The sequence below is a fragment of the Phaenicophaeus curvirostris genome, chromosome 16 (genome assembly GCF_032191515.1).
Source record: "Phaenicophaeus curvirostris isolate KB17595 chromosome 16, BPBGC_Pcur_1.0, whole genome shotgun sequence".
NCBI lineage: Eukaryota > Metazoa > Chordata > Aves > Cuculiformes > Cuculidae > Phaenicophaeus > Phaenicophaeus curvirostris.
The window spans coordinates 8,230,231-8,301,781 of NC_091407.1; the positions used below are offsets into that span (position 1 = coordinate 8,230,231).

The window sequence follows — 71,551 nt, forward strand, 5'->3', positions numbered from 1 at the left end:
CCCTGTGGGGAGGGGCATTGCAAGGTGCAGGCTGGAGGCACAGGTGGGCTGTAAGTTTGCATAGGCAATTAAACCCCCAGAACTGAGGCAGACTTTATTTGATATCACGACTGAGCTGATCTAATATCTCATTGCCGCCAAGGGAAGCCCTAGCACCTTCCTACTCGACCTGCCCTGGTGTTCCTGAGGCTTTTCACTGAGCTGGTTCAGCTCATCCGACTGGCAGAAAACTTCACTGGCTTTTCCAGCAAAGGGTCTGCTCTCTAGTGGAGGCAGGAGAGCAGCCCTGGGGAGAGAATGGGCACAGAGGGAGCACCAGAATTGCCTCTTTCAATAACACCGAGCTCTCACTCAGCCAAACTGCAGCTACAGTCAGTAACCTGAATGTAATTCAGTGACCTGGAAGCCTTTAAATGGATGTCAGGGACCATGTACAATATCCTTTGCATGCTTGCTGCTAATTCACATTTTGCACTTGGATATGCAGTAGGGCTTTCCCTGTTAAGGTGGGAATTTGCATATGCTGTTGGTCATGTCTTTAAAATATAATGAGGACAATAAAAGCAAAAGCCTTGCCTGGAATTTTAAATTAATAGCTATCTGTCCCTTCTGTAACCTGCACATGCTTTCCTCATTTGGGCAGAATTAAATCTACACCACTTGAGGAATCTCCAGACGTAAATGGATCAGAAAGTAATAGCCATTTATTTCCTCGCAGCTGACAGTTCTTCCTCCCCCATCCCAGTGACAAGCAGTGATTTGTAGCAGGGATTACACTCTGCTCCTTGGAAGTGGTGGCGAACAACAAGATGTTGTGTTATTGCCCTCCTGCAATAACGCAAGGACACGTTTAAATTGATCTCTGTTCACTCCCATTTGGCAAAGTGCTTGAGCCAATCCTGCAGGAGCCAGCGAGGCCGTCTGGCTGTGAGCTGGCTTGTTCCCACTAAAAGAATTTATGCTGTAGACATGAATGCATTTTGCTAATGGAGATCACCCTTGAACAGGAGTAAAACTGAGTGTATCTGAGTGTGGGCCAGCGTGTGCAGTCGCTGACTGAGCTGTCCAGGGGAATTCTCTCATCATACGCCTCTTCAAAGTACTTTACCTGGTTACCTCTGTCAGCAGTAGTGTATTGCTCTTCATTCGCAGAAAGAATTAGATTTATGAGAGAGGTGAGCCAGAGACAAATTGGAGACTGCGCTGTCTGGCCAGGCATCGGCGTCCAGCCATCGTCAGACAGCAAAATCGTTCAGGGTTTCTAATGAATGAAAACAGCCCACCAAACCTTAGCTCCCCAGTTTCACAGGCAGAGGAGGGGATGTCCCCCAGTACCATTCCCTGTCGTGGTGCCTCTTCCTTGCTCCTGCACAGCTCCCTGGGTGCCTGGTGGAGCAGAGAGACGCAGGATGGACCATGCTGACAACGCACTTGTCTGGCAAGCTGGTAAGGTGTGTTCTTGCCTTCCAGTACCTGAAGGGGACCTGCAAGAAAGCTGGGGAGGTACGTTTTACAAAGGCTTGTAGCGATAGGATGAGGGGCAATGGGGATAAACTGGAGAGGGTCAGTTTTGGACTAGACACAAGGAAGAATTTCTTCATGCTGAGGGTGGGGAGACCCTGACATAGGTTGCCCAGGGAAGCTGTGGCTGCCCCATCCCTGGAGGTGTTCAAGGCCAGGTTGGATGGGGCTTTGGGCAGCCTGATGCAGTTTCCCTGCCCATGGCAGGGGCGTTGGAACTGGATGGGCTTTAAGGTCCCTTCCAATCCAAACTGTTCTATGATTCTATGCAAGAGGATTCACAGGGCACTATAGCTGTCATGTGACCCAATGAACTGGCACAACCCTTCTAACAAACCTCAGCTCCACCCCTTTCATACAGCCCAATGCCAGCTTTCCTGGAACCCGAGGAGCTCCGGGCCGCCCTGGTTTTGGAAGTGTGCTCCATAGCTGGCAATGGGCTGCAGCAGCATTGAAATGGGTCTGGAGGAGGAGGAGGTTAGATGCTTTTCTCAGGTGCTCACAAGGAAATGACACAACTGAGTCAGATATAAAGATGGGCAACTGACAGGGAATCCTTCTGTCACGGGATCACGACAATGCATCCTTCATATCACAAGACAAGAGCCTGCTGGAAGGATTGATGGGCAAGGTGTTGGCTGCTTCTCCAGAGGGGGCTGTCTGCTAAAATCCAGCAGAGGAAAGATGGAGAGGACACAAGTTAACAATAGTTAAAACAGGCCAGACCAGGCAGGCTGCCTGCTATGATGGAGCCCTGGCTCTGCAGCCCGTGTGCAGCTGAGCAGGCACAGCTCCAGCTACCAAATAGCCAAACAAAGCAACAGCAAATCATGTACTGTCCAAGAGGCTGCGGTACATCTGTGAGAGCAGAGATGAAACTGGAGCGCAGGAGTGGCAGACAGCTCACCCACGCTGGTGGGGATGGGAAAGGAAAGAGAGGAATGCAGGGCCTCCATCCGTGCCTTGCCTAATGGAGAAAAGTCAAAAGAAGTGATGCATCTTAGCAATGGGCCAGGAGAGCATCATCCCGCAGGCTGGGCACAGCCATGGGTGGAGAGAGGAAGGAGGGTGGAAATCAGTTGCTCCTTGCAGGGGATTTGATGTGACAAGCCTTTCGAGAAGAGCCACTGGAGGGTCAGCATGTGTTTGCCTGGCTGGGCAGCCAGCTGGAGCCGCAGAATTGCTGGAAATGGTTATCTTTGCAGTCAGCTGAGCTTTAGATACATGGTTTGCCCACCTTTTATTATTCAGGATGTGTTACATGAATAGGCACAAGAAGCACCAGAAGAGAGGAGGAAGAGGAGCAGAGGTGATTTAAAGCTACCCTTGCTTACTCTCTTGCACAGTGAGTTCCTGGACCTGCTTGAGACCCTACTTTCTGTAAAGCTGCAGGGCTTTTCTGTGCCCCCAGGTATTGCAGCATGCAGGCTCTGGGCTTAAGATAAATAAAGGAACATGTGTTTCTATCTTAGCAGCTTGCAGTGGGTAACACTGGCAAGATCAGAAATGGAGGAGTGTGTAACAACCTGATGTACTGCCTCTCCTCCAAGCATTACGCCTGGGACCAGTACTACGAGTGTGAACCAGCAGATCAGAGCTAGTTTTCCTCAATATCATGCAATTCCTGTGCCCAGCATGAAACAACACTGTCAGTCCCAGGTGCTGATATCACATCACACAGATAAGATATCATCACATAGATATATCCTATCACAATCCAAGGATATCTTACAGTGGGGCCAAAAGAAAGAAAACAAAAGCTGAACAAGGCTTTATTTCTCTTCCTAAGAAGGGAAAACAAAGCAAAGGAAGCAAACAAACGATTTTTATCTAGCATTAAATTAACAGTTTTTAAAAGAATAGATGGAGAGACTATGTTTAATTATCCATCTTTGAGCAAGAAAACAGCAGAGAGAAGTTGCTAATGCTGTAATCTATACGTTTCAGTCTTCACTGGGTGCTCTGGCGGGTACGGTGAGTATCTCTCTGCTTGTTTTGCATTGAGTCTCTCTTTTTGCATGTCCCATACTGCCAAGATCTCATTCTGCACTTCTCACAGCAGGGGGCTTGCTAATTACTCTACTCTAATTGAGTTTGGGTAATGAAAGTCACTAAAAATCTCTTTCATGTCACACGTTGTCATATATCTCATTAAGCCATTAGATTTGTTCTAGACCCCTTAAAAAGAGACCAAGGGCGGCAGAGGGGGGGAAAGGAACAAAAAAAGAACAGTGTGCTAATATTTTTCAAATGTTTCCAGAGAAACTGCACGGCGTAATTACAGCTGCTTTTGCATTATTTAACCTGCCTACACACCCTTGGGGCTCTGCAGAGAATGGCAGACAAGATCCCAGAGAGCTGCTTTGTCACATGCAGTTGTGTGGGGGATGAGGTTACGGAAGGGACCAGAGATTTGACAAATATTCTCAAATGCACATTTTCCTGGGTCAGTTCAAGGTCACCTGGGTACAAAACAGTGTCAAAGCCAAAATCAGACCATACCCAGACCACTCCAAAGGGATGTAATATCCACCCATCCCCTTGCCATTTCACGGATTTCTGTCACTAGCTCACTTCTTTAAGCACATTTTCCATCTTGCTGTGCTTGCATTTCGCTTATAATAACACTGTTTCATAGAATCATAGAATGGTTTGGATTGGAAGGGACCTCAAAGCCCATCCAGTCCCACCCCTGCCATGGGCAGGGACACCTCCCACTGGATCAGGGGCTCCAAGCCCCATCCAACCTGGCCTTGAACCCCTCCAGGGATGGGGCAGCCACCACTGCTCTGGGCAACCTGGGCCAGGGCCTCCCCACCCTCAGCATGAAGAAATTCTTCCTAATGTCTAATGTAAATCTGACCCTCTCCAGTTTATCCCCATTGCCCCTCATCCTATCGCTACAAGCCTTTGTAAAACGTACCTCCCCAGCTTTCTTGTAGTTCCCTTCAGGTACTGGAAGGTCACTACAAGCTCTCCTTGGAGCCTTCTCTTCTCCAGGCTGAACAACCCCAACTGTCTCAGCCTGTCCTCATACAGGAGGTGTTCCAGAAACAGATACTTTACTACAGAAACTGCTGAAGTTCTTGAAGGAACTCCCACTATTTTTAGGAGAAAAGATACTACGCCTCCCTGTCCCAGCCAGCCCATAAGCAATTCACTGACCCTCAGCCCCTCATTCTGACTTGGCTGGAGAATGGCACCGTGGGTGTCCATGTCTACAAAATGACCTGCTTGGGTTGCAGATAGAGGTGCAGCCTAGAGTGGAGAAGCTTAGTGCTAAAAGTTGCTCTTGTCCCTCTCAGCACATCCAGAACTGCTCTAAAATCATTTGCAGCTGGAATCACAGCAGAGACCTGCATCCTAAATCTCTCCTTAGCCCAGCTTTCCTAGCTGCAAAGGAGGGGCGTAGGGGCTCATCACTTATCAGAAAAGGTTTGGAATACACTCACGGCCAATGCTGGCATTTGGCTTTGAAAGGCTCATGGGCGTGTGGTGCTGATGGGCTGCACCGAACTCCGGAGACACAACAGTGTTAATGCACAGAAACGCTTCTTCTGGCCCACAGGAACCCAGCAGGGAGAAGCGGGAGCATGAATATTTGAAATTTAACTTTCCCTGATATCAACCCATTTACTTTGTCAGACTGTGTTTATCTTCCACTGCTCACATTTAAATGTCAGAGTATCAGCATGTCTAAATTCCTCTTTTCACAGATGGAAACTGTCGATTTTTAAACACAAAAGGCACCCGGGAATATGATATACATATTATCCTGGCACAGAGTTTAACCTTTAAAGCCTGTTCTTTAAGAACCTGCTTTAGGATAAAGCCAATCACTTCAATAAAATGATAATTTACTGTTCTATAGCTCTTGGACCCTGAAGAATCCATAAGCACTTTGCAAAGGATAAAAGCACCATGGATCAGACTCTAAATAATATTAATTAATGTTTCAGTACCTAAAAGGGGCTCTAAGAAAGCTGAGGAGCGGCTTTTGACCAAGGAATGCAGGGATAGGACAAGGGGTAAGGGTTTTAAGCTGAAAGAGGGGAGATTGAGATGAGATCTTAGGAAGAAACGCTTTCCTGTGAGAGCAGTGAGGCACTGACCCTGGTTGCCCAGAGCAGTGGTGGCTGCCCCATCCCTGGAGGGGTTCAAGGCCAGGTTGGATGGGGCTTGGAGCCCCTGATCCAGTGGGAGGGGTGGAACTGGATGAGCTTTAAGGACCCTTCCAACCCCAACCACTCTATGATTCTATGGTTCTAAGCTCGTTATATTATACTGGGCAAATTGCTTCAGTCTCCCTCAGCACCGTAGCTCTGATCACTCTTCTGCACCCCTCCACCCCATCCAGCCCAGGGAAAGAGCGTTGCATCCCTCTATGATGTTTTTGTAGTGGTCTCTAAGGTTTTCTATAGACTGGAGAGAGCCTGAGTCTAGCAAGGCTCAGGCTAACATGCAGGCATTAAGGGTAGGGCTGGCACACTTCATCCCTTACGGGTTCATATGTTAATCCACTACACTGCGTTTTCCACTGATCCCTGAAAAGCATTCCTGTAACCATTCCCTGATGCCTGTGTGGCACAAAAGGATCTGCTCAATTAAATCACAATGAAATGGTTGTTTGATACCCTTCATTAGAACAAAGGGATTTGGCAGGAAAAGGTGAAGAATGTGTAAAACAGCCTACTAATTGCATTACATTTCATCCTCCAGCGCTGTAACCTCCCCCTTATAATTACAATAACTCTGAGCTAGAGGTTCGTGGGATGAATGGGACGAATAGTAGAGACTATAATGCTGCTGAGGAAGCGGTAACTTTGTTAGGGTGGTAAGAGGAGAAGGGCTGGGTAGGACGTATGCCCAGGGTGGCACGGTGTCACTGAAATGCAGTTGTCAGCATAAGCACAGAGCTTTGCCTGCACGCAGCTGCAGCGCTCAGATGCTATGTAAGCTGATTTATTGTGTAATTTTATGGCTCGTCTTTAGAATGTGGCTGTTGGGAAGCGATAAGCCAACAACTTTATCTGAAAAGAGAGTTGTTATTTATCTAGATTGATTGGATTATAAAGTCAGGACCTTTAATGAAAGAGTATCCTAATCCAAAATCAAAATAATACAATTGATGGCCAGCACACAGAGTGGGGCTTTCTTAAAGCAGCTGGTTTTAAAACTCTGTCTGCTGCTGAAAGCCCTTTTATGCTCTTAGCAGCTTCTGTCCAACTCCATAGACCAACTGGATTTTTAATAAAATCTATGAGATTGAATTCACCGGCTCACATTTCTGCATGCTCAGCACATGGCTTTATGAAGAGGTGACAGCAACTATTCCACAATTTCCAAGCATCCCGTTGGAAGTGACCCCAAAAGGGTGGTTTCACCCTCACAACTACTTTCACGTACAGTGTTTATGCCTGTCCCAGCAAGGTCTTGTCTGAAGGGTGCAACTTAAAAGAGCAAAACCTACTGCTGCCCATCGGGAGTGCTCCAGCCCAGGACAGAGTCGTCTGCCAGCAGCTCATATTCTGTCCTAGCACTGGCAAATTTCACAGGGGGAGAACAGCAAATCCTTGACCCCCTCTAAGCCTCACATTGGGATTTGAAAACTGGACTGCTGATGTTCACAAACCATTACCTTGCTTTTAAAATGAGGAATAGAATGTATTTTTTTTACATCTCTTTTCTTTTTTTCTTGAGCAGCTGGAATATTTTAGACAGCTTCTTTCCTCCTTTTTTTTTAATTTAAATATTACAGAGGAAATTTCAAGCTGATTAGTTTGAGTCTGGTAAAGTAATAATGTGACTGAGACTAGTTTATGAAAGCAAAGTTCCCAAATCAGTGGCAGTTGTGTGGCTGCTGAAGCACTCTGAGGTCCCAGGACGGGTGGGAGCTTCACAGTGCCCTTGGCTGGGCTGGCAGGGAAAGGTCAGGGACTTCGCTGCAGAGGCGAGAAGCAATTCAGGCTGAGGTCACTGCGAGAAGCAATTCAGGCTGAGGTCACTGCAAGAAGCTTTCATTTTCCCTGAACACTGAGCAATGCAAAAAACCAGCAGTGAGCACTCACAAAGCCCAGCTGATCCTGGTGAAACAAATAAAGCTTCAAATCTCTTTTGCAAGATGTAGCCAGGGACTGCAAATGAGCCCGTGCCACTTTCTTTGTTGGGTTGCAATCCTTCCCCCTCCTCCCTTATTTCACTTCTCCCCTCTCCAGCCCTAAGATTTGATTACTTTTTCTTCTCTTCACTTTTCTTAGTAGGTCCAGGCTCGGGCAGGAGTATACTGCCTTTCAGATGCTCAAACGGATTACTAGATTAACTCCTCCACTGGTTCTTCGGCCTCGCGGAGGCTGGAGGTCAGGAAAGTTATTAATTCTGAGCGTTCTCTATTTGCTCATTGCAAAGGGGATGGAGCTATCGACTTTGCAGATTCAGTGGGATCTTGCAGCCCTATTACAGCGTGCATTTCTACAGGCAATAAATCAATATCCATCTTACAGATGTCTCTTGTTATCAAATGAAAAAGAAACATGCCGTAGTATAGGTATGTACATTTGCCAAGGGAAAATGCAGCATGACGGAGATGTTCCAGCCTTTCCAGCGGCAGGATGCCAGCTTTGAGACTCATGCCTGCAGACCAGGTGACCACAGTGTTGCCAGTGACAGAGATTGGCTGTGTGTGACACCTTGCATGGCAGTGCTCCCACCCAGGGGCCCGTGGGCAGTCGGGTGGCAGTTCCAATGCCTGCCTGGGTGCTGGCACTGGAGGCGGTGACCATGTGCTGACTGCACACCCGGTCCTGCTGCCTCCTCTCATGACAAGCCAAAAGAGAAGTGCAGAGCCTGTGACCACGATGAACACGATCACAGCACACTGCGAAGGCGGTAAGCCAGCTGGCTTGGCACAGGGGGCAAAGCATTAGGGGTTTGAAGTAGCAGTGATGGTGCTAAGGCAACCCAAGCGGCAGGACAAATCTGGCTGTGCTGACTTGGAAAAAATTAGGTTTCCTAAGCTCCTGCAACCTGTGGCACAGCCATGCGGCACAGCCATGCAGCACAGCAACCACCTTCAGCCCTCCCGTGGTCCCCAGGACTCTGAAATGGCCCATGAGCACGCATGTGTCTGAAGCCATGTCTGAGCCCCCTGACCAGGCTCTGCAAGGAGATATGACAGTGCAGCAAAGACTGTTACTCACAGCAGCATGAAGGACCAGCATGTCCCTGCAAAGATCATACTCCCCAGAAATCATGTAGAGAGGAAGCCTGTTCTGGTACATCATCTCAACAAAGGGAACATGAACATGGTGATGTTCTCTTCCGCATCTAGATGAACCACTACCTGGTCATTACCAGCCCTTGCTGGGCATCACGAAGCTTTTGACCTGCCCCAGCACAATGAGCTGCTTTGCGGCTGACCCATAAGAGGAGGCACACAGAGGGGGCACAGAAACCTCCTCCCTCTGCAGGTGGAACCCTGACATGGTAGAGCAGTGTAAGGAGTAAACCATTCCCGGGGGAACTTCACATAACAAGAAACCCTTTGAATCACACAGATGATGATAGTTTGATTACAACTGGCAAAGTAAGAAAGCTATGCAGTTCTAAACTGCAATTCCTCCTGTTGAGGAGAGGCATGATGTACTCTCTGAAATGTGTCTTTGTGGAATCAAATTCTTTAACATTTCTAACATGCCATTTCTGGGAAACACTAACAAATAACAATTTTCTCAACGCTGCAAATAGGCATATTCTTGTGGAAGGCAGATGAAAGATTTTCAGGTATAGCCTGTTGGCTTTCACGTTTCTGGGAGGAACAGTAACTCCTGGAGATAATAGAAGAAGCTTCTGTGCATCTGGAATTTGGCTTTAACCTTGAACTTTATTCTTCAAGGAAAACAGATTTTACTGCCATACAATCCGGAGGATAACAGGACCATGAATATTAATAAAGAAGCCCCACTTATGACAACTTCTGGCCTCTTGAAGGCAAAGCACTCAGCAGATAAAGGTCCAGATACCTTTGGATTAAATCAGTGGCTGTGAAGAATACTGATTTGATGGGAAATTGGTGCCTTGGAGATATGAGGGTCCAAAGAGGCAAAGGCGGCAGAAGGGTTGGCTCAGCTCAGAGAGGCAGTCGCAGAGCCCAAGCGCCCAGTAGCACAGGCAGCCAAGCCTTCGAAGTAGAGCCAGGCCTCTTGCAGGAGCAGGGTATAACTGCAAACCTTTCTGTTTCTATTGAACTACAAATTGTACATGAACTTACTGGCTGAGAAGTGTTTTGGTTTCAGTAAATTAACATCTATATTGGCTGCTCATCTACTCTTGAAATGCAAATTCCTATTAGTAAAACATACCAGCATATGCTTAGTTAACAATAAAAACAGGGATTTTTTATTCATTCTCCATCCTTGGTCTAGACAGATTGTTAAATATCATTTCTTATTTTTATACATTTCTAGTATTACTTCTGTGGCAACATGAATCAACTGGCTATAAATAAAGTAAGATGGAAATCAGAAGTGTAATTCCAACCATCAGAAGCATGAGGTTCAGAAACAACCTTTTAATGTGATTAATGAAGCAAAAATCTAACTAGTTTGAAGACGGAAGTTGATAAATGTAAAAGAGTTATGTGACATGCTTGCATATAGAGTATCTTGGGAGAGTCCTTTTGAGCTGGTGCTGCTTTGTAATCAATAAAAACATAATTTGTGCAATATGTTCAGAAGTCACCTGTTACGGCTTTTTTAAAGGGAATTCTGCATAAGAAACCTCCCATGGAGGGGAGCAATGCTCTGTCTAACCTAGGGCTCTGGCAAAGCAAATGGGTTTGGGGCACCAACAAACAGGCTCGGACAACTGGTGATATCCTGGGAGAAAGAGTTACTGTATTTACAGAATCATAGAATCATTTGGTTGGAAAAGACCTTTGAGATCATCAAGTCCCACCGTACGTGTCAACTGCTAAATCATATCCCTGAGCACCTCTTCCACTCATCTTTTAAATGCTTCCAAGGATGGAAACCTGACAGACAGGTGGGCAGTATTTCACATGGGCATTTCTCCTGCTGTGTTTTTATCTGAGCCACCCTGCATGAAGGCATCTTATGAGAGTTAGTGCTTTAAGGTTTGGCTGAGATGGACGAAGTCTGGATAATATGAGCTGACTTGGGCACCCTTTGAAAATCTATTTGTCTCTTAGTAATCCTCAGGGAACAGGCTTTGGCCAGAGAGATAAACCCTAATATGGATTTAAGGTTGCAAACTGAGTTGGTACATCCCTACGCCAATGTTCCTCTCTCGGTGTTATTTGTCAGCACAGGGTTTTTCCTAGAGAGATACTGACCCGTAGCAGGTTGTAATAACATTTTGGATTTGCAATCAAATTGTTGAAAGCTTTACTTTGCCCATGAACATTCATAGGTTATGGACTGATTATAGGCAGGAGCACAAGATGTGAAAGTGTGTGTCTCTTGAACACCTCCAGGCCTCTCCACCAATCGTGGAGGGTGTTGCAAGAAAAACTGCCTCTCCTGCTGGAGCTGTTGGTAGTAACAGTGCCAGGAGAAGGAAATAACAGCTTCGTTTCAATCAAGTGGAATTGAGAGAGACCATTTAACCCTTTCTGTGCATCAAGACAGAGACACAAGAAGATGAAACAGGAAGCTTCAGGCCCCCTGAGCAGATGATGGCAGAGGATGGGTGGTAGAGGGAATGAAAGCTGCAGCAGATAGGATTTGATTCACAGTCTAAAGACCTTGTGTTAAGCATCCAGAAAAGAGAGTCTTAAGAGTTAATAAAAATCTCTTTCTCACATGTACCTGATAAATAAAATAAAATTTCCTACTCAGAGATGATCCAAGACCATTTTCCGATAGGAAATAAACCCAAGGCTTAGAAAATGAACGCACACAAAGCAGATGAAACATTAAAGCATTTCCCCAGCACAGTAGTTTTTAAAAAAAAGGTGACCTTTAGAGAAAGGCAGAGAGAGTTCATTGCAGTAAAAAATAAGTAAATAAATTCAGCTGGGTTAATCCAAAAAGCTCTACCTCCCTGACAATCTTCTGCCATACCTATTTCCTCCCTTGCTGTACATATATTTATGTCCCATATTTATGTATATTGTGCACATAAACTTCATCTGGATATGCACATCCAACACCTCCCATGAATTACTTGCTGCTGTCCCTGTAGGTAAAGCCTGACAAAGAGTAAATCTAGAATAACCATGGTGTGGTCTAAGGAATTATGGCAGGGAAAACCCAGCAGGAGATGAGGAAGGTGCCATCCACAGAGTGGCTGGGTGCATGGCCCCTGCTCCCATATGCACGCTTGCAGTCCCAGAGCTGGTGCACCTATACAGAGTGAGCACATGCTCCCTCTGAGAGCCAAATGGCACAGCAGCCAGCAGGGGCTTTAAATATGATCATCCTTGATGACTGTTACAAGTTTTATTAAATTTAAAAGCTTCCTCATCTCTTCCAGTTGCGCTTTAATTACTATTCTTCATCTCCAGCCCATAGAAAGATCAAAACCAGTTTAGAGGAAGAGGCTTTTTATTCCTTACCAACCCTGCCCCCTGTCTTCACCGGGGATTATATTTCTTCACTTTGCACATCCATGAGATCATTAAGCAGAAAGCAGCAGTCAGCTTAGCAACATCTACAGAGCCGTATTCCCATCGCCTGTGGCAGGGTGCCAAACACAGTAAATATGACTTTAAGGTTGTGCAGTTGGTCTTTTGAGCTTTTACAGTTTCTGACTGGAGGGAGGAAAAGGAAAAAAGACACCAGCTGGTGCAGTTACTCTTGTTTTCAATCACCAGTTATGCAACAGGCAGGTACCTGAATATGCTTCCCAACTGGTGTGCAGGCCACTGCTGTCTTCATCTTAAACCAGCAAGAAGGGGCCAAAAGATGTCACAGGTTGGAGAATTCATTGATCGCATCATTTGAAAAGCAGAATTGCTTTTAAAGGGTCAGTTTTCTTCCATCAGTGCCCAGCTGCTCTGACATTTGGTTTTCTCTCCATATCTTCTTACAACCACCCGTACTTTTGTCGGCTCTGCAGGAGTTGACTGCAGTGTGTTGGAGCTCACTGAGAGCCACAGGTGAGAACTTGCCCATGCACACAATGAATGTCACTCCCATGTGTGCCAGAGCTGGGCTTTCTGACCTGACCTGCTAAGCTGATCTTCAGCTCTGGTTATGGTGTTTAAAGGCTGAGGACTAAAAAAATCAATCAAACATCTTCCCCAGTTCCTAAACAAGCCACCTGCTGTTCAAGAGATGAGACAACTGAGAGGCTGCTGTCCTTCTGCAGAACCAGTTCTGAACACACTGGCCCACTAGGTCTGCCAGTACTCAGCAATGCCATGGCCACCACACCAAAGGGCAGCAGTTCCTATCACCTGCATACGTGAAACTCAGGAATACAATTTTTAAATGCAGCAGGCCGAATTTTTCACTGTGATAACAGTTAAACATTGGAATAATCTCCCCAGAGAAGTAGTAGATTCTTCTGTACTGGACACTTCTAAGGCTCAGCTTGCCAGGGTTCTGAGCCATCTCAGTTAAGAGACGTATTAGCTATCAATCTGGACCAGATGATCCCTGAAGTCCCTTCCAACCTGGCATTCTGTGAATTTACAGCGATCTCCATGTGAGTGAGGCACTTGGCTACTTTTAAGTCTGACCCATGCTGCCCTTCCTGGGAATTAAATAATTCCTATAATAGGGTACAATTGAGGATGTTGGGGACTCTCAGGTTATGCTCTGAACACGAGGGGTCCTTGCTGGAGGACCAAGGGATGCCCATCACCCCATCATCTCCCCTACTAAGTCTGGAAGTAAAATACGCACAGAAAGACATGGTTATTCTCAAGTGTGATTTCTCCAGTGACTTGTCTGGGCTTCAGAAATCTTTCGCTCTGCTCTCCAGCTGCTGTAAGATCTCTTGACAAGGAGTCACAACTCTTTTCTCTAGGTTTCACCTCAGTCCAACAACAACTGCAGTAAAGAGGAAAACAAACAAGCTGAGAAGTGTGCTGAGCAAATGCAGGGGAAATATGTTTTACAGGAAGTCTAAGCAGTTTTGCAGAGCTCTTTTCAAGTGCATTTACCGAAATTTCCCCAGAGCCTTCCTAATGTAAGTACTGTTGGAAAGATCCTAACTAAGAGAAACAGTTCCTGCTGAGTGATAGTCCATGGCTTTATTAGTGGAGATCAAAGAGAATAAAACAATTACTGTAATTTCCAAGCAACAGTTTTTCCAGCGGCATAGGAGATAAAGGCAATGAAAATGGGTCCATGTGTGCTTAAGTAATGGGTAGGCATTTCTGTCTTTAATTTTTTTGCTGGGAGACGGAGTCACCTCCTATTCTGGGATAGACTAATGCAAATATGAAGTAACTAAGTAACTATTTTTGGCTTCCATAAAGTGCCTGCTTTAAAGCTGTGTGCATGGGATAACTGTGTGATGCTGTGGCTCTTAAGAGGATGCTGGACACAGACTGCTGCCCTGCGGTGGGACTTCAGTACCTTACAGTCCAGTGGGGGACAGGACACCTTCACCCTCAAGTGTTTCTGGATAAGTTCTGATTCAGTCCTGTGCTCATTTTTGGGGTCCCAAGCAACACATCCTGAAGAATCAAATGCTGCCATTGTTGCAGGTGAGCACCCGTAGTGGTGGTGAGAACTCTGGCTGCCACAACTTCTAGAAATCCGACTGTGTTCACCTCCATCATGGCCTCAAGTTGCACCAGAGGAGGTTCAGCATAGACATCAGGAAAAATTTCTACACTGAAAGGGTCCTCAGGTGCTGGAACCACTGCCCAGGGAGGTGGTGGAGTCACCATCCCTGGAGCTGTTTAACAGACCGGTAGACAAGTTGTTCAGGGATATGGTTTAGTAGTGGAAAGGTACAGTTGGACTCAATGATCTCAAAGGTCTTTTACAACCAAGGAATTCTATGATAAATGCACAGAGGACAATCCTCAGACTTGCCCTGTTCTTGTTGCAGAGGCTGAAGTGACCTCACAGCTGGGCTGGGCATGGCAGCTTCTCTCCAGCAAAACAATTGTCCTTTATCCTATTATATTTTGACATGTGATTTAGAGATGATTCATCCCGCTGATTTGAGCCCAGGCTTTGCTATTATCTTGCATTTCAGCCAAATATTATTAGGAATGTTGATGTGTCTACACAGGGACATGTTCTACAGAATTAATCTAAGAACTTTTAAAGTGAATGAGCATACACAAAATATTTCTTTGAAACACAAATGGACTTAATTTAGCTTATCTTAATGCATTTTGGAGACAAATCACAACAAACCAATTAAAGGTCTCTGTAATTCTGTCCACATAGAAGTGAATTAATGAATCCATTTTAAATTCCAGCCTTCAGTTAGTCCAGGTTAATTTTCCAATATAAACAAGCCCTAAACTAAAAAAATAAAACACGAATCATCACAGCAATATTCTCAGCTCTGAATCTGCAGCTCTGGGAGGCTGTGTCCCCTGTTGTCTTTTACTAAATGGGATATGTCTGAGAAGCGATGAGTGTCCTAACCCTAACCCTAACACATGGCACCCTGACCCTAACCTGTGGCACCCTAACCTATGGCACCCTAACCCTAACCTGTGGCACCCTAACCCTAACCCTAGGCCCTAACCCTAACCCAAACCCTAACCCTAATCCTAGGCCCTAACCCTAATGGTCACCCTAACCCTAATCCTAACCCTATGTAGAGTCACGGCCTGGAGCACAGCGTTAAATTTGGCACACGTGCCTTCCTTTGAGAAAATCTTATGATGAAATTCTGGCTAGCAGTCCTGAGTACCACTTAGAGACGTACATCTCTACTAGAAGGTGCCTCAGAGAGCTGCTGCTGGTCAGAACAGTGGGTAAGCAGCCTCTGGGACACAGATCAAGCAGAGGACACTTGTCACCAGCATGTGAGTAAGAGTCACAGAGCCATAGAGTAAGAGAATGTCTTGGGCTGGAGGGGAAACCTTAAAGATAATCCAGTTCCAACGCCCCTGCCATGGGCAGGGACACCTCCCACTGGATCAGGCTGCTCAAAGCCCCATCCAACCTGGTCTTGAACATCCAGGGATGGGGCAGTCACAACTTCTCTGGGTAACCTGGGCCAGGGCCTCACCACCCTCATAGTGAAAAATTTCTTCATAATACCTAATCTAGATCTACCGTCTTTCACTCTAAAGCCATTAACCATTGTCCTACCACTACATGCCCGTGTAAAAGTCCCTCCCCAGCTTTCTTGTAGGCCCCCTTTAGGTACTGGAAGGCTGCTATAAGGTTTCCTTGGAGCCTTCAGTTTCTTCTGCAAATAAGCATAGGATACAAACATAGATAACAACTATGTGCTGTAAGATGCACTGACTCTTTGCTAAGGAGAGACTGATATACTCAAGAGAGAAAACTTCTCTATAGGAATGTTTTTCCATGTAAACCTCTGCCACTGCACAGTTTGGAAGCAAAAATTTGCATGGGAAGTGCTGACCATATGTAATTTTCATAGAAGAAAATAGAGGTAAAAAGCAGAATTGACCTTATGGTTACCTAAAACCACCAGTGCCTGTTATAATTAAGCAAAGATCTCAAAATCACGTACAACAGTTTCTTAAGAATTTAAGTTAGGTTTTTGGTTTTGTTTCAATTAATTTCTATAAAATTTTGACTTCCCTTGTATTACCATTTATCAAGTTGTTCTTGTGCAGTTTTCTGCAGGGACAAGAATCTCTCTCAACCATTTCCAGACAAAATATTCATTATTTAGTTGAATGAACTGAAAAACTAAAATGCCCCACCATGGCCAGGGCCACACAACAATGCAGAATCTCAGCTGGGAGTGGATCCAAGCCACGGCTCTTGGTGTCTGCTCTCATCACTAGAACAGACTCTTCGCTTGAAGGCAAAAGGGGAAATGAAAGTGATTGTAGGACACTCTCCAGGGCACAATCACAAGCTAAATAGGCTTTGTTTATGTAGACTGCTTTCTAAAAGTCAAACCATTGATAATGGGGGATCTTAATATCGGGCTGTTGTCTGGGATAACCACAGTTGACTCACTGGGGACAGCTCTTGGAGGGCGTACAGCACGCTGTATTTACACTGATGCTCCAGCAGTCAAGATCAGAAGCAGTTTTGGACTCAGTCCTAGGAAACAAGCCAGGTATGATAAATAAGATATATTCCGGGGAATATGTTCAGGCAGTGAAGTAGAGAAGCAGGCTTGGTATTGAGGCTGTCTTGCCTCTCACCATTCACACTGGGAACTCAATCCAGTGTCATTCAGATGGCTTTGTAAATCCCTAAGGAGCACGCTGCCTCCCCAGAGCATCCAAGGCTCAAGTCCCTTTTCTCTGCCACCTAGAGCAGCTTTCCAAGCTGCTGAGCCAACTCAAGGCAGAGCTGGCTGTGTGTCGATAGTGGACAGGGAGAGGCAAATAGCATCATTCTGGGTTAGCTCATCTACACATGACTTGTTGTTTGAAAAAGAGACCTTGAGCTTTTCTGAACCCAACATACTCATCTTTAATTTTCACTTTCCCGGCAGAGATACACCCACATTTCTCTGAAGAATTACAGTTAGTTTGGTCCAGGCATTTGTGGAACAAATTCACTTCTCACCCCTGCTTTAGAGTGTCTGAGAGAACAAGCTAAACTGGAACACAACACCTTTTGTTTGTTGTTTCCTAAGGGAACATTATATTGTTAATGTTTTGTCATCAGTATATGGAAGTTATGGAAAACGGTCACTGTTTCCTGCATTCAGGGCTTCTAGAACCAAAGTTTTATCACCCAAAACAAGGTGCCAGAAAGTGAACTGCTGGTGTCACTCAGGAAAGAGGGAGCAGAGAAAGTGTTGGCAATTCAAGGGACCAAGAATAATAACAGAAAGATGTTAAGAACAAATGATTTATGAGAAAAGAAATAAGCTGAAATGCACTGATGTTGCTAAGTAGACATTTACCAACGACTAATAGCTTTGCAGAAGCTCTGTTAATGTCAGATTTGCTAATAAGAAGATGATACATATTATGAAAATTACTCAAACGTACAATTTTGAATAAATTCCTTCCCAAGACAAGGACATTAGTTTTTCTTTATTTTCCTTGCATTTTATGAAGGTAAACTCTTAAGGCTGAAATCAGAAGACTCTTATAAGAGCAACACACTCCAGAAATTTGAAGTTGTTGTCGTTAAACACAAAACATACATCAATTTTGACTGCATATTGAACCCCTTCTCCTCTCCCAGATGGTGGTCTGGCCACCCAGATATAACCAGCCACCCACAAAAGACAGGAAAAAAAAGAAGCTTTTAGTGCTGATCAGTCAAAAACCTGATGTATCATTTGCATTAAAGCTCTTCCACTTAGTGACCATCAAAGGCCTGTTGTATTCCTGTGAATTTTCATACTAAATACCTCCAAGCAAGTGAAACACACCCTGAAGTAATAGATCAGTCATTCTCAGCTTCCTAAAAGGAAACCTGGCTTGTGAATTTTTCTATGTATTTAAGAAAATGACTTTCAGATCTCTCTTCATATTCACACTCAGGCTTTTAATTTCTAATTCCACATCACCCATCTCTCTGCCTAGGCCTGGTTTTCCTGAGAACATTTGAGGGCTTCATCCTCCATTCTTGGAGATTTGATGGAGCTTCAATAGTTTTCAGGAAAGCAGAATAAAAGCAAAGACCTGAAAGGGTTGAACTGTGTAGGGCTGCAGTTTTAGTTGGACAGTCTGAGCCTTGTATTCTGGAAAAAGCTCTCACCATAATGTGAAACTGTGATTATTTGTGCAAATATTTAGTGCTATTTTCCTCACCACATCCTTACCACCATGGCTGGAGCCACACTCTTGTGTGACCCTAAGCACTCGCTTGCTGTTCCCTCTGTCAGCTCCCCTCTGCTCCAAGCTGCCCTTGCACAAAAGCTTTGAGCACTCAACATTTCTGATGGGAAATAATGGCTCGGCAACATGTGGCAGCTCAGCAAAAGCCATTTCCAAGTGACTCACTGCAAGGTGCTGCAGGAGGTGAGAGCTCGCATGCTGCAGATTATAAGCTTTCTCTCCTGCTGACTAATTCCCTGCCATGAAGTGAAATTCTCAGACCTTATTGCACTTTTGATTAGCGCAGCTGGAGATATGGAAAGCAGCAACATGTCCAGGTTCTGGCAGCAGATGGCAAAGACAAAAACCCATAGAAACTACCTGCACAGGAGTGATTGTCCCCAGGACAGGGATAGGTTTGCCCTAGTGGGAGCAGGAACTGTTGTAGGAATGCTTTTCAGGGGAAATAATCGAGATCTGCAAGAGAAAATACTTTCCAAGACTATCATGTACTGAATTTCCCACCTACCCATGTTTTCTGCTCCGTCGGCATTTTGGCTGCAGAAAGGGAACGAAGCTGAAGGGGAGACTTTGTTTTCAACTGAAAATCAGGAGAAAAAACTGAAAACTGGAGAAAACTGGGAAGCTGAAGCTAACTAAAACTGATGGCCTATCGTTCCAAAAGGCAGCAAACCCCTAGGCTCCATACAGAGAAAGCAGCAGCCTTGGGTGATAAATTGATTGTTTTCCTGTTAGCTGTGGAATTTGTTAGTGCTGTAAAACTGCTATCCATGCTGAGGACTCCTCCTGTTATTCTCTTGAACCAAGAGAATAATAAAAGGCTTCTCTGGAAATTCTTTAAACCTCCGTTTTAAACAGCTGGCTGCTGAACTCCATCAGGTCAGCACACACTGCCTGATTACCACCACGTGGCCCCTTCGAGCAGAATAAATTAGAAAAAGAGGAAAAAAACCAATGAAAAAAGGCAGCTCAAGACTTGCTTTCTGCAGAAGAGCTCAGTGCAACTGCACATGGATTTTAATTTTGAAGAATCACAGGACACACTTCTCTGACTGATAGCAATTGATGGAAAGCGAAAATAAATGTGAGTGACTCATTGTTCACGCAGGTCTAGGGGACAGAGCACCATCTCCTTCATGTGGGAAGGCAATTTGGTGAAGGAGACTCAACAAACTCAAAAGGCTTAATCATGATTCAGTGCTGTGCTCCCACATCCACACTCTTACCAACGGGCTCACGTGCCATGTGTTTGATTTGGAAGGAAGACGTACGCCAAAACCAGACACCAAGACGATGTTTGGATGAGCATAAGGGAATCTAATAAGAAAAAAGAATATCAACAGAAAATAGCTAAGTGGTGTTTGAAAGTCAAAAGCTGAGGAGTTTTTAAAGAGAGATTTTCTTGTCTTTCTGTATGCATGAGATCAGATTGTCTGCTGGTGAACATCACTGTAGTTTCATTTACTTACTGGAACCCAACCAGTTTATTCCGGTGTAGGTCAGAACAACCAGACTGCTTTCTCTTTTTAAATAAAGCAAGAGCTATCTCCACCTATGCTCATGCAAGGAGCTACCAGCAGTGGGAAGGGGCCTGGCAGTCTTGGATAAGGATGATATTGGTTTTGTTTTCAGGAGGTTGGTGCCCACATTGTCAAGTCAGACCCGACCAGGCACTCATCAGCTCCCCCTTCAAATCTTTCTGCCCGGCAGTGCATGGCAAGCAGCTCCTTGCCAGAACACATCCTACCACGGGGCAGCATTGGACTGGTGAATTTCATCATTGACCACCCTGGTGTGATGGGAGGGAACAGATCCCAGCTTTGAAAATCACCTAGCTAAATGCCACAGAGGGTATGGCAGCTCTCCTTGGGGAAGGAAGGAGAAGGCAGAGACTTTAGCTAATTATCCTCAGCCTCCAAGTGTCCCTACGATACGCATTGTCAGTTTGACATCCCTGCTGTGGTGTAAGCAGAAACATCTTCACATTTCTCATTGCTACACAGTCCTGGCTCACCACTGCCGGGAAGACAGACACATCAGGGGGTCATGGAGGTGAGACAATCTCTACTTGCCATCCTTCTCCCTTTTGGCCCAGACTCACTGCTCTCTGTTTACCTCTGGTCTCTTTACCCATGCCTGGTTTTAATCAAACCTGTCAGCACAGAGAACCTGACCTTCTGAAAAGCCTCCAGTCCCTGCACTGTAATTAAAATGATTTGTCTAATGCTGCCCCATCAAGATGGATTTCAGGAAGGAGAAAGTGCAAACTCCCGGAGCTGGTGGGAAAGGCAAATAAACACAGTGTTGATCTGGCATAGATACCTGTCACTCAAACTGATCTCATCCCTGGAAGAATCTAATCAAACACAGCCTCCCTCCAAGATACAAGGCTGAGAAATGAAGCATTAAATGGTGTTTTCATCCATGCTGGAATGGCTCGCTTTTAAAAGAAATGCTAATACTGCTACAAATAATTAATGTTATCTGAATCGATCAAATTCTAGGAGGGATGATTAGATTTAAAGAAGTGGAGACATTTCTAATCTCAATGATATGAGACAACAGAAAAACAATGCCTATATTCTTAGATAACCTTTGGTCTCACTCTTTTACTGAACATCAGTTCTCCCTAGGCTAGCATATATTTATTTCTTATGCTGAAATGTAACATTTTGCCCATATGTTGATATTAAAACAAAAACTTCACTTCCAAACTCTTTTTATCTTTTTATTCATGTGTTCTGTCGCTCTCAGGCAGGGATTGTGAGTACCAGACGCTGCCTTATGTAAAATATTTGACTCTGTTTTCTTTTTTTTCTAATTTGCCACATTTTCTCCCTAGCTATCATCTAGATGAATGCACTGTGTTTCTATCTATCACTCTGCTAAGGTACTCATCACTGGGATATGCAGGCAGCAGATAAGAAGTAGAATGATGCTATATTAAATAAAGACAATCGATGCCCAACTCTCAGCAAAACTGAGCCAAATTCTAACAAGTGGGTTGCCACGAGAAGGATTCAGCCCTCTTTTTGAACCAGAAGGCTTTTCTGAATCAGCACTCCCAGCTCATGATACTCATAAGCCTTTCCTTGCAACGCCATACAGCCTGGGAAAGCCGGGGTTCATCTCTTGTCCTCCCTGTGCCCCAGTCCGCCTCACTGGGACTCACACTGCTCTGTCAATGCCCAGTTTGAGCCCAAAATTTCTTGTCCTCACCAGTGTGGACATGGAGAAGCAGGTGATGCGCTCAGGTGAGCTAAGAGAAGACATGAAGTTGTGAGATTTAAGAGCCTGGTGTTGAGCTTTTGTGCCTTTAACGGCTTGGACCCGGCCAGCCTTCGACAGCAAGTCCTCCTTGGTCAGAGTCTGGGTTAGAACCTGCATTTCCAGACCCACATCTTAAATGACTCAAGAAAGTGGATCATTCAAACAGCAGCATAAATGACAAAACTACATGCATCGAACAGGTTTTGTGAATATCTGCCTGATTCACAGAGGTGAGAAAAGCAAATCAGAATCAGATGCAGTGCTTCTTGGATGTAAAACAGTGTAGCAGTGAGGGTCGCTGGTGTGAATTTTATGTTATTGGAAGAGTCCAATCTGTAGGACTGAGTCTGGGAAGGGAATGCAGTGAAAGCAACCCTTGGCTGCCTCACAGACAGTTCATCATAAGAATGTCCATTGTAAACAAAAAAAAAAAAAGAGAGTGATCAATTTTTTAAGCAAGTCTGGCCTGAGAATGGGCAGTTCTGTCAATGTCCCTCTAATGCACCATATAAACTTTAATGTACTACTACTCCATTTCAGCTATCTTTTTTTCCCCTTCATTGCAAAATGCTGAATTACAGCTAAATGCTAGATGGTATTTCCTGACTGTGTGACTGATTGCTTGCTTTTGTGCATGGCTGGTTATTTGTTAGCAGTGAGCACTTGAAAGCCTAGGAGCCTGTCCAGCCACCCAGGAAAGTGGTTCAGCTCTCTCTGCCCACCCCACTACGTTAGCTGAGAGAGAGGAAATATCTTTTGGCACTCCACAACAGAGATATGAAAAGTGACTGCACTGCTTTTGATGCAGAGGCACCACATCTCTCCTGCCAGATATTTCCTCTGTGGAAATTGGGACAGAGCTGGGAGGGAAGGGGAGTAAACTATATTTATGCCAGGTGATCAGTGTGTTTGAAGTACATCTCTGTACACATAGCCAACTGTAGGTTTATGATGTGCTCTCTGTTCTTAGCAAGGTTTCCCTACATTAAACATGAGAAGAAAACTCCATCCAAGAAAATATATGGCAAGTGCTCTTGTTGATCTTGTTTCTAATTTCTCTGCTGATGGGACAGCATTTAATTAGTAAATATGCTTATTAATACCAAGAAACCAGTCCTGGTATAGCTCCTCTGTGACGAGATTTCGTTAAGCTAAGTACAACAAAGTAAGTTAGGTTCCTCCCTTCAGCAGGTCCCCACAGGCAGCTCCTACAGCATCAACATAGCTTGAAAAGCAAGTTTTCAGAATACTGTATCGTGTGCTGGTTTCTGCCTGGGGGGATATTTGGGTAGAAGTAGGTCACATGTTCAAGTTTTGATTGCCTTTACAGGGAGCAGGAATACGTTCAAGGACCCAGAACTTCTCTGGAGAAAGTGTTCTCACTACTTCTGCACAGGAACATCCCAGCTGCTGGGGTGAGAGGGAAAACCTCGCCCTTCTCCATGCACAAGACCTATAGAACTCCACCAAGCAGTCTGCAGGCTCCCCTACAGATGGCAGCGTGAAAGGCATTAGGTGCAAACATGAAGACAATTCAACCTTGCCTTGGCCACCTGTGATAATTAAAATAAAAAATCGAAGTAAAGAAAGAAGGCAAAAAGAAGCAGCAGGAGGAGGTCAAAAAGCTCACAGGGCACCTGACGCAGGAGCATTTGCTGTGGGAAGGGGAACCAATTTCCTCTAAAAAGGAATTCTAGCCACTAGAAATCTTAATCTATTGCAGGTCAAAAGATTTGATCTAGAAAACAGTTCTGTTCTTTTCTTCCAGTATGTTTTGTTATCTTGTGCTCTGGGAACATCTTGCGTAGCTGTTAATAATTTATATGTTACAGTGGCATATTAAATCACTTGGCTGTCAGAACAGCTTTGAAATGCAGGGTCCCTGGGTCTGCCTGAACAATGAAGGGAAGCCCTGAGTCTGCCAGGTTCCAATAGGTTTTGCTTTTACTTCTTGCAATGTGATACACAGTCTTTTAGAACAAGATGCATCTGTGAGCACTAGAAAGCAGGTTTAGGCAGAAAAAAACACACAAAGAGAACATGGACTGATGAAAACACTCTCTAAAATCTGTCTGGTCCTTGCAAACATTGACCAGGTGGGATAACAACCCTAAAACTGCTCACTGAAACGATCCCCGCACTGGATCAGGAGGACTTTAGACATTTTTTGTGCAATGTTCCCCTGATGGAGAAGATTATCATTTACTAGTCCCATTTACTAGTTACTCAGCTGCTAACTTTGCAACTCAGCCACATCCCATCCTGACCCTGACTGACCCACCTTCAAGACCACCTGGGTGACACTGAATGGGCTGTGATAAGATGCCATGAATAAGTGCTCTTTGGAAAACTTCAGAGAAAAATGCTACTTAATAGCAAATCACTGCTGCTCTTATTTTCAAAAAAATGTATTTTCCATCCCAAGGACTTTCACTCGCAATGGCTCAGCGGGGCTTTTACTGTGGACTTACTGTACTTTTAAAAGGAAAATTTGCATAGATCATCAGGGAGAGAAGGCCACAAGCGGAGGAAAGAAAGGTACAGGCTGAGGGTAACATAAGGAAAGGAACAGATAGGGCAGTTAGAAGAAAGATGCATGAAAAAAGAAACAGAAATGAAATGCAAAAGGTGTCATTGCAGTGATATCAGCAGTGCAAAGAGATCATCCACTGCTGATGTTTAACTAGAAGGCAATTATATCACAATATTTGCAAAAGGGAAGATGAAGGATTTCCTGTCTCTGATGGGATTTAATGTCCTTTTTCAACACTGTGTCTGTGGAAGGGAGCCTTTGCTGGGCGTGTGCTGCCAGCTGCGGCTCAGGGCTGGTGGGCAGCAGCTTGCAGCTGATGCACGGTACATCTTTCAGGTGCAGGCTCTCCATCAGGCACAAGCACTACATCTTTCTAAAGAGTGCTAGACCTTACAGGAAAAATGACCTCTGACTTTCTGTGGATGTAGAGCAGACTCTCATAAAGCGAAGTGTCTTCTGCAGAAGTCTGTGCGATGCAAAGAGCACGTCTCAGCACCAGAGGGTCGTTACCCCACACCAGTGTGGTGTGTGTGTTACCTGTTGTGCACACCTGGCTGCATCTCTCAGGCATCTCTCAGGCATCTCTCTCCTCAACACACGAAGAGCCGATTAGCCTGGATGACCCAGGGCGGGCTGCAGTGCACATGGCTTTTTCTTCCGTTATATTTTTTAAAACAAAATGACATTGAGGAACAGAGGATCTGTGCAGTGCAAGGACGAGAGTGCCCTCTGTTGTCACCAGCACCTTCCCTCCTTCTTCCAAGGGCTCTGAGGAGGTGCTGTGAGGCTTTAATTTCCTTTCCTTGTTGCACAGTGACAGCAAACCCTGACTGTACCTCACAGAATTACAGAATCATTTCGGTTGGAAAAGACCTTTGAGATCATCGAGTACAACCATACCTGCCCTCCACTAAACCATCCCTGAGCACCTCACCGACCTGGCTTCTAAACCCCTCCAGGGATGGCGACTCCACCACTTCCCTGGGCAGCCAGTTCCAATGTTTCACAACTCTGTCCGTAAAGAAATGTTTCCTAATATCCAGTCTAAACCTCCCCTGGCACAACTTGAGGCCATTTTCTCTCGTCCTATCACTTATTAAGTGAGAGGAGAAACCAGCACCCACCTCTCCACAACCTCCTGTCAGGGAGCTGTAGACAGGGAGGAGGTCTCCCTTCAGCCTCCTCTTCTCCTGGCTAAGCAGTCCCAGGTCCCTCAGCTGCTCCTCATAAGGCTTGTGCTCCAGCCCCTTCCCCAGCTTCGTTCCTCTTCTCTGGACATGCTCAGCCCCTCAATGTCCTTCTTGCCGTGAGGGACCCAAAACTGAATGCAGGATTTGAGGTTTCCCAACTAATTTCTGAGATTCTGTGATTTCCAATGATTCTGTGATTCTATGTTTAGGTATAAAACTGGAGTGAGGCACAAAAATCTGCTAAATTGAATGTCATAAAACTCTTGGGGCTCGTTGGGCCTTGTGGAAAACGCAGAGGGGCACGCAGTGACTGCCCCTCGCCTCCACTGCCTGCTGGGCAGGAACCTGGACAAAGTCCTGTCAGAATGCTCTTGTATTTCCAAAATGAATGGGGAAAACTCTTATGCGCATGCGGCAGTTGGAAAGGAAGAGTTCTCAGCACAAAGGGGAGCCCGAACGCAGCACAGAGACCTGGCAAAGCGGTTGCCCAGGGAGGTGGTGGAGACCCATCCCTGGAGCAGTTTAAAGGACAGGTGACTCCTCAACATAAGAAAGCTATGGAACTGTTGGAACAGGTCCAGAGGAGGGCTACAAAGACGATCTGAGGGCTGGAGCACCTCCTACAGGAGGACAGGCTGAGAGAGTTGGGGTTGTTCAGCCTGGAGAAGAGAAGGCTCTGATGAGCTCTTATAGCAACCTTCCAGTACCTGAAGGGGCTACAAGAAATCTGGAGAGAGACTGTTCACAAAGTCTTGTAGTGATAGGATGAGGGGCAATGGGTAGAAACTGGAAAGGGGCAGATTTAGGCTAGACATGAGGAAATTCTTCACCATGAGGGTGGGGGAAGCCCTGGCACAGGTTGCCCTGGGTAGTTGTGGCTTCACTGTCCCTGGAGGTGTTGAAGGCCAGGTTGGATGAGGCCTTGGGCAGCCTGATGCAGTGGGAGGTGTCCCTGCCCATGGGAGGGGACACTGGATGATCTTTAAGGTCCCTTCCAACCCAAACTTTTTTATGATTCTATGACTGAGGTGCCCAGGGATGTGGTTTAGCAGTGGACAGGTACAGATGGCCTCGATGAGCTCAAAGCGCTTGTCTGTTGCCACCATGAGCCTACGACCTCAGCGTGCAGCCTCACAACACGCACAAAGCCTGCGAGGGAAACCCCCCACCCCTCCCCGCCCCAGGGCCCGCCCCGAGGCCGCCATCACAGCCTCCCCCCTCCCCACCGGGTATCCCCGTGCCCATAGCAACAAGCCGCGCGGCGGCGGGAGCGGCGCTGCCCAATCGGGAGCGGCCTCGCGGCGGCCCCGCGCGCCCATTGGCTGCGCCTCCACGAGGGGCCGCGCTCTTCCCCCCGAGGCCGCCTCCTCATTGGCTGCCGCCGTTGCCGTGGCGACGCGAGGACGCGGCGCGGCCTAGCGCGGAGCCGGTGCCATGGCGGAGGCCGGGGACCTGCTGGCCGAGGAGCCGGCGCCGCAGGCGCTGCCCAGCACCGCCCGGCCCGTGAAGATGACTCTGAGCGCGGAGCCCGACTCCTCAGGAGGCCTGGGCGCTGTTGGCTACCATACAGCCAAGTACCTGCCCCATGAGTGGCAGCAGAACAACTCGGCTCTGTACCACAAGGCCTTCGCGGGCTGCGAGCAGGCCGAGTGCAGCCGGGCCGAGGCCAAGGAGCTGGCTGAGCTCACCACGGCCGCTGCCCAGCGTGCCCAGCAGCACGTCACGGCTGCCCTGGGCCAGCGCCTGCAGGACATACACTTATGGAAGGTCAAGCTCCAGAAGGAGATTGAGGAGCTTGATGCTGAAACCAGCCTGCTGGCAACACAGAAGCGGCGGCTGGAAAGGGCTCTTGACGCTATCGAGATACCCTATGTCATTGCCACCGATAACCTGAGGTGTCGGGAGAGGAGGCAACACCCGGATCTGGTCAGTGATGAGGTGGAGAGAGAGTTGCTGAAGGTGAGCAGGACATTAAGGTTTGTGGGCAGCCCTCTCTTAGTGCTGCCCTGGTCTCTAAAATGATGAACAACTTGGTCAGTAGGTGATAACTGTTGCTCCTGAAGGTATCCTCTGCCACTAGGCCTCTTAGTGCCCCTTCCTGGCAGCCTGGTCTCTGTCTGTCACTCCTAGGTTTAAGAAGGATTGGTTAAAATCCTTCCTTTGTTTAAAAACAATTTAAAATCATGAGTATGACTAAAGCAGACAAGATTGATCCCCTCAGACCAGAACCAAACAAAATCAAAACAGAGGTTTCTTGAACAAAGATGGGCATCCAATTCTCGCATTAAACTTCTTCCAGCCTCCAGTTGGACTGAAGTCCCATAATCTCTGAAGGTGGCACTTTAAAAAGGCAGTAGTAGCCCATAAGCAGACTGTTCTGGCCCAGTGAAATGTTGCTTGCCTGTTTCTGTGCTCAAGCTGTCCAGATCCAGCAGTCTTTGCCACTACCTCCGACTACTGAGTCTGATGCTGTAACCTTGCCAAGGTTCATGATGAGGTGGTGATCGAACACCAAACTACAATGTCTCAACACAAAACTTCATTTTAAACATCCTGCAGAACAGCAGCACGGCTCTTTCCAAAGTGTACAATTGTGTAATGAGCTGATAGCTCCAGGCAAGCTGGGGCGAGCACAGAGAGATGGTGTTTCTGACAGCGTGACTTCAACAAACCCAAGACTCCTGACATTCGCTTGCTCCTTTTCATCCCATAGAGGACTCCGTGCTCCAGCTGACACTTCATTATCTGTCACAGAGATCCAATACTGCATGCAGATTGCCTTCAAAGCTGATGTAATTATTTTGGCTACACATGTTACAGAGAACAGATTCTGAGTCATTTTTCATTCTGGAATGATACATATTCTAGTGTCCCACAAATAAATCAATGATTATTTCCCCGCGGCTTCCAGAATCCTATGCAAGTTGATTCATGGTGAGGTACTGATTAAACCAGATGATAAATATTTGTTGTTAGAAAAATATTGAAAAGGCCTACATAGTTGATGATGTGATAGTATTTAACAATATTTTGATTAGGAATTGTGTACAACTCCTGAATTGTAATCAGTATTTAAGAAGTTGTTTCAGTCAAAAATGTACATGAGAGTTAGTGTATAGGATATTTCAGTATGTGAACTGTCACATTCAGATTACCGTTCAGATTATTTTCATCAGCTGCTGATGTCTTAGAGAAATCTGTGAAATGTATGATTTTTTTTAAAAAAAAATCATTTTCTGGCAGGATTTTTCCACTGTATTTCTTTCCTCCTGATCTCAGAGAATAGTTTGTTCATTGCTCAGAAGTCCATCTGCTTCACCTGAAATTGTGATTGTCTGCTTGTGACGACAGAACGTCAGCAGCCAAGTGGGATGTCATCAAAAAGGAATGATGTGACTTCAGACGAGGCGTGTGTACCAGCAGCAGATGGACTCTGGAGAAATGAAGATTTTGTTGCCATGCCAATGACCTTTGCAGTGCAGAAGGAAGAGGAGTACATAATATCAAAGGAAATCCTTCCCATTTTCGCAGTGGAATGGATTTTATGGCAGGGATGTTTGCAAATAGATGTAAGAATGTGCCCTCTGTGGCTTTGCCAGCTCTTTAAGCTGCAGCTACACTTAATACCTCTTTCACTGCAAGAAATCAGATGGTACTTTGTATTTCTTACTCTCCAAAACTGACTAATAATTCTTGACACTTAGAGCTGCTCTTCCATGAATTCTGGCTGTTCACTGTGCAGATTTCTCAGTTAATGGCCTAGTTCCCTGGTATTATATCTGTGTTATATTTGCTTATTTGGAGGAGTTATGCAAGTTTTATCACTGAAGCACTCACATACTTTTTCTGAATGCTACTTACTTGTCCAATCACGTTCTAATCTTAACTCATTAAGAAATGGGAATGCAAGGGAGATCAGGAGTGATTTATTCTCTTCACATGCAAAAACTGACAAAAAGAAGAAATAGTTTGCAAAAGTCTGCTGTGTCAGAAACAGACATTCTTTTTCTTGCAGTTTTAATTGCACAGTTAATTGATATTCTAGGACATTTTCATTCCTTTGAAATTCTCTCTCTCCTACGAGCAGCCAAAGCTTGTGTTGGCATCGCTCTCTGGTATCTTTGCCATGTTCCTGCCATGGACAGGAGCGCAGGAGAATCTGCAGCTAGAAGAACATGTCCAGACAAGGGACTGCCTTTCACATAGTCATGGAAAAGCTTTTCATACAATATAGATTTTGTTCCTGCTTTCAGCTTTCTGCAGCAATGAAGAACAGTTTCGATTTCCTACAGCCAAGATAATCACCCTGGCACTGGAAGAGTCAACATCAAATACACATAGACAAGCAGTTTTGAATGCATGTAATTGCACTTTTATTATCTGTTCAGTAGGAATTACTCTCAAAGAAAACGGAAATGTCTGTGGTGAAGATTTTATGCATTTGGGGTTTCCTATTTTTTGGCATGCTACCTGTTTCTTTCAGAGAGTTTTGGTTCCAGCTCATCTGTCCTATTCGCTTCGCAGCATGGAGTCATATTTAGATCACCTATTGTGATATGTCCCACCACTACTCCTGGAATGAAGGATAAGGATATTTAAGTGAAGGTTCCTCGCATGCATAGTAAAATCAGCTGTTACTGAGCTATTCATTTGGCTTCACTTAACAGCACATTCATCTTTTCTTAATGCAGTTCTGGTTAAGAAAAAGGAGCAAGAGGACACAGTTGTTTTTCCAGTAAAGAGGGATCTTTGATGACTAAAAAGAAGATAAAACCTCTCACGTAGAATAATTTTATTTCTTTGTGCTGCTGCATTGGAAATAGCTGAATTCATAAACATCAGTACATGCATCTGTTTTGTTTGAGGTTTTTACTTTCAAAACCCCTATGACAACTCTTCTCAATCCCCTTTACATCAATGTAATGGCATTTTAGTACATTTATGTGTACACATTTAGTATTGAAAATATATGCCCCAGCAAAGGACTTGCCACGTGGTGATATGCTGTCAATAAATCACGTTTCAGCTGCATGTATACTGCATTTCAAGCTTATTTCCACATCTGCAGTGTCCAGACTCATTAATTGAGTGCCACATATAACTATGGAATAAGTGGATGTACTTATGTTTATGCCATTTTTTACCCTAGACTCAGAGTGTTGACTTGCTGTGTGTTTGCTTCAACAATGAAGTCAGCCCCAGCTATTCCCTGATGCTGAAGACAAGCCAAGATCCTGTTAGCTGTGTAAAATTTAGGTTTAAAAAACTGGAGAAAGGATACATGCAAATGTATTTCTGCTAACTATAATAACGGAACAAGGAAAACTACAGGATACCATTTCCAAACCCTGTCATTGGTAGTTTAGCCAAGTGAACCAGTGCACAATAGGACAGTCCTGTACATAGACAACTCAGTTAAGAGTGCACTGCTTATTTTCAAGATCTGCAGTTTGTGGATTTTGAAGTTACTTTTGGAGACCAGCAGGAAAAAGGCCAGTCACAGTGCTGAGATTTTGAAGACTGTTACCTGGTTTCACTCCCAGCTGTAATGAATAACATTCTTCTTGTTAGGCGCTGTCAGGGGGCGCTAAATCTAGTGAGATTTGTAAGCCAGCTTGCTTTATTTGCTGCGCTGATGTGTAGGACATCTGTTGTCATGTTGTCACTGATGGACGGATGCAGCTGGATTTGTAATCAAGGGCGACTGCACAGCCTCTCTCACGGGGTTCCACCAGTTCCTCTCTCGCTGCATTGTTCTGGCCCTGGCTGCTGTATTTAGACATTGCTGACACCTGCAAGTCCCTGATGGAAAAAGACAGGCTGCAAAAAAAACTGAGTTTGTAAATTCATGGGAGGCACAAACATCTGCTCTTAAACATTTTCTTTGCACCATTAATTAGACACTTACAAAGTCATGAACTGGGATGGTTTTATCACTAGATTTAAGGAAAATCCAACTTTTGCATCATAAACATTAAATACTGTAATAAAATAAATGGCACGCTAAACTATAAACTGTTCTTTCCCTGTTAACAACCTTTTATAATAATAGAGGTTTATTATTAGTATTAACCGGGGAGAAGACAACTGAAAAGTAGCCAAATCACTTCAGATTTGACAGTATTTTATTTTAATAGACAGATCATGAAGACATATATGGGAAAAATAAGGAGGGGAAAGAAAGGCCCTATCATGAACTGAAGAAATGCAAATCTCAGTTAATGCTGTCCTCTGAACCAGAGTTGCTGCTAGCTGCTAAAACTCTTCCACACGCTCTTCCTCTCTTACTGCAGACTGGGCTTTCAAATGAATTGCCTGCATGATTCTATGCACAGACTAATAAAGGACACTCATTCTACCACTCAGTGAAACCCAGACCTGCCCTCTGAATCTTCATGTGGAGCCACCCACATTTGTACGACTGCCATCACAAAGGCTGGAAGAGCTGTGCTCCTGGCTGCTGCTCTCTGCTGTCGTTGTTGATGGAATTTACTCCGCAGAGAAAATGGGGAGGAGCAGACATGGCATTTTATAAGTCCTCTCCGTGGCATTTGACATTCCCAGCTCCTGCTGCTCTACAGGTGGTGCTGCCTGGCAGCATGAAGCAGCATGGACCTTCTCCCACGCTTGTCCCGCAATCCTGCCACAGCGATCGGTGGGCAGCGGGTGGGATCGTACTGTGATGTCTGACAGCACAGCCAGGACCGAAGGACCTAGCTCAAAGGATCTTCATCCTCAGCCTAGTGCCACAGCTCCTCCCAGCTGTAGTCTGACTTTTAACTGGTTTAAAAGTTAGGAGAAATCATTTAGTAGTTAAATGTTGAAAATGCATTGTCATTTACGCCTGCTCATTCACTCTAACTGGCCTTAGACTGCCATTAATGTTCACAATTGTATCTTCAGTTTTAAAAGTCATGTTTGAATGCACATCTCCTAACAGGGAATCAATTTTTGATTTTTATTTTAGGTCATTTAACAAGGGAATTCTTTGTTTTTGCACTATTTCATTTTTTCCATATGAGAGACCTTAACTGCTAAACGAAGGCTTTTCTCATTTAAAATTGTGCACATTACTCACAGGAAATTAATTGTCGCTTTATTTACATGGAGACTGAGTACCCAACACAAAATAATTTCAATTACTGTAAATGTAATTGTGAGTGCTGGATCTTTCTAATCCTTTAAACCCGTTTGACTTTTTATTTTGGCAGCTCAGCCATTACAATACTTCCTCCCTGCAGAAAATGAGTTTTAGTGTTCTCACGGTTTGTAAAACAATACCTTCCACTATCTATTTATTTTTTGTTCTTTTAGAGCCTTAAAAATAATCTTTACTTTCCAATCACGATTGTCCTTTTCCATTTAGAATAAAATTATCTTTCTCACGGTCCCTGTTGGTTTCTTATGATGGAGAAACTGACACTGCAGGGACGTACGCACTCATTTATTTGTCAAAACCAGCACAAGGATCAACGAGTGCCAGCACTGTTCTGGGAGTAAAATTTATTAGTAAGTATATACTCCCAGAGCTGTCATCAGTAACTGCCATTGATGTAAACCAGCAAAATTAATTAATTTTTCCTATGCAGAACCTCTTTTTAATATCCAAGCCTCAAATATTAAATTCATTTAAATAAAAAAAAAAAGAGAGAAAGAAAATGCTTGCTGGACAGGCTTTTCTATGATAATATGTAATCACCGGGTTAGGAAAGTCACTCCACAGAGCATTGATGGCTAATCCCTACAACAGCATTAGTGCAGTTAGAAATGAGCACCAGGCACTTTTTGTTCAACAAGAGCTTATTAGAAAGTATGTTTTTGGGTTTTTTTATTTGATCACATTTGTGTTGAAATGAACATTCCTGCTAAAAACAGCTTGAACAGAAACTTCAGGCATTGGATCCATTATTGAGGTGAGGCAAAGCTTCATGACTCTGAGCAGCCGATGTCTTGCATCTCAGAGATTAATCCCTCCAACAACACTGCATAGATGAGATTATTCTCTGCCTATTGCCAGAGGCAAAATGAGCTCTGGAATAAATACATCTAATAAAAAAATTGCAGGTGTAAGCGTCCTTGGGTTTATATCCTGACAGCTCCCCTATACCCACTGAAGCAGAACATAGCTGTTTAAATCAGAGTAGTAACTTCTATTTTTAGTTAATACAGAGCATTCAAAGGAGCCAGGCAAACAGAAGATTTTGATGCTGCAACTCCTTGATGTTAAATAGCACCCTGTCTCCATAGTTCAGAGAAACTGGGTTTGGAGATGTGCAGGAATCTGACAGGAAGCCTCTGCCCTGCATGCAGATAAAACGGTTACTACAGAACAAGGCAGGGACTCTGAAGATATCCGCAAGGATATCAGCAGGTTCTGGAAGGGAGTGCCTTGCCAGAGAAGTGGATCTGCTGTATCACATCCCTGTGTAAGGCAGCAGACTCTGACATCTGAGATTGTGCTTGCAGGACCGACAGCGTCCTACCCAGTTTTAAAATGGTACCTTGGGTTTGTGCAAGGCAGTGAATCTGGTCTCCCACTGAGTGTGGTTTTTCCTTACTCCAACACTGTGCAAGTAATCCAGATATTCTGTTTAATCTGATAGAACATAGCCTTTTTCATAGAATATATGTGCAATATGAAAATAATGAATCCCCAGGCTTTAGAAGTATTTCAAGTATTGCTGCTGCCTTAGACACACAGCTCAGCTACCTCTTATCTGCTGACTCTCGGAAGATTTTGTCTTGCAATAATAGGGTAGGAATGATTAATGAGTGGAGGATTTAAGTTATTTTATCCAAAACTACTGAAATAAAATTGCTCTGCATGATGGCATTTATTGCACTGCCTATCACAGAACTCTCAATGTTTTTATGTAGGAACTTGAACTCATCAGCAATATCCAGGAGCTTTTGAAAAGAACTTTGATGCAAGCTGGCAACCAGATGCGGTAAGACATTTTTCATGATATCTTAGTAGCTAATTCGTATAGCCAAATGATTCCAAACATATAGGGGTACAACTCCCAGTCAGTAAAATTCGTACCCATGCCAAGCTTATGAGCGACATGAATTCCATTTAAACCTGGAAAGAGACACTCAGTGATGAAACTTCAGGATTTTCAAGTAGGCTACTGTAAGAGAAGAGTCATGCCCTAAAGCCATGCCTTGGATTTTCAGGCCTGACTTCCAGTGTGTTCCAGTGTGTACCAGTGTGTTCTCCAACTTGCCAACACTAAACTCAAGTGCAGTAAGAATATTACCTGGATATCACTCTACTTTGTTGCACCTTAGAGTATATTTGTAGTATACATTCTTTTAAAATAATTTCTCTGATCAAAGGACCTATTCAAGATGATTTTTTTTGCCACCAGGTATCACTATAAACTTAAGATATAAAGCTTCAGTCTACTTTATGTATCAGTATGGATATTCACTGCATTGCATTTCAAAAGGAACTTTTGTTTTAATTTATTACAAGCCCCTTGGAAAGATGTTACCTGAATCCTAAGGTGCATCAATATGAATGAGGCAACTGGGGGAAGTTTAGATATTTTAATTTATTTTTTTTTACTGTGGTTAAATTTGTACTATTCTACCAGATGAAATGCAATATTGTTTTTAGAAAGAATGTCTATAAATGCAAAATAATTCCAAGTAGTTCTGTTTCATCAATTAGAGTATAAAGGTGATCTACTGAGTTTAGGCTTTGCTTTTTATAACTGTTTTAAGATCATTTTATTACTCTTATCTGCTGGCACAGTCTTTTTAATTCCTTAGGTGAGAGTGACATCTGGTGTTAACAGTTGATAAGAACCAGTGTCTTTTGTAATTTAAGTCATTTCACTTAATTTGGTGATGTGTGGCTCATTTAATTGACAACAAGACAACAGTTTTAACTCTGGCTATCATTATACCTGTATCTTCCCAGGTCAAATTATACTGTCTATGCACTACAGTCTTTGGAAGGCTAGATAGGAGGGCTAGGAGAATAACACAGGGTTGCTGTGTTATTGTAACTCTGAGACAAAGGCTCAGAGCCCAGCTTTACAAACGTTTGTGATAGTTTTGTTAACTGTATTGTTTTCCTCTAATTGTGTGTGATAATGATGATTTTTCAGAATAAATCGAGATCACAAAGAGATTTGTGAAATGGACTGGTCAAACAAAGTCGAAACGTACAATATTGATGATAAATGTGAAAGATACAGTAACCAGAGCACCAACATTCAGTTCCATCCTGGCGCAGTGAGGTTTGAAGAGAGGTGAGCGGCTATGGTCATTATACTCCACAAATAATCCTGGTAATATACAATGCATCCTTTGTGTCAGTGAAAGCTATACCACTGCTCTGAAGCACAGGTGTAATTGCTGCTTCTTTGAACATTCAATTTCATATTGGGGGTGCTGGTTGTCAAAAAGCTCGACATGAGTCAGCAATGTGCACTCACAGCCCAGAAGGCCAACTGTATCCTGGGCTGCATCAAAAGAAGCGGGGCCAGGGGGACAAGGGAGGTGATTCTCCCCCTCTACTCCACTCTCATGAGACCTCACCTGGACTTCTTTATCGAGTTCTGGAATCCCCAACCTAAGAAGGATATGGAACTGTTGGAACGGGTCCAGAGGAGGCCACAAAGGTGATCAGAGGGCTGGAGCACTTCTGCTATCAGGACAGGCTGAGAGAGTTGGGGTTGTTGAGCCTGGAGAAGAGAAGGCTCTGGGGAGACCTCATAGTGTCCTTCCAGTACCTGAAGAGCAGCCTACAAGAAAGCAGGGGAGGGACTTTTTACAACAGCATATAGTGATAGGTCAAGGGGGAATGGCTTTAAATAGGAAGACGGAAGATTTAGATTAGACATTAGGAAGTAATTCTTCATCATGAGAGTGGGGAGGCCCTGGCCTAAGTTGCCCAGAGAAGTGGTGGCTGCCCCATCCCTGGAGGTGTTCAAGACCAGGTTGGATGGGGCCTTGAGCAGCCTGGTCCAGTGGGAGGTGTCCTTGCCTATGGCTGGGTTTGGAACTGGGTGATCTTTAAGGTCCCTTCCAACCCAAACTATTCTATGATTCTATAGCTGTAAAGTAGCTGCATGGGTAGTAAAAACAGTGCTACCATCTCAGCATGGCACCCCGCTGGTGGCAAAGCTGGTTCACTGTATGCAATTTGTTGAAGTTTTTTTCAGAAATAACTGGATTTATACTTTTAAAGCCTGATCTAAATCCTATTGAGAGTTCCTGTTTGACATTGGCCGGCATGCTGTTCTTTGGGAAGTGAATGTGTCGCTTCCTGAGAGGATTATCGTTGCATGCAATAAATCTTGCCACTTCCCCCTCCCCTTTCAGGCAGTATTGATATGATGCAGTATCCCAAATGCTCTGTAGTTATAACAAGAGGTCTTGCTTCTTTTTGTTTGAAGCAGTCACACTAAACCTTGAATATATTAATTGATTTATTTGCTGGTGACTTAACTACTTATGCTTGCACAAAAAGGTATAGGTATGCTTTTTTTTGGCTTAGCAGTGTTAAAGATGGAGGAACTTCGGATGATTTTGTGTCATGTATTACTTCCCATAGAAGCCACAAGACAAATGGGAGTTTATTCATTTCATGAAGAATTAGTCCTGTCCTTCATAGGAAGCCTAGACTGCATGCAACAGGAGAAACAAATAGAGGTTGACAGTGCTTTTGCAGGGAGAAAACCAGCTTCAGATTCTCTCCTTAAGTGCAACTTGAATAAAAGTGTGAAGTTCCTATTTGTTTTCCATCCCCCTCTTCTCACAGTGCCTCAACACCAGAGACATGGGCCAAGTTCAGTCATGACAACATCTATAGGGCAGAACAAGAAAAACTGGCTTCCATCAATCTTCGTGCCTTAATTGACAATATTCTTCATGACACATCTGAGGACCTGAGACGACAATGTGCTGCTGTTAATGAGGCTTTTGCCAAACGCTGTGAGGAGCTGGATGAAGCAAAACGCAAACTAGAGCATTCTTTGAAAAAAGTAAGTGTTATTCTTGAAATGTTGGCTACAGGTGTGATCTCCTCGTTTAAGAAGATCACAGTAAATTTACCCTCCAGGAAAATTATCTCAGTCCTTGTCAGATACAGAACACTATTCCGTGTCAGCTTAGTATCTGATAAGAGTGTTTCCGTTTCTGTACTTATATTCCTTCTATATTCTGGCCAAATAGGAGGTCAAGACTATAACTGGCTCACTAAGACTATAAACAGGTGTAAACGTGCACAGAGACGGTGTGTATTTTTATTTAAACAGTTCTTTTTCTTGGTTATCCTCTTTAGACCCTTAAGGAGATTGGAGATCAAGAAACTACCATTGCTGCTCTCAAACAAGTTATCAAAGACAAAGAAGCCCCAATGAAAGTCGCTCAAACAAGGCTGTATGACAGGTCTTTTAGGCCCAATGTAGAGCTCTGCAGAGATGAAGCACAGTTCAGGTAAACACTATTAAACAAGTCCTCCAAGGTGTCTGTTCTACCTAGAAGTGAGGCCAGACACCTTTTGCACTTTTTATTGATAATACATGCCCTCCAGATTTTTACTAGGTTTGAATGTGATATAAGTCTGAAATAATTCAGTTGACTGTAATAGCGTAAGGAAAATATCATTTTAACCTAATGTATTGACAAACAGAAACTATCTATAGAGGCAATTCTGCAGTTTGTCTCTGTGCTTTCTTCTCTGATCTATGTGGTTTCTTTTTGATTTAGATGATCCAAAAAAACCTGACAGCATGTGAATGATTTGCAACCCTTTTGCTGTCAGCAGTTCACCACAAGGTGGACTGTGTGCTGAATGAGTTATGCTTCAAGTGCTGAGAATGCAAATAGGCTGCACACGTTCAGAGTCTGAGTACAACAAAGCATTAGGCCGATGGCATTTGATTTTCAGTAATAATCCGTTTTAAAACGGGAGGTCAGCAAATCCTTTCAAATTAAAGGTCTAAGTGTCACATTTGTCAGCTTTGATCTCATTACAAGCTTTGTAATTGATTCTCCTCCTTCACATTTTTCCTGCCCTTAGGAAAAGTGGGCAATTGGCTTTTGCAGGCTTACAACATCCTTGTAGCAAAGGTGCCTGCCATTCAGAGGCAAAATGCTGTTCTTTATAGGGCAAGGAAGAAGTTATAGTTAATTCAAATTCTTTATACCATCTCAGGCACACTCACTTAAGGTCCTGATTCAGCAAATCATCCATGTGGAAGCTTTTCAGTATGGACACTGCCTTTAATGGGATTTAAGGACACGTGCAAGTCCTTTGCTGAATTGGCATGTGTTTAATTGCCAGGCTTATACTGTTTATAGTTACTCCGATTGCATAGCGCACAAGGATCTTCTTTTCCCAGGAAGTAAATATGTGCCTTCTCTGCCAGCAGATTGCAGTGAAGCACCTAACCCTCACACACACTTTAAAAATTATTTGCTGCTTTTGTAAAATGGTGTGCTGCTGCTTCCTTAAAAGCTTATATGCTTTTAAAGTGAAGGCTGTTTTCTTATCTCTGCTGCAAGTATCATCTTTAATGCTTGAGTTTTAATACCAGTAAACAGATACCAAAACCCAGGCTTTATGAAATCCAGTCAAACTGAGTGGTTTATCTAACAATTTTTGTCCTATAGTTCTTAGTAGAAGTGTCCTACAGACTGGAAAAAGGTGAGGATGGATAGTTCAACTGTGCTTAGTGGCAAAAGACATTCTTGGTACCATCGAAATCATGGGAGGCTTCTGTATAAAAGCTATGCAAGGGAACTTTGCTTTTGGCCAAGTATGTAGGACTTCTTGGAGGTCCTCAGTGGTTGGGTATTATGATTCCATAGCTGTTGAATTTTATTCGGGATAATACAGTTCATTGGTCTTTTTGAACACACACTGGCTTCTGCTCATTTTTTTTAATTACTTAATGTAATTCTGTTCAGGTTGGTCGGTGAAGTTGAAGAAGTAACAGAGTCCACTGCATCCCTGAAGAAAAAACTGCTGGAATCCGAACAGTCTCTGAGGAACCTGGAAGACACACGGATGAATTTAGAAAGAGAAATAGCCGTGAAAACAAACAGTATTTTTATTGATAAGCAAAAGTGCATGGCCCATCGCACACGCTACCCTACTGTTTTTAAATTAGCGGGTTACCAGTAGAAATCTTTGTACTAACTATGCGAACTCTGGAAGAAAAATGTAATCCAGAATCTTTCATATAAAAATACATGGATTATGTTACACACGAAAGTACTGTATTCAGTTATTTTCCTCTATTTGATTCAAGATGCATTGGTATTGTGTCATCTTGGGCTTTGAGTCTTGCTTTTAAAAGTTCAGTCTGAGTCCAGATGTTTGTTGTGAGCTTAAAACATGGCTTAAAGGTAATTAATTACATCTAGAATTTTTCTATATCATCTATGCATAATTTGCATAGTATTTGATGTTTGGGGTTTTCACCCTAATAAGTAAGTGTAGCATTTGTAGCTTTCTAGCATTTTCAGGCAGCCTGAAATAAGAGCAATAAAACTGCTTGCCTGACAGAAGATCGTGTGATCAGCAAGGAAACAGATGACAGACTTCTAAGCTGCTCAAACATTCTTAGTGTAAAAAACCAATGTTTGCACAGGTTAGATGGCAATCTGACCATTGGCAGAAGCACTCCTGGTTCATGACACCTGCTTACTTAGTCTGAAAAGGAGTCCAAGATTTTTAACCTTCAAGTCAATAAATATATTGTTTTTTCAGAGAAAAAACCCTCAACAGCTTGTGAGCAGCAATCATGACTTTCAGCTTAAGCACCTCAATGTTGATTTGAGCTCTTGATCTGATCCAACTATTCCCTGGAAGCAAGGCATGTGTTTGAACATTTACCAATAACGGAGAACACATCAGACTCATCTGCTCTAGCAGAGCAATGTAGCAAATGTCATTCATCCATTAGCTTAGTAGGGCACTTGGTTAAATATGTGATGTGTCAAAAAAGGGCAAAAGATGGCACGGAACAGAATTCCATTACGGTTTCCTCTATTACTGTTTTTTTGCTTTTAAAAAGCAGCTGATCAAGGAGCATGGAGGGAAAAAAAAACCCCAAAAAGCAAAACACACAAAAACCACCGTAGCCAGCATACATTTCTGAACAGCCCTGCTCTGTTAACAGAGAGGAGAGGCCATTAGCCTGTCTGGTTTTCTCACAGACTGCTATTTGTATTCTCTTAACTCAGGACGTGCAGAGCACTACTCTGCAATTGCCCTCCTGCTAAAAGCTACTAGCAATTCTTTGAAAAGCAGCTGTGTCAGTGAAGGCTTTTGACCCAAGCCACTATTTTAAAGGCTTTGGCTTCAAGACTTCTGTTTTGCTTTTTTAATAGATTTCATCTTCATGGTTGTATTTTTATAGTCCAGATGTTGAATCCTAATTAGAGACAAATGGCACGTAGATTAGAAAAAAAAAAATGTGGCTCTTCTGTGCTTTTCTGTGCACAAAACTTAAAGCACTAAAACACTACTAAAGATTTTTTTTGTAGGCTGAAAATATTCTCCTTCATTCTGCCTTTCTTAAAATTGAAAGACCTTTTTACACAGTCCTGCACAATTAATCCAGAAAACCAAGATGTCCCTCATAGCATTATTTGAGAGATTGTATAAAAAATTTCCAGAAAGGAAATAACTCTGAAGATAGGGAGAAATTTTACTTATTTCTTTAAAATATTGATTGTTTCATCCGTTGAATGTTTATAGTGCTGCTAGTGGGCTTCTGCACTAAGGGACAGAGATTTGTTTCAGATCAACAGCTTTTGTTTTCTTTAAACCAGCATGAAACCACCTGAAGTACATTCAGAAATGCCCCTGTTTCTGCTGCTCAGTGGTCAGGGAGAGAGGATGCTACAGAACAGCAAAGGCTGAAGCGGCGGGAGCCTGGAAGGGGACAATACCTCCTACTGGAAAAAAAAAACCACCACATTTTTACTAGTTATTATTAAATATTCCCAGTTCTTGCTAATTCCTGCTGGCTTTCTTCCAGGCACTGACAGGAGCTGGTGGCTATTTCAGATGCCTTATGGGCAGCCGTAGGTCCACAGAGCAAACAGCTCTGATTCAGCCTTGAGGCACTGAGAGCCGGGGCTGTGGGAACCATCTCCTCCCCAGCTCAGCCTCACGCCAACATCACAAAGTGGAGCAAGACCAGCACTTCTGAGTACCCCACAGGCAGAAGATGTCTGGGATTTGCAGACTATAATCATTGCTAATGCCTCTGGCCTTCCCAGCACGAGGAGCTTTCCTCTTCGCAAGTTTTAATGACTTTCACCCTCAGTTTTTCAGTATTTCACACTTTTTCCGTGAGCCTATGTAGGAGGAAACACAGAGACCCAGAAGATGGGTCACCAGACCCCAGGAGAAAGCCAATGAGACAGTCAGCTGTCATTCCCCTCAGCTCTCCCTCCTGCTCCTTGGTTTGGGATTGCACAGATAGGACGTGCCCAAGGCTGTAGCACATTTTACTACTGCAGCCCCAGCACATGAATGATTACATCAGCTCTGCTGGTATTGAGTCAAGCCACGTTGCGCTTCATGGATGTTCCCCAGCTGAGAACATTATCTGCCCAATAACTGCAGGATGAGAAGGTACAGGACGTGGGCTCAACTGAGCCAAGATTCCTGGCATTTTATGACCCCAGCTTTTGCCCAAGGATAAATTCAAATCTATAAAACCGAGGGAGGAATCATAAAGCCTTGAAACTCTCACCCTTATGAATCAGTCACAGGCTGCAATTATGAAAGAGCTCTTAGGTCCCTGTATACGTATTTCAAGAGCGGTAAACAAACCACATTATACCAGCAAAACAAACCTGACCTGCCTCATGTGGCTTTGGCTTCACCACCAAAGGACGGGCAGAAGGCGAATGGAGCAGATAGCAGCTAAGAGCAATAAAATTATCTCTGTAAAGCTTTCTGGATCAAAGCCAGGCCTCCAGAGGGCTGAGAGGCATTGATGCATGTATTGAAATGTCCCAATTCACCAGTTGCTGTCAAGGAGGGCACAGATGGGAAGAATGGGTGAAAGTGCAGGCATAGAGGAGCCCACAGTGTTGTGTTCATTTTGGAGTGAGAAGGTTGGGAACCACTCCCACACCCCTTGGGCACTCTACCCTCTCAGCCAACACGTCCTTCCCAGGTGGGACATCTGCAGGCTTTCCTGGCTGCTGTATCTGTGAGGTGCAGAATTTGCCTCCTGGACAGTGTGAGGTAAAACAGGGCTGTGAGGAGCTGGGATTGCTCATTAACCCTTGCACATCAAGGAGAAGCCTGCATAGATGCCAGACTTTCTTCTTCCACAGGGCTAATGAACTTCCCATCTTTCTTTTTGAGTTTTGAGGACATTTGAAAGGAGTTTCCTCCAAGGCAGGGGCTTTCCCCCAGGAGGGACTGTGTCTCCTCCTGCCCATCCATGCTGCCACAATTAAGGGCTTACTGGCAACCAGGCAGAAAAGATACAGTCCCTGACAATCATGGACCTGTAATCAGCTCTTACTTAGCTGTAGCTGCACTTAGCTGGAGCTCTTCTTGCTGTGTAGATGTTTTCCCCAAATCTGTTAGGGGTTATAGAGGAAATAGCACAATCAAGCTTCAAGCCAGCAGGATTCTTGTGGATCTCAGCATTAGCTGTGTGTTGTGGCAACACAGTGCCTAGGCCACGAATTACCACCCAGGCGATTCATTTCATAACTGTTTGGGAGAGAAAATGGAAAGGAGACAACAGGATGGGTTGGTTTTATTTGAACTGGGTTCACAGATTGAGCAAAAATACAGGGTTTGTCCCAGACATGGAATGGCTGAAGGAAGTGACAAAACCACCGAGATTAAATGTAAGAGCTTTTCTTTATTTGGAAATGTTTGCAGTTTGTTGCAGTTTGCAGTTTCTCCTTCCTTAACCAGCTCCTTTTGAGAACCCATTAACAGGGTCCCACTGGAGGGAATTCAATCGACCAGAACTGAGTCAAGGCTACACAGCAGTTTGGGGGAGATGGGATGCAGAGAGCAAAAGGGAGAGGTTACAAATTCAATCTGCAGCTGCTTTTCCCAGAGGAGAGGGCTGGTCAGAAACATCTGTGACACAGGAATATGGATGGATCTGGTCGTTTGGGACGGTTTCTTCAGCCAGGCAGTGAAATTACCTGCCACAACGCTGGCCCAGCAAAGCCGTTCAAAGTACTTTTTCACATACTTGAAGTGACTGCGTGTTCTTGGTCTCCACAGGGGCATGTCTGGTAGAGGTGGAGCACTCAGCAGTTGTCCTTGAGCTGTTTTGTGTGCCCAGCACCCTGGGGACACCCCATCCCAGCTGCTGGCATGTTTGGTCCTGCCTCTAGGCAACTCACTGAGCTGCCTTTTGCAGCTTTCTGTGTGCAGATGCAGAAGCATCCCCTGCACTGAGAACAGCAGAGCAGGATTACACATCAAATAAATTGAAATCCCCCAAAGTCCTTGGCTGTATTTCCATTTCATACACTTATAGCATAATGATAGAGTGCCTGGTTCAGATTTGGGCTCATGATTAAGAGTTGCTTTCAGGCCTTGTAAATAGAAGATCATTTTTATGATTGCTGCAGTGTATGAGCTCTTCATAGGAGAGGCTTTTAAAATCCAAATGGGTTCAAGCATGCAAGAGATTAATGCAAGGCTGCAGGCATCCATCTCATCTGCAAATTCCAATGTATTTTTACAAAGGCCAGTTTGGTTGTAAAACTGCTCTGTGCTTTCTGGGAAAGCCTGAGAGCCATTCCCTGCCCAGGCACAGTGGACACTTGTCTGGAAACCTGGCAGTAGGTCACCGTTAAAAGTCAACAAAAGCGTATTGCCAAAACCAGAGCTAGCAGGTTTGCTGTAGTGGCTCCATAAGCAGCAAACACACCAAACAGCTTTTTTGCACTTTCAGCAGAGGATTCTCTGTTCACGGGACAGCATCCTCGCACTGCTTATGGCATGGGAATGGTGCTGAGTTACAGTGGAGTTCGCAGAGCTGTGGAGGCTTCGCAGCAGATGATGGACCAAGGCAGTGTGGCTGAGGATGTTCTCAGAGCAGCTTAACAAGAGCTGCACGAAGCACAGGAGGGACAATTTTGCCTTCCATATGCCCTCAATACCAAGTGGCTCAGTGGCAGCTCTTCAGGCAGCGTGCAGGGGAGCAAGTGAACTCCCGCGTTGCTCACGTAACACAAACAGAGCTTTTCTTTCCAGGACACCAGCCTCATTCAACCCCCCCAGCCAAACAAATCTAGAAAGCTTCATATAAAAACAAGTGAGCAGCTAGGAAAACTTGTGTTAAGTCTCTACCAGCTTCCTAAGAAGAGGAAGACAGAGCTTTGCCTATGCAGCTCAGCTTATGCTGAGAGATGGCAAAGCTAAGCAAGCAAACTCTTATCTGTCTTACCTATCTTTAATACATGCAAGAGAGCATCCTCCAGAAACATGAGCATCAAGCCTTTGTGATTATACACACAGCCGCCTAATTCTCAGTTTGTGTCACAGCACAAGATATGTGTACACGCTGAGAGGTAAATACATTCCATAGCTTTTCCCCTAAACCAACACTTAAATTAAAAGAATTAGGCCTCCCACCACTAAACAGCCTATATTTAAATGCTTTGCATCTGCTCCAAAACTCCAGCTGACAGTTTAATCAAAGCTCTTACATTTTCCACTGCTTGCTGCCAGCTCTGATTACTGGCGTGTCCTCACTGCTCATCACGCTGGGATGAGTTAAGTTTTGTGGGAAGCACCCGTTTTCAGCCCTATTTGCTGCCCTCTGATGATCCACCTGGTGCAAACCTCCTTGTGACAAGAAGGGAAAACCAAACTAATGGTGGCAGGGCTCTGGTGTGGAGTCTCAGTGATGCATTCACGACCATGCAGGGCTGGATGGTGTTCAGGGAATGAGGAGGTTTGCATTCAGGTCTGGTCGGCGCTGTGCTAAGCAATGTCCAGGCACTGATGTGGTTGGGAACAGAGAAATCAGCACCCATCAACGTGCCCTCTCGAAACAGCTCCAGTTTTCTTCTTTAATCTCTGAACCACTGCACAAAAACCACTCAACTCATCTACAGCGTTTGGGAGAGAGAAAAAAAATTGATGAAGGGGGAATAAATGCCCAGGAGCTGTTTTCATGTAGGAAAAGGAATATGATCTGTCAAAAAGATTATTTTTTACAAATCGTTTGTCTGGTTATGGTGCTGAACAAGAATTACATTTTTCTCCCTGACAGCTCATCACAAACTGAGTGCTGAGCTGAGGAGCACTTAAGAGAAATGAAGCAACTGAGATCCCACCAGCCTGGTTTATCCGCTCTCAATCCTTACAGTCTCATGGATGAAGAGGAATTCAATGAAAGAAAAACGAAACAAACCCAAGAACCTCAACAATTTGCAAGTCTAGCTTTGTTTTTCCTTACTACACACTTTACATACTTGAAGAAGGGAGAAAATAACAGCTAGCAAAGACTCCAGGACACACTCAGTTTTGTTTTTTCAACATGGATTTTCCAGTCTTTTATGGGAAAGAGAATCTGTCCCATCTCTCCTGTGGCTGCAGTCATTAAGGTGTCCACCCTACATGTGCCACCAGCCATCAGCACACAAAATGTTGGACTGTGGAGCTGAAAACTGCTGCCTTTAATTAATAGTAACTAAAGGAAGATGGAAAAAAGGGCTAGGGGAAAAAAGAACCCACAAACAACAAAAAACCTTTTATCATCTTCCGCTGATATGAGATTTTATTTTCATTGTGTCCTTAGTGAAGTGGAAGTTTCAGGGGAGACAATTGCATTACAAGTCAAATGAAATATATTGTGTGACCTGTGATTGAGATGAGATCTCAGGAAGAAATGTTTTGCTATGAGGGTAGGGAGGCCCTGGCCCAGACTGCCCAGAGCAGTGGTGGCTGCCCCATCCCTGGAGGTGTTCAAGGCCAGGTTGGATGGGGCTTGGAGCCCCTGATCCAGTGGGAGGTGTCCCTGCCCAAGACAGGAGGGTGGAACTGGATGGGCTTTGAGGTCCCTTCCAACACAAATCATTTAATGATTCTCTGTAATATTGCCTCTGGAAAAATCCAGTAGGAAATGTCTTTTTTTCTGCACTCACTCACTCACTGACATCTCTGGCTGCCGGGGGAACTGTGGCTTTGTTTAATTTAGCAGAAATTTTTACTCTTTCCCATCTTCCTCCCCCCTGAATATAATTTCATTCAAGAAACATTTCTTTTTCTTATCGCTGGGTAAAAAGAAAGGCTCCTGGGCGTATTAGCAGCGTAATAGCACTGGGGGATGCATCAGGTTGTTTTCCCTCTGGCTTTCTGGTGTCTAACAGCAGCCCTGGAATGGATACAATTATTTCAGTCACTGAACCTTGAAGGGAATTGGTTTTCAGCACATCCTCCAGTGCCGAACTGAAGTCTATCAAAGCTTCTGCTTGGGCTTTCAGAGGCATTTAGCAGCAATGAAGCGATTACGGGTGAGGATGAGAGCATGGAGATGGCTCCCTGCCACCTCACTGCTGACCTCAGATCCCAGTTTCATGCCCTGGGAAGGACCAGCAGCAGCTCCAGGGCTTTGTTCCTTCCCCAGAGCCCACATTTCCGACTGAAAATGAAATCTGGCTCTGAGCGCTCAAATATAATGATTTATGTCAATGTGGTGCTTTTATTTAAAAAAAAAAAAGAAAAGAAAATGCTTGCAAAACAGCACTGCATGGCATAATGGTGTGTAATTTGCCAGAGTTTTCAACACTGTGTTATAATGCCTGTCTTAATTGTGATAAATTACTTAGAAATAAATGGATGTCAAATGAATTGATTGAAGTAGCGCAGCATTGCCACTTTCAAAATCTCTTTCAATCAGGGATGGTTTTTTTCCTTAAGTTTTGGTTCTTACGAGGTTTTCTGTCTGCAAGCACCCTCCGGGTTTTCTTTCCCCTTCCATTCCTGTTCACACATGAGAAGCTGCTGAGCACAGGGTTTCACTGGAAACTTTTCTTTGAATCATAGAATCATTAAGGTTGGAAAAGATCTCTAACCTCATCCAGTCCTGTCAGCCCAGCACCATCATACATGCTAAACCATGTCTCAAGGTGCCACATCTATGTGTTTTTTTAACTCCTCCAGGGATGGAGACTCCACCACTGCCCTGGGCAGCACCTTCCAATGCTTCCAGGAGATGTGGTTGAATGGCAGGCAGCATCCTGCATAACATGACCTTCAATTACCCTCATTAAATTTAGAAAAAGCCAAACCCAAAGAGCATAAACCTTCTGAAAGACTAATGTGCTGACATTTCTACAAGTCCATGGGTGGTGAGAGGTTAGCTCCCCACCAGAGAGGATGTTCATAACAACACAGCAATGATGTGAGGAAGCCTGAGAAGCATAATGGGGTCAGTGTGTGACCCAAACACCCCCTTTGGCTTTTCTCACCAAGCCATTTTCATTCTTTCCCTGTTCGAGATGACAGTTGTTTCCCAGCTGTCCATGCAGGGAGCTGTGTTGTCAAATGCTCTGATTGAATTAGTGTGGGCAATTTATATGGAGGTAAAATAAAATGAAAAGTAAAGTAACCAGAAATGAGATTATTTTTCAAAGTGCATTTATCTTATTGTGACATTTGAGAGCATGAACTTTTAACAGCAATAAGCAAGGCAATTTGTCTGTGAGTTTAAATATTTAATTCCCAGGAAGACAGACACAATTTTTCAGATTATAATAATTATTATTGACTTGATCAACAAAGGGGAGAAGCTTTGAGCTGGCATAACAAAAAAGTCAAACAGGAAAAGTAATAACAAATTGACCATGGGCTGGAAAACCCTCTGCACCACAGGGACAACTGACTTCGGAATGGGAGTTAGGGGACCACAACTTCCCTGGGCAACCTGTTCCAGGGCCTCACTGCTCTTATAGTGAAGAAATTCTTCCTTATGTCTAGTCTAAATCTGCCCCTTTTCAGTTTATACCCATTGCACCTAGTCCTATCACTACAAGCCTTTGTAAACAGTCTCTCCCCAGCTTTCTTGTAGCCCCTTCAGCAATTTGAATGTGCATGCAAAATAGTCTGTTCCAGAAAGATGAGTTGAGCAGCTTTCTAAAATGTAACTAAGAATAATTTAGTAGGAAGATATTTTTTATATTTTATTAATTGTCACCTCTTGATAATTTTCCCTCTAATTTCTTTCTCAAATAGTCCATAGAAGTGTTCTTTGACGCATTTGAGGGGTTTTTTTTGTGTTTTCTTTGTGAGCATTTCCAGGCAGCTGCTGAAAAGCAAGTATGTTGAATAGAGTGAGCCGAAGGGTCAGTTCAACATGAAGAACAATAGAGCAGGGAATCAAAAATCCAGAGAAATTTTAGTCCATGTGCACTAATGAGAGTTTCTGTTTTAACATGATAAAACATCATCTCTATTCCAGTCTAGTATTGGGAATTCAGACAAAAAGTTCCCTTGTAAATTCAGCAGGAGCAAACAAGGATTTTGTATTTGGAAATGAGTGATGTAACCGAAATGCAAAAATTTTTGTTGGGAACCATCAGTAACCCTTAGAATCATACAACATAGAATGGTTTGGGTTGGAAGGGACCTCAAAGCCCATCCAGTTCCAACCCCTGCCATGGGCAGGGACACCTCCCACTGGATCAGGGGCTCCAAGCCCCATCCAACCTGGCCTTGAACCCCTCCAGGGATGGGACAGCCACCACTGCTCTGGGCAACCTGGGCCAGAGCCTCCTCACCCTCACAGCAAAACATTTCTTCCCAAGATCTCATTTCAATCTCCCCTCTTACAGCTCAAAACCATTCTCCCTCATCCTATCCCTGTGCTTCCTGATCAAGAGCCCCTCCCCAGCTTTCATGGAGCCCCTTTCAGCACTGGAAGCTGCTCTAGGGTCTCTCCAGAGCCTTCTCTTTTCCAGGTTGAACAATGCAAACTCTCTCAGCCTGTCAAGAAGAGCTGGTGTCCATTTTGTCCCCTTTTACCCAACTTTGAAAAGTTTCTGGTCATTTAGCTAGGCAGAAAGTGCAAGAGACCAGGTTTAGAGAAATAATCTTGATCTGAAAACACCTGAGGTGATGTCTGAAGCTCCTACATGGCATCTCCACCTCCAGCCCAGCAAAATCCACCTTTTGTCGAATGATATCCATGTGTTTATTAGTGCTGCACTAAGGCCCATAATCCTCCATACACCAGCTATCAATCGCAATAGTGCTGCTCAGCTATTCACATCCTTTCTGATTTACAACCCTCTGAAGGCAAGGGAAAGACCTGTCTTTGCTTTCAGAGATTTTAGGATAAGCTCCTAATTTCACGCTTTGTCTGAGAAGCAGATACAATGAATTTGAGAAAGGCTTTTTTCCTTGGAAAATTAATCTTCTTTAAACTACTTCAAGACGCAGAATTATTTCTAAACTGTCCCATGGTAGAAATAACTGCTATACTTGAAATGAATAGATTTTATGGTAATCAAATTCTTCAGCCTGGCTTTTTATCCTGTTTAGTGCCCCGTGAACTCCCCCATCGTAAACCGCAGCACTCACAAATACAGGAATAAGTCACTGTCAGCGAACTCAGGGGAGCTGAAAGATTTGCCGTAATGATACATCGTGTGCCCAGCATCGCCTGAATATCACTGTACCTTCCATGTGTTTATCTGATTCAATTACAAGGTGCACTGAGAAACCAAAAATGTATTCCAAACACATCCGTGCTACGGTGCCAAAACTTAACAGCTCCTGCTGAAATACCCTCCAGTCTGCAGTCCCGGTTACCCCAACTGGGCAGGGGGTTGCTGAGATATGGGTAGCTCTACTGAGGTGGGATGAACCCCACATCTGCCAGGCATGTCATGGCATTTGAGTAATTTATTTAATTAAACAGATTATCTATCGCAAAATGAAATTTGCCAACATAGATTGCATGCTAGGACTCAGAAGCTGTGCCCACAGATATATCATGGAGAGGCCCTGGCAGCAGTGGTGGCTGCCCCACCCCTGGAGGTGTTTAAGGCCAGGTTGGATGGGGCTTGGAGCCCCTGATCCAGTGGGAGGTGTGCCTGCCCATGGCAGGGGCTGGAACTGGATGGGATTTAAGGTCCCTTCCAACCCAAACTATTATATAATTCTATGATTCTATGTTTTTGAAAAGTTTCCAAGGCAGAAAATCATAGAATAGAATGGTTTGGGTTGGAAGGGACCGTAAATCCCACCCAATTCCAACCCCTGCCATGGTCAGGGACGCCTCACACTGGACCAGGCTGCTCAAGGGCTCATCCAGCCTGGCCTCGGAATGTGAAAGGTCTGTCAAAGCAGCCAGAAAAGGAGGCCTATTGGGTCATGATATTTTTTCTACCTGAATTTGTTTCCATTGTGAAATAGAAGACATATTCTGGGCAAACAAGCATAAAATTAAAATCAATGCAGCTTGTCAGGTAAGCCCAAATGTGAAAGTTCATTGATTCCAGTTCACAAAAAAACTGATATTTTATGTGCTTTCTCAGTTTCAAGGTGGGAAACCACTTGGAAATCCTAGAAGCTCCTTGGGGAAATAGTAAATCTGCTTCACGTTCTGCTCTGCTTGAGACACAAGCTTTACACTGTGACCGAAGTTTATATGATGGGGTTGACAGTGTAGAATGAAACAGGCTCCACAGAGCAGGCTTAGCTTTAACTAGAGGTGTGAACACTGAAACTTTGTCTCTTCTCCATGATTTTGACTCATCACAACTCAGGGCTGTGGCTTTTGGTCCGTGGTTCTTTGCTGTATACGTCTGCTACTGCCTCACCACCACCCTACTGCTCTGCCTCCATGCAGGAAACCATTGTCCTCTTCAGTGTAAACTCCAAGTGTTTTTCACTTCTTCCTGAAAAAATCAATGAAACTTCCACACACCCCCACCATCTTCTTTTTTTATTATTTTATTTTATGTTTTATTTAGGGTATCTAGTGTACATCCATTCAGGGAGCAGAAGCAATATCATATGGTAGGTTTGCTAATGAGCAGCTGGAATTCGTTAAGCAAGCAACAGTACACAGAGCAAACATGTTTGTGGACATCCCAGATATTGAAGCATGTTTGCAGAAAAGATCTATTGAACAGTTACGAACAATCAAATCAGTGAAAGTTTAAAACCAGATCTCGCTTCTTGCTGATGGAAAGAAAAGCCGTAATCCCATCAATAAGCCATTAACCACAATGACGTGCAATCACTGGGTCCAGGATAGTTATCCTTTGTCTGTTTACATCTCTCTGCAGACAGGAGGTGGATGTTGTACCTGTCTGGAGCCAAATGCCACCTTGGTCACCACTGAGCTCTGTGTTCCACCCAGTACTTGGGACCTTTTCCCAAGTCCTGGCTTCGCTCTGCAGAGGAGGTGAGAAAGCCATCCCATGTCAAATGCCTGCTTCTGACCCTCTCAGGAGGGAATGCATGCATTTCTTCTTATTTTGAAATGAAATGGTTTCATTCTGTGCACCAATATTTATCCCTGGAAGCATTCAGGGCCAGGTTGGACTCAGCTTCAAGTAACCTGTTGGAGTTGGAGATGTCCCTGCTCATTGCAGGAGCCTTGGACTGGATGGGCTTTAAGGTGCCTTCCAACCCAAACCATTCTATGATTCTATAACTTCATGAAGTTTGAAATTCACATAAAGCATTGCATTCAAATCACATTTCTTTATGTTTAATTCCTTTCTACTTCGAAGTAAGAAGCATATGGGGTGGAATTTTCCTGCTCAGAGGAATCCAACCCCTGGCCAAGACTAAAAGGGTGCAGACATACATTGTACAGATGTCAGAGTCCTCCACGCTCTCATAACAAGAGCTGTATTAATCCCTGAAAATGATTGATCCCAGAAAACAATCCAAGATACCTGCTGATGCGAATCCACCTGTTGTAACAGAGATTTTATTTTTTTCAGTTAATAACATGACCCAAAATGGTACAAGTCTCAGCTCAGTATCCTGTGCATCGCAACTATAATAAAACCCCGTCCTGGCATCAGTAAAAGACTGGCTGCACTAATGGGATAAGGTTTTGTATTCGCTAGGGCAACAGAGAAATTACACTTAATTACAAGCATAAAGCATCTCTGCTCATTGACTACAGTGCATCACAGATGAGAATGATTCACTTTGCTTACAACTGCACTGAATACAGAGCAGAGCAGCCCCGGTTGTTATCGCACGATGGAGGACAGCAATGCTCACTCATCCTAAGGCAGGTTACATGTCTTATCTGTACATGCAATAGCTTGCAAAGAGATCAGTGTAAGAAAGGATGTGGAAGCAATCTTAAATCTCTTTCCAGGAAGCCCAGTGATGCTCATTGACCGGGACAAAAATGTATGAGATACGTTTTATAATAACTTCTGGGGTTTATCCTTTTACTAGGGGTTTTCTGAGATGCAGTTCAGAAATGTCACTGAGTCTCTTCAGAACATACAGCAGTGAATGAGACTCACTTTGCAATACCTGGAGGCACAGGCTCTGTACTCTAATGGGTCCATTGCTACCCGTAAGTCAGAGGAAGGTGGATTTATCCCAGCCCTGCCAGGGGCCTGTGTCACCCTGAGCACATCCTGCATATGCACTCTCTGTGCTCTGACTCTTTACTTGGAATAAATGCATCCCCTATGTGAAAGAGGCCGGTGCTGGAGTGCCTTGGGCCCCCATCACAGCATATTGGTAATAAATCCTCATCGCCCATTCATCAGCATAACATGGGGAGCACTACATGCCAGGAATATTAATTTGCTGAATTGCAGCGCGTCCGTGCTGTGGAAAGGTAAGAAAATGGAACTGACAGCAGCTCTGCTCTTGGCAAGGCAATGAGGCTGTGTTAATTAGAGCTAATTGTAGCTTTCCATCACATTAAATTGTAACACAGTCTGTTTCAGGTTAGTCCATGGGTGAGTCACTCTGGCTCTCCCCCTCCATCTACCCAAAACATTAGAGGACACATTTGTTTCCCCATCTATGTGATAGGCAGAAATTGGTGCTCACAGAAAGCAGCAGACAGGGCACCTCAAGGTCCGAAACAGGGAGAAGCTCATAACGAACCCACTGTGTGTGGCAAATGGTTCCTGTTAGTGTTGAGCCCACCTGAAGCTTCACTGGGGCCAGCACACATGAGAGGAGAGCTGAGCCCTGCTGCCTGGTGAGGAAGGAGAAAGCACTCCGGCTTCTCAGAGGTTATTCTCCCTCTGTACTCGGCACTGGTGAGACCGCTCCTCGAATACTGTGTTCAGTTCTGGGCCCTTCACCACAAGAAGGATGTTGAGGCTCTGGAATGAGTCCAGAGAAGAGCAACGAAGCTGGTGAGGGGGCTGGAGAACAGGCCTTATGAGGAGCGGCTGAGAGAGCTGAGGGTGTTTAGCCTGGAGAAGAGGAGGCTGAGGGGAGACCTCATTGCTCTCTACAACGACCTGAAAGGAGGTTGTGGAGAAGAGGGAGCTGGGCTCTTCTCCCAGGTGACAGGGGACAGGATGAGAGGGAATGGCCTCAAGCTCCGCCAGGGGAGATTTAGGCTGGACATTAGGAAAAAATTCTTCACAAAAAGGGTCATTGGGCACCAGAACAGGCTGCCCAGGGAGGGGGTTGAGTCACCTTCCCTGGAGGTGTTTAAGGCACGGGTGGACGAGGTGCTAAGGGGCATGGGTTAGTGTTTGATAGGAATGGTTGGACTCGATCCGGTGGGTCTCTTCCAACCTGGTTATTCTATGATTCTATGATTCTCCAAGCATTTGAGCAACTTTGGCCGCATCAGCACAGCTTTATCATCTGCCTCCTAAAAAAAAGCAGGAGATGATGCTTTGGGTCTATGCTCATCAGTGGTTTGACAGTCATAGTGGGTGGATCTCATAAAGATAGATGCTAACCTGGCAAGATGTTGTGTTCTGGCTCAAGGAATTCAGTGAGAGCTGATGAGATGCAGCACTGGTTAGGATCATCCACACCCTGTCCCAGGGGTTCATCTGTTAATAACCGCTCTCTGAGGCCAGTGTGAACAGAAGACATTCAGTTCAGTGCCCTTTTCTGCCAAAAGCAGAAACAAAAGCACGACAGATTTTGCCAGTCCCTGAGACTTCTCTGAAGCAGTTCCCTGCTCTGTGGCAGTGTTCCTGGTGCTCTCTGCCACATCTTACCTAGGGCGTCTCTAAAATTGCTGCTGCTTTGCCTAGAAGTTATTGTACTACAGCTTTTTCTGGAAGTGCAGTGCTGAAATGCTTTTGATGCTGGGTGGGAGCCGTGCTGGCCAAGCTGGGGAGGGCACTGGGAATGCCATTGCCATGGAGCTGATGCATTGCCTGCCTTCCTTACAAAGGCACCTCCATTAGATCTGCTAAAGAGCGACAGAAGCAGCCCTCAAATCACTGCTGCTCCACTGACAGCCTCCAAGTCTGTGGTGGGGAGGTACAAGGAGATCCTGAGGTCTATTTCCAGCTCTGCAGCTGTCATACTGTGCAGACAGAGAGAAATCATTTCACCTCTCCGTGCCTTTGCTCTCCCGTCATAAAGCAATTACCCTTATACTGATGTTGTAGGAGTGGTCTCAGGTGTCATGATGTGGCTAAGAAAAAGTACGCTTGAACGCTAAAAATACTCATGGCATATGTCAATGTCAAGCGCTCCCACAGATCAATGTTACCTGCTGCCCTTCCTCCTCTTTTGCTCCAGATGTAAGAAGAAAAATGATGCTTTGGAGCACTGCTAGCTGCAGGTGCAGGGTGCTGAGCTCAGATCCTCAGTCTGACAGGCAGCATGGCAAGAAGATCAGTGTGGTTGCTCCCTGTTCTGGGTCCACCTGAGCAGATTGCTCCTTCCCAGGAAGGTCTGACACTACTGACAATGTTTTTACCTGCTTGCCAGAGCGCAGCAGCGTGAGCTGCCCAACTCAGCCAAGGGAGGGGAGGGCGAGGTGGGCTGTGTTTAGCCTGGAGAAGAGGAGGCTGAGGGGTGACCTCATTGCTCTCTACAACTACCTGAAAGGACGTTGTAGAGAGGAGGGTGCTGGCCTCTTCTCCCAAGTGACAGGGGACAGGACAAGAGGGAATGGCTTCAAGCTCCGCCAGGGGAGGTTTAGGCTAGACGTTAGGAAAAAATTCTTTACAGAAAGGGTCATTGGGCACTGGAACAGGCTGCCCAGGGATGTGGTTGAGTCACCTTCCCTGGAGGTGTTTAAGGCACGGGTGGACGAGGTGCTGAGGGATATGGTTTAGTGTTTGGTAGGAACGGTTGGACTTGGTGATCCGGTGGGTCTCTTCCAACCTGGTTATTCTGTGATTCTGTGATTCTGTGATTCTGTGAAACCTCAGGGCAAAAGCAGCCTGAGCTGGGGGAAGGTGTGTGAGGACGACCTGAAATGTCAGTGAATTGATTGTGTTGGGGTGACTGACACATGTCAACGTGCTGCCAGAAACAGTGGGGTTGAGCTGAGCCATCCTCAGACAAAACGGCTTGTCTGGACCCATCCCTTGCATTTATCTCCCCAGTGGACAATTATTGCAATTTATTTTCAGTTTCCTTTTCTGACAGAAAAGTCTTATGTGAAGGGTGGGTCTCGGACTGATGCTTTGATGAGGGAATGAGTGTGTTAGAGGCTCAAACCTAGAAGAGGCTGAAACAGGTCCAGGGATGTAGATGTAGGGATGCTTTGCCCACAGGAAGAGGCAGCATCTGCAGCTGCTCTTGCTGAGCATCGGGAGGGTGAACACGGTGTTCCCTATCCCAGTGATTCAACCAGCAAAATATATTTTAATGCTGACAACTAGAGATTAAAAAAAAAATCCATGAGGAAAACCACTCTCTGTCATTCTTACTCTGTTGCCCACATCCAGTCTCAACTCTTACGAGTTTTAACTTTATTTAGAGACTATCCTAAGAACATGCATACATCTCTCCACGGAAAACAGCAATTATTATGTGTGATGGGGTTCTGCCCATCATTATTTCTGCATAAGCAGGCATGGTAAAGCTATTTCATTTGGCCTGGTAAATTAAACAAGCCCAGTTGCTGGAATGCAGAGCAGCAGCACGATGAATGATGTACCAGGTCAACCCTACCACAGGATTAAAGAAAACTTCCAAGTCATTTACAACAAGGTAGAGCATCATCTATTTGCTTGGCACCATATAATTACAAGCAATTGAAAAACTGGAAGGGAAATGAAAGTGAAAAATCAGAACTCGCTTTTGTCGTGGAAACAAAATGACGAAGAGAAATATTTTCCTTCTCAGCTCATTCTGGTTGCTGTACAAGTGCAGTCAGTGTGATAAACCTATCTGAACACCGAGCACTAGTGCTGTGCCAAGGATTTCTTCCTGGGTTTCTCTATTTTGATTTGGGTCTGTACCCAGATTGGATTTTTAAGAGATTCTAAAGGCAGGGACAGTGCTCATTGCCTAACATTACTCTAAGTGGTTGAGAGGGATGTTCAGAATATGCATAGAATAAGACAAGCCACCTTTTACATTACATGGTGTGAACTACCATGGCGTGTGCCTCTGACCTGAGCAAACATTTCCCACCATCAGACAGACACTATGAGAATGTCCTACAAACCTGCGCGGCTCTCTCTGAAAAGACAGTGAGCAGAAAGGGTTTAGAGAGCATCAAAACACATACCTACAGCCCTGTGGGACTAGCTAGTGCCAGTCGCACTAAACCCAGGGTTTGAAGAGAAATCACACTCTAAGTCCTGCTTAAGATGATATTGAGCATAACAAAGCTGCTTTTTGTGCAAAGGGAAGGTGGATACAAGGGGGAGATGGATGCACTATTTATGACTGCTGTGAACTCTTATTTCCATTTAACAAAGGCTTAACTCAAAACCAAGATTCAAATCTTTCAGGATTTCCAAATTTAAATTTCAGAGCAGGGGCTGAGAGCTTGATAGATTGTAGATGAGGTTTAATGATGAATCAGTGCTGCAGCTTAGTGCAATTATAGTCAATTTTAAGAGTACCACTTGGTTATTCAACAGGTTCCTGGTAAAGCTGACCCGGTTCATCGTGACCGGGTCTTGTCACGTTGTCCCTCGTTAGCCTGGATGGCAGGTGAGATCATCCCTCCCCAATATGCTTCTTGCTCCTCTTCCTGTGCCAGTTTGAATTAGTATCGCCTTCATTTCTTAATTATAAGATTTTGACCAGTGTTTTGCCAAATCCCGTGTACCTATATCAAATAAACTTGTAATATAGCATAGAAATTAAGTCTTTGAGATCTGCTTCCCACCAGTCCTGGCCGATTGGCACCGGCTGTGTTACCCTCCATTATCTCCACTAGAAATCATCAGCAATTCTGTTACTTTGACAGGTTCACCATAAGGCTGATTAACCTGTATTTATCCAGGTCATCTCATTTCCCTTTTTGAAAACATTGCTCGGCATGAGCAGCCCTGGAAGGCTCTGGCAGCCTGGAGAAAGCCACCCACTTCTCATCACTGCCTATTATACACAGCATTCCTCCTCATCCAGAAAGCATTCATTTCCCCCCAGAATCAGGCTTTAGCCATAAACATTTTCTCACTCTGTTGTGAAATAATAGCTTTCACGCTATTTAGTAAATGATTCTTAAGTAGTTCCCAATTAGCATTCAGATGCTGCTGTTTAAATTCCAATTAGTTCAAAATTATTTTTTGGCTTTGTGCAACTGGCCACTTTAAAGCACCACTCACGCACTTACTTTTATGTATGTACTTATTGCATTACATTATATTGTTGGTTGGGGTTTAATACATTAGAGGCTTCAACAAACTCTTCCTTGGCTGCGTGGCTGACACGGCATGGAATAGAATCCAGTTCCAGTCCCCCTGCCATGGGTAGAGACACCTCCCACTGGATCAGGGGCTCCAAGCCCCATCCAACCTGGCCTTGAACCCCTCCAGGGATGGGGCAGCCACCCCTGCTCTGGGCAACCTAGGCCAGGGCCTCCCCACCCTCACAGCAAAACATTTCTCCCTAAAATCTCATCTCAATCTCCCCTCTTGCCGCTCAAAACCGCTCCCGCCTCATTTTAGAGGAGAGCTGAGCAAGAGAGCTGCTCTTCACTTTTTCCACTTCAGTTTGAAGTTTAGCACAGCCACTGCATTAATCCCATCCCTGCACACACCCTCCCGCTCCCCATGCATTATCTGGGCTGTGAGTTAAGCACTGCAGTGGCCTGACTGCAATTCGTGGATGCCAGAAGACTGTTGTTATCCGAAATGACAGCCCAGCAGAGAGCCGGGAGGAAACTGAGTTTAATATTTAATGTTTCCATTGGAATCATCTGCGTGTGCCTCTGCCACGTGGTGCAGACGTTGTCATGGCACAGAGCCCCAGCCTTGAGCAGGACGGGAGAGCAAACACAGATCACTCTCATCGGGTTCAGCACGGTGGAAAAATCCATATAAAACGTGCCTTTTAATTTAAAGAGCTGGTTAAAACTCAAATAACTTCAGCCACTTCACGTAGTGTGTTTGAAAGCTAAAGGAAATAAAAGCTGTGCCTTCACTTAAAAGAAGGAGAAGGGATGAGCGTGCCTGTGGACACTGGCTGAGAGGTTTCCAACGCCTTTTTATGGAAGCAGAGCTGGGACTGTGGCTGGAACATGCAGGGAGATGCATTTGCAGAGCAGAGTCCAGCATCCCAGAACACCACAGCTGACCCACATCCCCAGGCCAGCAGAGGGTCACCAGCACTGGCTTCCTGGAGGAAAAGCTCATGTATATGTGTGCTTCTGGGTGTCCTTTCCAAGACATAAATGTTCAACCTCGAGCACATGCTCTTAAATAGAAACATTAGCCAGCAATGTGTGCTTGTAGCCCAGAACACCAACTGTATTCTGGGCTGCATCCAAAGCAGTGTGACTGGCAGGGAGAGGGAGGAGATTATCCCCTTCTACTCGGCTCTCATGAGATCTCACCAGGAGTCTTGCATCCAGTTATGGAGTCCTCAGCAAAGGAAGGACATGGAGCTGTTGGAGTGAGTCCAGAGAAGGTTATAGAGATGATCCAAGTGCTGGAGCACCTCCTGTACGAGGACAGGCTGAGAGAGTTGGGGTTGTTCAGCCTGGAGAAGAGAAGGCGCTGGGGAGACCTTAGAGCAGCTTCCAGTACTGAAGGGAAAACTGGGGAGGGGCTCTTAATCATGGAATGCAGGGATAGGATCAAGGGGAATGGTTTTGAGCTGCAAGAGGGGAGATTGAGTTGAGATCTTAGGAAGAAATATTTTGCTGTGAGGGCAAGGAGGCCCTGGCCCAGGTTGCCCAGAGCAGTGGTGGCTGCCCCATCCCTGGAGGTGTTCAAGGCTAAGCTGGATGAGGTTTTTAGCAGCCTGATCCAGTGGAAGGTGTCCCTACCCATGGCAGTGGTTGGAACTGTATGGGCTTTAAATTCCCTTCTCACCCAAACCATCCATAATTCTATGCTTCTAAGGATTCCTGCACCATGAAGCCAGCACCCTTCTAAAAACCCAGGCACTTCATCAACCGACTGATTAGGAAGAACCATCCACTTGCCTGTAGATCAGCCGAGTTTCAGCACTCCAAGGTTGCAAAGAAAACTGTGGCTTTGCCACCTGATTATTTACATCCCTTAAATTTGCCATAGAATGTGTCCACTTTTTACCTGTGCGTTGTTTAATCTCTTTTTGCATTCACAGCAATAATTGCCCTGCTCTCTCAAGCAAAGCACAGGCAGACAGGCTCAGCATAGAATCACAGAATCATAGCATAGTTTGGGTTGGAAGGGACCTTAAAGATCGCTAGTTCCAACCCTCAGCATACCCTAAACTGGCTGCTCTCTCACACAGAGTTTCTTTTTAATTTGCAGCAAGCCTTCACCAGTCTGCAAAACTGATTTGGTTTCTTTTTTCCCTCCTTGCTCCCTGCATGGCCAAAAGACAGTCTTTATAAATCAACTGTGTAAACAGAAATAGCCTTCTTCCTTCAGAGTGATTACTATTTTGCAAAAGGAAGCTGTCTTTTTAAGAAGCAGAAAACCTGTTTCATCTGGAGACACTGGCTCTGATGCCAGGCGCTGGCTACCATAACATTTTTCTTCTGTCTTAAGTTTCAAAGTAAAAATAGAAATATCTCATGTAGACTGAGTTTGGACAGTTTTTTACCAGCTAAGATAATTTTTGGAGCCTCAAACACTCTTTCTACTGAGTTACATCTATAAACTATTTTTATAGCCATGCAAGCCCTCAGAAGCAGCCTTACACCCCCCCGCGAAACCAGAGCTCTGCCCAGTTGCACTCCAATTCTACATTTTTTTTACTTGAAGACAGTAGTCTAAAAATAGGCAATGAAGAATGGGAGAAGAGGCAGGGGGGAACTTTCCCATCCCCACCCCCCCGCCCCAGTCAGTGGCAGAGCCAGGAACTAAACTCCAGTCTCCAGAGTGCCGTCCCTCTGCTTTAAGTGCCTTGGCATTTGCGTTTACGCTTTTGTTTGCATTAGTTCTTCTTGCAATGACATACATGATGCAAAGCAGCTCCCATGCCTCAGCAGGGCTAATTGATATTATTTACTAATTGAATTCTAGTTATAAATATTTGCTGGGTGACAAGGGAAGGAAAGAAACTCCCTGAAGAGTGCACAGGGTGCTCAGGATGCGCTGCATTGATCTGCTCCGAGAGGCAGAGAGATGCACATCCTGAAAAGGCACCGATGTCACCCATGTGGTGCCTCTACCAAACATGACACATCTGCATTAATGCAGATTATTTGTTTCTGGAGTGCAAGTGATTTGTGGGACCAAATAAATGAATGCAGCAACTCCAACAGGGTGGCTTTGGAGGCACTACTGGCACAAAAGGCACCGACAAACACCAGGAGAGCAGGAAGATGGAGCAAGGCACATGGAAAACACAATGGATGAGAAAAGATTACACAAATTTGATGTTTAATTTGGACCAGAGTCGATGACAGAAAAGGATTTTGGTTGGCATTTGTGAGATGGAGTAATTATTTTTCTTAAAGACTGTTTGAGGTCCCTCCAAAAAAGTATGAGTAAGGTTTTTCCTTTCCTGGCAGCTCTGGAAATGCTGCAGCTGAATTTTCGCTCTTGCTGCATGGGGCTCCGTGTCCCCATTTCCAGGTGGCTTCTGCCCTTTGCAGTCTGCTCCTGTCAGTCTATGCAGGGCTGGGATGAAGACCACTGCTGCTGTGGGGATGGGGATGGGAACTGGGACACTGCAGGAAGGCTGAGCTGAAGGAGCCCAGCTCTGGAGGGTGACTCATGGAGAGCTGGATGCTGCTTAGGTTCATGCCAGGACAGCAGCAAACCTCTATGCTTTGCCTGGTTTGTCCTTGCCAACAGAGCCTCCCAGCACAGCAGCAGAGCAATGTTCTACACACTCTGAACCCCCGTGTCTGCTCCTTGCTGTCGCCAGTGACTTCATCTCAGCAGTTCCTTGGATGGGAGTAGTCTGTGCTACGTCCCACGCTGCCTCCTGGCTAAGGGGTGACCCTGCGGGCACCCAGCAGTGTGCCATGCTGTGCTGGGTTCAACAGCTTCATTGCTGCCAGGACAGATGGGATCGTGGCAGCCACCAGCCTTCCCAAAGGACTCACGTGGCCAGGACCACCACGCGCTCCCCTGCAGATGGATCAGCCTGGGCAGGATGGGGCTAGACAGCTTCTCTGAGGATGCCCTCTGCTCAGCTTCCTTTAGAGCTGGTCTCCACACCTCCCTGCAAGCGCTGCAGTTTGCCGGAGGAGTGAGTAATTCATGTCAAACAGTGGCAATTTGCTGTCCAACCATTGCTGGGTGTCGTGGAAAAGCTGGTGCAAACCAGAGCACCGGCAAACAGGTAGTGATGGGAGAATACCACAAACACACACCGAGGAAGTTTCACTCCTGTGCTTATGTTTGATTTCCCCTTGCTTTCTCATTTATAGGACACTAATGTTCATTGCATTCTGCCATGGATGGTTTGACACAAGGCGTTATGCCCTAAACCTGTGAAGTAAGGAGGGAAAACATCACGCTGCTGCTGCACATCATCTTTCTGAGACTGGCTCCAATTCCTCTCACACAGAAGCAAAGAGCCTCTGGTTTGGTTTCCAGCAGGGAGGTGCATGATACCATGGGGGAGATGTCTTGTCTCCCTTCCCTTCACACTGGCACCTGGCCATGCACTTGCACCTTCCCCAGCATGACCCCAGGGGCAGTTTCCAATGCTGCACCCCTTCAGGAGGCTTTACCTCTTCTGCAGCTCATGCACAAAAGCCAGAAGTTTTATTATGGGTTTGGAATTTTATTTTTTTGTCCTTTCTCCTGCCTAAAAAGATGCAATCTCCCGAAGAAAAATCATTTCCATGTGATCCCAGCACTTTTTTTCTTGGCTGGAACATTGGATGTGGTTTTGGGTCTGTGGTTTCTGATATTTTTTTTTTTATTCACAATACTTTTGGTCTTCATTTCTATCTTTGTGAGAGGCACCGTGCAACCCAACAGACTGGCTGCGAGTCCTAAGGAAAGGACAGAAGGACAAAAGCACAGGAATCCAGCACGAGTGGATACAAGCAAAGAAACAAGAAAAACCCTTGCTTTTGCAAACAACCCAGCTGCTGGGTTTCATAAGGAGCCGGACTGACTTTCAGTGTTTCATTTGGACTCCAGCTAGGAAGCTGCAGCCACCACCAAGAACTGAAAAACCTGAATGAACAGCAGCTTTCATATTATGCACACTGCTAAGTGACTGCAAGGAAAGTAAGAGACAGGTTCTGAGTCTCAAGGTAAGTTAGATGGATCTGAGTAAGTTGGGGGAAACAAATAATATTGCTATAGGGAACAAAGTCTTTCCATCCTGCAGAAGCAGGATGCTTGGGTGAGCCACAGAGAGGTGGTCTCTGCGCTGCTTTATCTCACCTTTTCTGCTTCACTGCAGCAGACAAAATAAGTGTGAGGCCAGGTTATTGCTGAGCTGGCTTTAATTTGTTCCTGCTAACACTCCTTGTTTCATTAACCACCCGTGGCACACCAGAAAGATGTTTCCTTCTGGTCTGATTTTGCTGTAAGCTGTGGCTGAGCAGTTGGACGGGGACGGTTCCCTATCCTGTGTGGCTCCAGTCTGATGCTCGCTCCCCCATTGCCACGGGAGCCCAGGCAGGAAAAGTTGTTTCCTGGCATCCTCCACAGACGTGGAAACTTTCAGAGGACTTTGCTTCTCCAGCATAGCTGGAAAACTGCAGCCGTTTGAAGTGCACTGCTTATTTCTGAGCCATAAGCAGGGGTTTATAGCCGGGACGGGATGGTCCTGCTGCTGCCAGCAGCCGTGTCCTGGTGCTCCCCACCCACTCAGCCAGGACAGCATCGCATGGGACCAGCTGCAGAGACATCTCTGCCTGCTCTATTTCAACACAGAGAAAGCTGAGTTCCCAGCACAACTGAGTCAGCAGTGACAGGTCACGGGAAAGCTGCCTTTCTGCTGGGAAGGGTGAAGGAGAGTTGGGTGACATCCACTTTGTTGGGGTGATTTGCTCTGTTGGAGAAGCTGCCGTGGGAATGAGTTGCTTTAAGTTGTCCTGGGCCTCAGCAGCGCCCAGCTGAATCACTGTCTGGGCTTGCTATGGAGATGGGATTGCTTTCAAGGAGCCGCCCTGTCCAGAGCAGGGCCACTTCCAGGACATTGCAGGCATGTTCCTGGCATCAGAGGTGCAGGCAGGGAAGGGGAGAAGGAGAGAAGTAGTTGTTGTTTCTTTAGGAACCAGCAAACACCCTTTTGCTCCCTGTCTGTGCCAAACTAAGCATCATAACAGCCCCTGCAGCACAGCAGGAAAGGCAGCACCCTGAGAAGGTGCAGCTGTCCAGTTGCAAGGGACATTTTCCATGCAGGAGATGCCTCTCCTCCTACAGCATCTGCAGCGGAATGCACTAAATCCATACAAGCCTCCAGGTCTAAGTGTGTGTAAATAAGAGAAAGGGATGTTTGCTTTGGATCCTCATCTCTTCCCATGCCTGATGGGTGAAATCGCAGCTGGAGAGAGCACGTGTGACCTCACGAATCGCTGCTGCTCAGCGGCACACACTGAGGGGTGGAGGTGTTTCACAGCTCCTCCTGGGACAGAAGAACCTGGGCAATTCACCCACGCTGGAAATAGTCACACGCTAAAACAGCACCAGAAAAGAAAACATCCAGATAATTAGAAATTAAGCTACAAACTCACTGACCTAATATTCACCCATGCTGTTAGAGATACGGATACAGCTCCATAGCCTCTCCATGGCCAGAGCTTTGCTTTGCATCCCACTTACAACTCACAGGGCTCAAACCGACTCAGCTGCCTGTAGCAATACACCCAACCCCTCTTCTGCTTCACCCCAGCGTGTTGTATAAACACTGCGGACAAGAGGGCGTTAACACTGGTCATCTGCAAACCACTACAGACAGTGGAAATTTTTAAACTTCACTGCATTTTGGGATCCAAATATTCTTGTCTGCAAGCCCTCAGATCACTTCATGGCTGCAGACAGGCTCCTGATGCTCAGCTCGAGCGGAGCATCGCTGCAGCATCGTGTCAGAGCGGAGCCGTCCCGTGCTCAGCTCTGGCACTGAGGGCAGAGGAACCGCTGAGCTCTCAAAGCTTTGCACAAGTCCTTTCTGTGTTTTGGGCCATTCTACAAGAAGTTGCTCATTCAAAAATTTTAGAACCTCCTGGAGAAGAAAGTAAACAGAGATCCCAAACAAATTATTTCCAAGAGGAAGTCTAGTGTCCAGACAAAACCAGCCTTAACGATGCTTCATTTCCTGCTGCTGGCGATGCAAGGAGCTCTGGAGCAGTAAGGAGGTCGAAGCCTGAAAGAAGACAAAAGGTAAAAAGCTGAACTGGAATATTTTCCATCTCTGAAACGATGCCGAGGTTCGTTCATCCTTGTGTTTTCCATTTCTATGGTGCAAAAATGGGTTTAGTCTTAACTGCTCTCTTGGGTTTCCAGTCAAGATTTGTTACTAATTAAAATGGGCAGTGGCTGCTGTTGTCTTGTGCACCATGAATTTAAAGCAAAGACAGTCATAGATTAATTTTCTGAGTGAAGCCCTAGGAATAACAGGAAGGGAAATGTTAGCAGGAACTTAAAGCACAGTTTATGGATCCAAAAGCAATTTCTGCCTCGTGAACTCTCACTATCGCAGCCTGTAAGCTCAGCACAGCTATCAGTGGGATTTATTCTTCGAGCAAACCAGCAAGATAAGGACATAATTCCACTGCAGGCAGTGAAAACACATGCTGTGGTGGGTTAATGCAGATCTTTACCTTTGACATGACCTACACATCCCACAGGGGGTGCTTGCGGTGCCAATGGATCAGACAAGGTTCGGCCAAGGGTTCAGGTTGCCAACTCCACACTGTTAATCACACAGAAAACCTTTTGCTTCAGCCTCCGCTTTGCCATATTGCTTTATTTCCTCTGTGTGAAGAGAAATAAAGCTATTAATATTTTTGCAGATATTATGGGTGTTTCTTATCATTGCTATTACCCAGATGTGTTACTTTACATCAAAGTGTTAGAAGTCTGCAGGTACACGGAATCATTACAAAGCTTTTCATGAGCAAATGCGCCTCATACACAAGCTGTCTACCTTGAACTATAAGAATAAACTCAATCATGAATTAAAAAAAAATCAATCAAGGTGCTGGATCCCACTGTAATAGTGTCAAGAAAATATATTTAAATAAGAAGGTGCACACAAGAGGAAAGAATCACATCATTTAACTCCCTGAACTGGAACTAATAGTTTCTATCCTTCCCTAGCAAAGGTTTGTGGTTCTAACCCAAAGCCTTCTATGATTATGCATAGGAGGAATCTGGCTTTTTTTTTTTGCACTCTAGGAATGCCGGGTGTCACTGGAAAACCAGCCCTTTTGATGAGGGTTGTTCGTAGCAAGGAAAAAAATGTGTAAATAAAATTTTGATGGGTTATGTTTTATGTCAAGGTAATTCCAAGGTCAGTGCAGAGCAAAAATACGTTACTTAATGATGTATTTTCCTCTTAAGTTTGGCTCAAATCATTCCTATCTCAAGAGTAACTTGATATGTTACAAGGAAACCCTTCCCAGGATTGTTTCCTTCCCTCTTTCACATTTGATTTCTATAGTTTGAGGTTTTCCTTCTCCTGATCTCCATCTTTGGGCTGGACAACTTTCAAACAGAATCCCACACTGCTGAATTCATCATCCAGCTTCCAGTACTGAAAGGGGCTGGGGAGGAGCTCTTGATCAGGGAGTGCAGGGATAGCACGATGGGGAGCAGTTTTAAGCTGAAAGAGGATGAGATCTTGGGAAGAAATGTTTCCCTGTGAGGGTGGGGAGGCCCTGGCCCAGGTTGCCCAGAGCAGGGGTGGCTGCCCCATCCCTGGAGGGGTTCAAGGCCAGGTTGGATGGGGCTTGGAGCCCCTGATCCAGTGGGAGGTGTGCCTGCCCATGGCAGAGAGTAGGACTGGATGGGCTTTGAGGTCCCTTCCAGCCCAAACCAGTCTGTGATTCTATGATTGCCAGGGGGAAGCAAGAGGAGAAATATTTGCAGAGTATAGGAACTTACTATACTACTTAACCTCAGGAGTGTGTCTTTTCATGCTAGCATTCAAGCATTCCAGTTAGGATGGTGTTAGGATGGGGGCTACATGGATTCCTGATCACTTTCATTGACTAAAGTAACCTGTTACACTCTGAACTATCTGGATTGTTGCATCATTTGCTTCATTTTTTTCCCAAAAGCAATTTCTAGCCAATAACTTCAGTAATTATACTTCATGAATCATGCAAGTGGACATTGATTCCTACAATGGGTGCTTGAATTACAGTAAAATGAATTGTGCGCAACCCGAACACTGATTTTTCACCCAGACTTTTTTTTCCCCTTAAGTCACTTCTAAAAATAAGGAAATCATTCATCTTCAAGAGAGTAATGACCTATAAAACTGTAATTTCTTTGTATTTATGAATCCTTTCTATCCATTACGAACACTCCTCTTAATGAATGTTCTTTCTCCTTCATGAAGGTATTATAAGCAATTACATCCTCTGGTTTTAATGTTCTGATAATGTAACCAATTGCCCTATACTTTATCCCCAGGTTATTGACTATCTAAAAAGGGCTAAATGGCTTTTAGCCAGAAGAGGATGTAATAACCCTGATTACCTGGGAATCTGAGTGAACACGAGGTCTTCTTTAGACCATGAAGTATATGTACAAGCTTTAAGCACCACAGAGGAGACCCCAAATGCTCTCTGCAGTGCAAACTTGCTTTTCTGGTCAGGCATGAGCTGTTTATTTATGACCTGTTGTCCCTTTAGACTTGCATTGCATTTCTGTTCCTGTTTGGCAGCACAAAGATGGCTTAAGTGAATGAAAATTAAAGAGGACTTAATGAAAATGAAATTCAGGCCCTGAACACTGGTATAAAAGGTGTATTAATCCCTCCTCCGACTTGTGCCTAGAATGAAGCACAGAAAGATCATTTCAAGTTATGACAGCTTTGATGGAAGATCTTTCATTGCTGTTGGAAGGAGAGTTATTATGTTGCTGCTCATAACTATTCATCGGGTTTTCTGAGAGCTGAATTACACCAAGTAATAAAAGGTGTGAATAACAATTCTTTTGGAGCAGGTAAGAACTAGCAGAAAGCATCTCCCAAGAATGCTGGTACAATCCAGGTACCTTGCATTGGGCTGACATTCTTTTTCCAACCGTATTTTCTCAACTGGTCCATTTTGTGCCTGGTGAAACCTTTGTAGAGCTCCAAGACGAGATTTGGGTGTTCATTGAGCTGTTTCTGAAAGCCAGGACATCTAAATATGACCTTCTCCAACCATTCCAGGAATTAAAACTGATAGAAGAGAAGCTGTAAATGCTGTCCCCAGCCTGAGGTCAACAAGAGTCCATCCAATTAATTGGACTCAGGATAAGGTCCAAAAAGGCATCAGTCCAAAACCTGTCTTATATGTAGCACCAGTGCAATCAGTAGAATGATGCTAATTATACATGGTATGAGGAGACAGTTGCCCGTCCTTGGCCCCAATCCCTCCCTAAGAAAGAAGCTGATGAGGAGTGAGGGAAAACTCTCCTCCTTTGAACCATCTGAAATATTTTCCCTCTGTTCATTTCACCCAGCATCCATGGCCTTGGGAGCTTGCCAGCAGCAGATGAAAATGTAATAGATGATCTCAAAAACTAGTGTTTGTGCAGAGCACATCCCAGTTCAGTCTGTTGCAGCTTATTTGAAATTACATACTGTGCATTGGAAAATAAAAATGGAAAGCGTACACAGAAATTCTGCTAGGAACAGCACATGGATAGGTCACCTTGGAAAGAGGTTAACAAGAGGCTAAGAAAGACCATCTAAAGAGACAAATGCTTTTGATGCCCTTTAGTTTCATTTCCTTTCAGATTTTAACTCTGGGAAAAAAAAATCAGGTTTAGGCTCTACATTTAAATAAAGTTTCACTTTCTGCATTTGATTTTGAATTTTTCAGAATGGCAGTGCAAGAAAGAGTCACCAGAGGAACTCTGTGTGTCTTCTACCCAGCATTTTTTGAAAGGGCTGTTCCAACAGCAGCCAGGCAGTGAGTGTGCCTTGAGCAGAGCTTGCTCTGACAGCTTTAAGCATCACAGCCTTAGCTTCTGGTCTCAGCAGGTTTTGTTTTGGGGTTTATTCTTTTGTTTACCTGGTCTCTGTTGTCAGATACTCCAACTGTAGGTAATGAGACAGGGATTGCCTTTTCCACTGCTTGTAAACAGCGTGCAGTGGAGCCACCTTCCTACCTGGAGTCTCCCAGTGCTACCACAAGTTAACAATTAATCAGAAGAAATGCACCTTGCAGTAACATTAACAGATGGCCCATCAGAAGCTCTGATTTGAATTACCATGTTAACCATTCCTGCTGCTTTGCTTGGTCCAGCTGGCTCTGCTGAAGATGAGAGCTGTGTTTCTCCTGCTCGTGGTGTCCGTCGCGAACGTCGGGGCTGTGATGGAAAAGGGTCTGCCGAGACGGCGCCTCTCGTGCGTGCGATGCTGCGGCCCTTCAGAGCAGCCCGTGTCCATCATCTCCTCTCGATACACAAGGATGAGCAGCGACCCAGCCTATTCAATACCCAAAGTCCAGCCCACTATAGATATCACCATCCTCAAAGGTGGGTAAAGCTGACTAATGTGATAATAAAATGAACCCAACCATGTCCCCCAAGCCCAAATCAGATCTTGGTAGCTTTTCTTGCCCAAACCTGTGCACAAAGGGGCTGTGTTCATGAATACTGGATTCTTGTAACCAGTCTGGTGAGGTCATGGAGTTCCACTATTGGACATTAATCACTGACACCACAATCTCAGTGGGGCCATACCTTCACTGGCATATTTACCCTTCTTGGAGTTGGAAGGGTGCTGGTGTCTGACCAACACTTCCAGATATCCATGCTGGGAAAACAGTGTTTTAGGACCTGCTTTGCAGACTGTCTCCAGCAAAGATGTGTCTGCTTGGACCTCATGTTTGACAAAATTTTTCTTTACGCTTACAGGTGAGAAGGGTGAAATGGGAGAGAAAGGGTACCCTGGAGCAGTTGGGAAGGAAGGAGAAAGAGGGTTGCGTGGCTTGAATGGACAGAAAGGACAGAAAGGACAGCCTGGCCCGCAAGGGCATTCCTGCAAGCAGCTCTATGCTGCTTTCTCCGTAGGTCGGAGAAAACCCCTTCATAGCTCAGACTACTACGAGCATGTCACTTTTGACACCGAGTTTGTGAACCTGTACAAGCACTTCAACATGTTCTCGGGGAAGTTCTTCTGCTATGTGGCAGGAATCTACTACTTCAGCCTCAATGTCCACACCTGGAACTTCAAGGAGACCTACCTGCACTTGATGAAAAATGAGAAAGAGGTGGCCATTCTCTACGCCCAGCCCAGTGATCGGAGCATCATGCAGAGCCAGAGCCTAATGCTGGATCTGCAGGAAGGAGAGGAGGTCTGGGTGAGGATGTTCAAAAGGGAGCGAGAAAATGCCATCTACAGTGAAGAGGCTGATGTTTACATCATCTTTAATGGCCATTTAATCAAGCCAGCTGTAGAGTAGCCATTCATCAGCTTTAGGCTCAGAGCTTTGGTAGATACGTTAGTGTCTTCCCTCTTAGAAATGCATATGCCTAGTTCCACCTGGAAGGTTTACAGGCCTCCTGGCCTGCTGACAGGGTTGTGTCCATCCTAAGGACACAGTTGTGGATGGAGGTGACTGTGCTTCAAGGTTATGCAAGATACACAAGTACTGAAGAGGCTTCAGCCCTTATGTGCCCTGGAGAAGAAGCACACAGAAAGCTCTGAATAGATCCCCAGTAACATCCCTGAGTCTGCCAAGCTGGTAGCAAAACTTTAACCCCTTTGCTTTGCTTTAAAGAATACTTTTTAAATATATCTAAGGGTTATCTTCAGGTACCAGTCATCTGGGTGCTAGTTAAGGATTCAGTCCTACAACACCACTTGGGTATATTTGCTGTGTGCAGAATTGCTAATAAGAGCCCATCCTCATCAGCACCTACACCAGGTCTGCTCCACTCAGGCAGGCAAGGATGCACCAGCGTTAAGAACAATGTATTGCACAGAGCACTTACCCTAAATTATGGTTTTGTTATTTCAGGTAGTATTGCCTCTGTGAGTATAATTCTAGAAGCAGATGAATAACAGCATATGGATCTGGCAAAGATTTTCAGAGGCACAGTTTTAAGCACAGCTATAGCCACATGCCGTAACTTTGCTAGACTTTTGTATCACTAGCAAAACTTCTCATGCAATGACATCCAGCATGGCTGGGAACCCTAGTATTTCACATTTTAAGGAAAATAGTGGGCCCTGCCTTAGGATCCAGTTTCTGAGTGGTCATTCCCAAGCTGGAATTTGAAGCCCTGCTCTTATGGGGCTTATGAGCATCTTATAGAACCCTGATTTCTGGGAAGTGGAGGAGAAATTGGAAAGAAAGAAGGTGCTTTACTGCAAGCAGTGATATTTTAGGGGATCCTGTTTATTTTTCCTGAAAAATTGTTGGCAGAAAGATTGAAAGGTACACGCAGCAACAAGAAACGCTGTTTTCCTCAGTTCCTCCTTGGCCATCCCCCAAGTTACTTGTGCGAATCCCAAGCCTTTTGTATGAAGAACAC

The 71,551-nt window shown here is 44.8% G+C and overlaps 2 protein-coding genes across 3 annotated transcripts; both read left to right on the forward strand.

Annotated features, from left to right (window-relative positions):
• Window positions 1–26,839: 26,839 nt before the first annotated feature.
• Window positions 26,840–39,551, forward strand: TEKT4 (tektin 4). Its single transcript, XM_069870004.1, has 6 exons — window positions 26,840–27,364; window positions 34,283–34,353; window positions 35,524–35,667; window positions 37,182–37,404; window positions 37,704–37,858; window positions 39,335–39,551. Exons 1-6 carry the CDS (start codon window positions 26,840–26,842, stop codon window positions 39,549–39,551), a joined length of 1,335 nt encoding a protein of 444 aa, XP_069726105.1.
• A 23,341-nt stretch (window positions 39,552–62,892) lies between these two features.
• On the forward strand, window positions 62,893–71,108 carry C1QTNF8 (C1q and TNF related 8). Of its 2 annotated transcripts, none has more exons than XM_069869804.1 (3): window positions 62,893–63,153; window positions 69,316–69,547; window positions 69,929–71,108. In XM_069869804.1, exons 2-3 carry the CDS (start codon window positions 69,331–69,333, stop codon window positions 70,474–70,476), a joined length of 765 nt encoding a protein of 254 aa, XP_069725905.1. In that variant the 5' UTR covers window positions 62,893–63,153; window positions 69,316–69,330; the 3' UTR covers window positions 70,477–71,108. The 2 variants fall into 2 exon arrangements, with proteins under 2 accessions (XP_069725905.1, XP_069725904.1); XM_069869803.1 differs by lacking the exon at window positions 62,893–63,153 and adding an exon at window positions 64,870–65,230.
• The last annotated feature ends 443 nt before the right edge of the window (window positions 71,109–71,551 follow it).

Coding starts and splice junctions, on each gene's coding strand:
- TEKT4 (XM_069870004.1), top strand. CDS start 26,840: ATGGCGGAGGCCGGGGACCTGCTGGCCGAGGAGCCGGCGCCGCAGGCG. Junction 35,668..37,181: donor GCAGTGAGGTTTGAAGAGAG/GTGAGCGGCTAT, acceptor CTCTTCTCACAG/TGCCTCAACACCAGAGACAT. Junction 37,859..39,334: donor AGAGATGAAGCACAGTTCAG/GTAAACACTATT, acceptor AATTCTGTTCAG/GTTGGTCGGTGAAGTTGAAG.
- C1QTNF8 (XM_069869804.1), top strand. CDS start 69,331: ATGAGAGCTGTGTTTCTCCTGCTCGTGGTGTCCGTCGCGAACGTCGGG. Junction 69,548..69,928: donor AGATATCACCATCCTCAAAG/GTGGGTAAAGCT, acceptor TTACGCTTACAG/GTGAGAAGGGTGAAATGGGA.